The sequence below is a fragment of the Gossypium hirsutum genome, chromosome D05 (genome assembly GCF_007990345.1).
Source record: "Gossypium hirsutum isolate 1008001.06 chromosome D05, Gossypium_hirsutum_v2.1, whole genome shotgun sequence".
NCBI classification, from domain to species: Eukaryota; Viridiplantae; Streptophyta; class Magnoliopsida; order Malvales; family Malvaceae; genus Gossypium; species Gossypium hirsutum.
The window spans coordinates 63,382,359-63,453,977 of record NC_053441.1 but is presented as its reverse complement, the minus strand read 5'-3'; the positions used below and the strand labels follow the sequence as shown (position 1 = coordinate 63,453,977).

General features: G+C 33.1%; 6 protein-coding genes and 1 non-coding gene across 9 annotated transcripts; 3 read left to right on the top strand and 4 right to left on the bottom strand.

Annotated features, from left to right (window-relative positions):
- Positions 1-19,803: 19,803 nt before the first annotated feature.
- LOC121217997 (U4 spliceosomal RNA) lies at positions 19,804-19,954 on the bottom strand. The gene has a single exon (XR_005914270.1). It is a non-coding gene; the product is annotated as a U4 spliceosomal RNA (small nuclear RNA).
- A 7,181-nt stretch (positions 19,955-27,135) lies between these two features.
- LOC121216957 (GDSL esterase/lipase At2g27360-like) lies at positions 27,136-29,082 on the top strand. Its single transcript, XM_041092454.1, is given in 6 exon segments — positions 27,136-27,516; positions 27,861-28,085; positions 28,204-28,349; positions 28,416-28,692; positions 28,785-28,907; positions 28,910-29,082. Coding segments are annotated over 6 exon segments (1,146 nt in total). The 5' UTR covers positions 27,136-27,233; the 3' UTR covers positions 29,002-29,082.
- A 6,697-nt stretch (positions 29,083-35,779) lies between these two features.
- LOC121216956 (GDSL esterase/lipase At1g28570) lies at positions 35,780-38,273 on the top strand. The gene is made up of 5 exons (XM_041092453.1): positions 35,780-36,142; positions 36,266-36,490; positions 36,566-36,714; positions 37,248-37,524; positions 37,968-38,273. The coding sequence occupies exons 1-5, from the start codon at positions 35,869-35,871 to the stop codon at positions 38,240-38,242; spliced, it is 1,200 nt and encodes a 399-aa protein (XP_040948387.1). The 5' UTR covers positions 35,780-35,868; the 3' UTR covers positions 38,243-38,273.
- Positions 38,274-45,638: 7,365 nt separating this feature from the next.
- On the top strand, positions 45,639-48,764 carry LOC121216955 (GDSL esterase/lipase At1g28610). Its single transcript, XM_041092452.1, has 5 exons — positions 45,639-45,980; positions 46,487-46,711; positions 46,791-46,939; positions 47,711-47,987; positions 48,412-48,764. The coding sequence occupies exons 1-5, from the start codon at positions 45,707-45,709 to the stop codon at positions 48,684-48,686; spliced, it is 1,200 nt and encodes a 399-aa protein (XP_040948386.1). The 5' UTR covers positions 45,639-45,706; the 3' UTR covers positions 48,687-48,764.
- A 7,280-nt stretch (positions 48,765-56,044) lies between these two features.
- LOC121216953 (uncharacterized) lies at positions 56,045-58,209 on the bottom strand. Of its 2 annotated transcripts, XM_041092451.1 has the most exons (5): positions 57,955-58,209; positions 57,814-57,876; positions 57,380-57,655; positions 56,480-57,235; positions 56,045-56,315 (listed from the first exon to the last, which is right to left on the bottom strand). In XM_041092451.1, exons 1-5 carry the CDS (start codon positions 58,207-58,209, stop codon positions 56,217-56,219), a joined length of 1,449 nt encoding a protein of 482 aa, XP_040948385.1. In that variant the 3' UTR covers positions 56,045-56,216. The 2 variants fall into 2 exon arrangements, with proteins under 2 accessions (XP_040948385.1, XP_040948384.1); XM_041092450.1 differs by having other exon boundaries at positions 57,814-58,209.
- A 15-nt stretch (positions 58,210-58,224) lies between these two features.
- On the bottom strand, positions 58,225-61,531 carry LOC121216952 (probable disease resistance protein At4g27220). Of its 2 annotated transcripts, XM_041092449.1 has the most exons (5): positions 61,306-61,531; positions 61,098-61,223; positions 58,889-60,841; positions 58,517-58,666; positions 58,307-58,416 (listed from the first exon to the last, which is right to left on the bottom strand). In XM_041092449.1, the coding sequence occupies exons 3-5, from the start codon at positions 60,826-60,828 to the stop codon at positions 58,389-58,391; spliced, it is 2,118 nt and encodes a 705-aa protein (XP_040948383.1). In that variant the 5' UTR covers positions 60,829-60,841; positions 61,098-61,223; positions 61,306-61,531; the 3' UTR covers positions 58,307-58,388. The 2 variants fall into 2 exon arrangements, with proteins under 2 accessions (XP_040948382.1, XP_040948383.1); XM_041092448.1 differs by having other exon boundaries at positions 58,225-58,666.
- Positions 61,532-66,652: 5,121 nt separating this feature from the next.
- LOC107940348 (probable LRR receptor-like serine/threonine-protein kinase At3g47570) lies at positions 66,653-68,760 on the bottom strand. The gene is made up of 3 exons (XM_041092813.1): positions 68,192-68,760; positions 67,564-68,099; positions 66,653-67,444 (listed from the first exon to the last, which is right to left on the bottom strand). Exons 1-3 carry the CDS (start codon positions 68,758-68,760, stop codon positions 67,047-67,049), a joined length of 1,503 nt encoding a protein of 500 aa, XP_040948747.1. The 3' UTR covers positions 66,653-67,046.
- Between the last annotated feature and the right edge of the window lie 2,859 nt (positions 68,761-71,619).

Below are 71,619 nucleotides of genomic sequence, written 5' to 3'. Positions count from 1 at the left end.
TTTAAAAAGGTCAAATCATTGATTCAATGATGGTTGTAAAATGTGTTATATATATAGGTAGTTATATGTTCGGCTATGATATTTGACTATTTAGGCTCGATTTTTGAATGACAAAGAATGTATATGATCTAATTGATATGAAGGTTAATTGAATGATTGATTATTGAAAATATTAATTGGTTGTGTATATGAATTATAGGCATGATAATTCGCATGCGAATTAGGTATGGGGTTCATGTGTGTGGTTGAATATAACATGTTAGATATGTTATTTAGCTTGCAAATTAGATATTTTATGACTTGGCATTTGTATTCGAAAATGGTTAAATTTGATTTAGTAAAATGTACATAAGGTTATAATGTTTAAAATGCTATGATTTGGTAATTGAATTTAGAAATGACTTTTGGTTTTAGGGTGTTATGCACATGGTGGAAGATGTAAAAAAAATTAGTTGGTCATGTATAAAGTTACCTAACATTTTATGTGCAAATGGTTATTAAACTGCGAGATATGGCTAAATTAGTTTAACAGGTGTATGTATAATTTTTATTAAATATTACGTTTGTTATTTAGTTAATGATATGGCTTGAATTTTTGTAATTTTAAAACATGTACAAATTGGTTTTGACATTTGATGGCTTGGCTTGAAAGTTTTGAATTAGCAAACGTAATTGAAATGGTTAGATATTGAAATATAGTTCGTATAAGAGAATGTTCGATAAAGCATGATCTGTGTGGTTAGATATGTGATTCGAATAAATGATTTTGACTTGTATGAATAAGAAGTTGGTTTATTAATCTATTTCGAAAAATTTTATAAGGGAGAATACATTACTGGGCCTATGAATTGTAAAGAATGTCTGTTCTGAACTGTGTTTTGTTTGGTAATACCTCGTAACCCTAGTCCGGCGACGGACACGGGTTAGGGGTGTTACATTGAAAACACAAAATTTTTTTAAAACACGAAAAATTTTAGAATCGCGAAAATTTTTGAAATACGATTTCTTTTTTTTTTTAAAAACGCGGAAATTTCTTTTGAAACACGGAAACTCTTGAAAATGCGAAAATTCAAAAATTTTGAAATACGAGTAAAACTTGAAAACACGAAGATTTGAAACACGAATTTTATTTTTATTTATTTTAAAAAAAACGTACCGTATTTAACACGAATCGATGATATTCACCCCAACATGGCAATGAAATCGACGAATTAGTGTCAAAACGATTCAATTTAATACTCAATCGGGATTCTAATACAACACGAGAATTTTATTAAAAACACGAGAATTTTTTTTGAACATTTTTTGATTTTTGGAAGGGCGTCCCGTATTTAATACAAGCCATTGATATTCACCCATCATAGCGATGAAATCAACGGCTCGATGTTAAATCGGTCCGTTGCCTTATGAATTAAAAAAAAAAATTTATTTCACATTTTTTATGCAAATAAAACCATTCTAATATTTCTAAAAAAACTACTTAAAAATGCTAGTTAATTTTAAATGAAATAATATTTAAATAAATAAAACTAAATTAAAGAAGGATTTAAGGAAATTACCAAAAAGCCCAAAGTTATGGGCCCTTTTTTTTCTTTTTTTTCTTCCCTTTTCCCTTTTTTTTGCTGACGTTGGGCCTGGGCGTTGGGCCGAATGCTGGTGCTGGGCCGGAGGCCGGGCCTGCTACTGCTGCTGCTGGCGCTGGGCCGAATGCTGCTTGGGCCTGCTTCTTCTTTCTCTTCTCCTGCTGGGCTGCTACTGCTATTGGGCCTGCTGCTTATTTTTTTTTCGGGTTCTTTTTTTTTTGCTTGGGCCTGGGTGTTTTGGGCTACTGGATGGTCTGCCGTGGGTCGGGTTGGCTTTCTCAGGTCGGGTCGGGTCAAGCCCGACTGATATTTTTGTTATCTTTTTATTTTTTTATTTTCTTTTCTTTCCTTTTCTATTTTTTTCTCTCATTTTTTTCTTTCTTTTTCTTTCTTTTTTCCTTTCTTCTTCGGGTTAAAATCTAACCCCCTTTCTTTCACCGCCGTCGATACCTCCGGCGCACGATGGCGAGACAGGCGGCGGTGCTTCCTCTCTTCCCTCTTCTTTGTTGTTTTTTCTTTTTTGCTACTGTTTTTCTTTCTTTTGTTTATGCTTGCTCGTTTCTAGGGTGGACTTCGGTGGAGGGCAACGATGGACGTGGCGCGGCGGTCGTGGTGGCGTGGGTGCGGTTGCGATGAGTGTGGGATCGGCCCATTTGAAAGCTTTCTCTGCTGTTCCTTTTTTTTAATTTTTTGCTGCTTTTTTTTTGGTTGTGGAATCCCCCTCCCTCTCTCTTTTCATTTTCTTTTTAATCTCTTGATTTTTGTCTTCTTTCTCTTTGTTTTCAGGTGGCAGCGGAGAGGGGAGGCCATGCACTGGGCCAACGGCCGAAAATCACGGAGGGCAGGTGCGCAAATCGCGCCTGTCTGCCAGAGGGACCAGATCACAAATGTAGCAAAACTTTTGCGGCCAAGCATAATTTTGAGAAAATTTAGGGGTCAAAATATAATTTCAAGAAGTTGATAGGCCAAAATGTAATTTTAGGAAAGTTTAGGGGTGAAAATGCAATTTCAAAAAGTTTAGGGGGTCAAAATATAATTTTTTATTTTTTGTATTTTTTTATTTTTTTAAAAAAGCGCGAAATCGAGACGAACAAAATTCAGGGATTACAGCTGCCCCTCTTTGCTCATCGCTGTGAAATAGGGATAGAGCAAAGACTTAAAAGCACTGAATTTTGTTCGACTGTCCAAAATTTTCTTTTTATTTGAAAAATAGAAATCGAAAATACTTCGGCGTGTGGCCTGAGGCTCAACTCACTTCTCGCAATATGAGTTGATTTTTTTGAAAAACAGAAATTTAAAAGAAAATACCTAGGCATGTGACCCGAGGCTCAACTCACCTCTCGCATTATGAGTTGATTTTTTGAAAAAAAAATAGAAATTTAAACGAAATACCTCGGCATGTGTCCGAGGTTCAACTCACCTCTCGCAATATGAGTTGATTTAAAAAAACAGAAATATAAAAAAAATACCTCGGCATGGTTCGAGGCTCAACTCACCTCTCGCAATATGAGTTGATTTTTTTGAAAAAAACAAAAATTTAAAAGAAATACCTCAGCGTGACCCGAGGCTCAACTAACCTCTGTAATATAAGTTGATTTTTTTTTGAAAAATAGAAATTTAAAAGAAATACCTCAGCGTGCGACCCGAGGCTCAACTCACTTCTCGCAATATGAGTTGATTTTTTTTGAAAAAATAGAAATTTAAAAGAAATACCTCAGCGTGCGACCCGAGGCTCAACTCACCTCTCGCAATATGAGTTGACTTTTTTGAAAAAATAGAAATTTAAAATACCTCAGCGTGCGACCCGAGGCTTAACTCACCTCTCGCAATATGAGTTGATTTTTGAAAAACAGAAATTTAAAAGAAATACCTCGGCATGGTTCGAGGCTTAACTCACCTCTCGCAATATGAGTTGATTTTTTTTGAAAAAAAACAGAAATTTAAAAGAAATACCTCAACGTGACCCGAGGCTCAACTCATCTCTGTAATATGAGTTGATTTTTTTTGAAAAATAGAAATTTAAAAGAAATACCTCAGCGTGCGACCCGAGGCTCAACTCACTTCTCGCAATATGAGTTGATTTTTTTGAAAAAAAAACAGAAATTTAAAAGAAATACCTCAGCGTGACCCGAGGCTCAACTCACCTCTGTAATATGAGTTGATTTTTTGAAAAAAAATAGAAATTTAAAAGAAATACCTCAGCGTGACCCGAGGCTCAACTCATCTCTGTAATATGAGTTGATTTTTTTTGAAAAATAGAAATTTAAAAGAAATACCTCAGCGTGCGATCCGAGGCTCAATTCACTTCTCGCAATATGAGTTGATTTTTTGAAAAAAAAAACAGAAATTTAAAAGAAATACCTCAGCGTGACCCGAGGCTCAACTCACCTCTGTAATATGAGTTGATTTTTTTTTTGAAACATAGAAATTTAAAAGAAATACCTCAGCGTGCGACCCGAGGCTCAACTCACTTCTCGCAATATGAGTTGATTTTTCGAAAAATAGAAATTTAAAATACCTCAGTGTGCGACCCGAGGCTCAACTCACTTCTCGCAATATGAGTTGATTTTTGAAAACAGAAATTGAAAAATATTTCTTGAAAGAAACAGGGTTTCAAAAAAATCTGGTGAAACTAAAAAGCCTTCTTCTTCATTAATTCTGTGCAGCTTTCTCCCAGTATTTCTTGCTCTACTGGTATACCTGTATATGTCATGTATGATGTTATTATGATATGCACATGTTTGTCTTAAATGCTTTTGTGTCTAAATGATCATGTCATGCACCCTGGGCTGTTTATCACGTGCCCCACTTTTGATTTTCGTGAGGATCCGCATTCATTTCCTCAATTCTTGACTTTCTCTCAGGTTTTGTGCCCATCTCCAAGTTTGTTGAGTGATCCACATTTCTTCGTATATCACCCTCTTGCCCCCTCGTTGAACTTTGTTCTTGCTTTAGGGTCCTTGTATTTATCAAATTCTCATCCAGGTAATGTTCAACATTCCTTTTGTTTAGAGTATGTTATCTTGCTATTTATCATTTAAATGAATCCAAAATGAGATGCATAAAAAGACAAAGTAGGTATGAAAGAAAGACTTCACATTCATTTTTTTTTCAAAAGCAACAAACAAAAAATTGACAAGGAAAGTTTAACAAATGAATCGTCATAAAGAAAAGAAAGCGAATTCGATGGCCAGAAATGCTCTAGATATCCAATGCATGAACTTCTCTGCATTTCTTCATCCTGGATCCTTTCGAGCACGGCTTATTGTGTAGAAGATTTCGAGCTTCTGAGAATGCTTCAAATATTACGACTTCGTCATTCAACTCCCTGTTCAAGTCACTTTGCTCCTTTAAGCCCGAGCCCACTTTGTTAGGACGCCCTTTTGGATTTTCATCCTAATCTTTTTTGTTCATCAAGACGCCCTTTTCGGGTTTTCATCTTGATTTTTTTTGTTTTTTGTTTTGACTGTTTTTTTTGTTTTTTTCCTATTTTTTGTTTTTTAAGCATAATATTTCTTCACAGCATCTGAGTTCACTGGATTAGGTAATTCTTTCCCGTCCATCTCAGTGAGAATCAGAGCCCCTCCTGAGAATGCCTTTTTTACAACGTATGGCCCTTCCCAATTTGGTGACCATTTTCCTCGAAAGTCCTTTTGTATCGGGAGGATCTTTCTTAAAACAAGCTCCCCTTCACGAAATTCTCTTGGCTGCACCTTTTTATCATGGGTCGTGATCATTCTTTTCTGATACATCTGTCCATGAAAAATTGCCTTCAAGCGTTTCCCTTCAATAAGGTTTAGCTGATCATATCGAGCTTGAACCCACTCTGATTCTTCTAATCTTGTCTCCATTAAGACGCGCAGGGATGGGATCTCTACTTCGATAGGCAGAACGGCTTCCATCCCGTAGACCAGAGAAAAAGGAGTTGCCCCCGTAGACGTCCGTACCGAGGTGCGATATGCGTACAAATCGAATGGTAGCTTCTCATGCCAGTCTTTATACGTCTCAGTCATCTTCCCAATAATCCTCTTAATGTTCTTATTAGCGGCTTCTACTGCTCCGTTCATCTTCGGGCGGTAGTGTGAAGAATTATGATACTTTATCTGGAATTGCTCACATACTTCTTTCATCACCTTGTTGTTCAAATTTAAAGCATTATCTGAAATGATTCTTTCAGGCAGACCATATCGACATATAATCTCATTTTTTAAGAACCTACAGACTGCAGCCTTTGTCACATTAGCAAACGAAGTGGCTTCTACCCATTTTGTGAAGTAGTCTATAACCACAAAGATGAATCGATGCCCATTGGAAGCTTTCGGGGAAATTGGCCCTATAACATCCATGCCCCACATAGAAAAAAGGCCACGGAGAAGTCATGACATGAAGGGGCGACGGAGCTGCATGAATTTTATCGCCAGAAATTTGACATTTGTGGCACTTTCATGCGTAACCAATGCAATCCCTTTCCATCGTCAGCCAAAAATAACCAAGTCTCATAATTTGCCTGGCCATGGTGAAACCGCTAGCATGCGTTCCGCAAAATCCTTCATGAACCTCCACAAGTATCTTTCTAGCTTCAACAGCGTCCATGCACCTCAGGAGCACTTGATCTTTTCCCATTTTGTATAGAATATCCCCGTCAAGAACAAATTCAATCGCCATTCTTCTGATTGTTCTTTTGTCATTCTCGTTTGCCTGCTCGGGGTACCTTTGATTCTTGATGTACTCCAAGATATCATGGAACCATGATCATCCATCTGACTCCTTCCCAATGATAAAACAGTGTGCGGGGACCTCATATATACTCATTTGGAGAAGCATTATTTCTGTTTCCCTGTTTGCTTTGAACATTGAAGCCAATGAGGCCAGGGCATCAGCCAACTGGTTTTCTTCTCGTGGGAAGTAATGAAAAGTCACTTCTTTGAATTCTTTGACCAATTCCGCCACGAGATCGCGATACTTGACTAATTTTGAATCTCTCACTTCCCAATCTCCACGAATTTGATAAATCACTAACGCTGAGTCCCCATACACCTTTAAGGTTTCTATTTTCCGTTCAATGGCTGCACGAAGTCCCATGATGCAAGCTTCATATTTTGCTATGTTATTAGTACAGAAGAAATTCAATCTGGCAGTGAGCGGGTAATGATTTCCTTCCGGTGACACTAAAACTGCTCCTATCCCGTGCCCCAATGCGTTCGATACACCATAAAAACTCATCTTCCATGATTGATCTTTTGATGATTCACCTTCGGAAATGCACATTAAGTCTTCATCTGGAAAATCAAATTCCAACGGCTCATATTCCTTCATTGCTCGACTTGCCAAGAAGTTAGCTATCGCGCTCCCCTTTACCGACTTTTGGCTTACATACACAATGTCATACTCAGACAATAAGATCTGCCATTGTGTCATTCTCCTTGAGAGTGCGGGTGATTCCATCAAGTACTTTAATGGATCTAACTTTGAAATTAGCCATGTCGTATGATACAACATGTATTGTCTGAGCCTTCAAACCGTCCAAATCAATGCGCAACAAAACTTCTCAATTGAAGGGTACTTTGCCTCATATTCTGTGAACTTTTTGCTGAGGTAGTAAATTACCTTTTCTCTTTTCCCTGACTCATCATGTTGCCCCAGTACGCAACCCATTGAGTTTTCAAACACGGTCAGGTATAATATTAAGGGTTTTTCAGGTGTTGGCGGTACTAGTACTGGAGGATTAGACAAATACTATTTTATCTTGTCAAATGCCGCTTGGCACTCCTCGTTCCATTTTCCCGGATTATATTTTTGAATGAGTCAAAAAATTGGATCACACTGATTGGTAAGTTGAGCGATGAATCGAGCAATGTAATTCAACCTTCGAAAAAATCCTCTGACTTCTTTTTGTGTACGCGGAGGTGGCAGTTCTTGTATAACTTTTATCTTGTCTGGATCAACTTCAATACCTCTCTCACTGACAATGAAACCTAGCAATTTTCTCGAAGTAGCCCCAAACGTACATTTGGCCGGCTTTAGCTTCAACTGGAACTTTCTTAGCCTTTTGAATAGCTTCTTGAGATTTCCAACATGCTCTTTTTCTTCCCGAGATTTGGAAATCATATCATCGACGTAAACTTCTATTTCTTTATGCATCATATCATGGAACAACGTCACCATGGCTCTCTGATATATTGCCCCGGCATTCTTTAATTCAAACGGCATTACTTTGTAGCAGAAGATCCCTCATATTGTCACGAATGTGGTTTTCTCCATATCATTGGGAGCCATCTTTATCTAATTATAACCTTGCCGTCTTTCTTCGGTACCGAGACTATGTTAGCCACCCACTCTGGATACTTGGAGACTTGTAGGAAGGCGGCGTCGAATTGTTTCTTGACTTCTTCTTTTATCTTTAACAGCATTTCAGGTCCCATCCTTCTTAATTTCTGTTGAACGGGCTTGCATTTTGGTTTCAGTGGGAGCTTATGGACCACAATATCTGTGTTCAACCCTGGCATATCCTGATAAGACCAGGCAAATACATCTTTGTACTCACGGAGCCAGACGATCAAATTCTGTTTGGTGTTCTCTGAAATGGAAGTCCCAATCTTCACTTCTTGTTTCTTTTCTTCACTCCTTAAGTTCACCGTCTCAACAGATTCTTGATGGGGTAAAATCTGTTTCTCTTCTTGTTCAACCATTCTCAGTAAGTCAGGAGGCGGGTCACAATTTTCAGCATCTTCCTCGGCTTCGAATTCTCCTAAACAAAAAGCCTTCTCGAAATCGATTTCAAGACTTGTAACGGGATTGTTCATGCCATGGATATCTGAGCACTTGAAAGGCGGATAGAAAAGACTGCTACAGGAGAGCATCAAAGTATTGGAATCAACAAACACAATGTTATAGAATGAGATATATGGAGAGAAAGGATTTGAAACGATGAGGTAATTATGAAACTGGTGGAAATGAAAAAATCATGACAAAATGCATCTTCATTAATGTTCATAGAAATGATAAAGAGCAAACATAAGCTCTTACAAAAGGAATCCCACAATTTAGGGGCACACAAAATAAATAGAGAAGTAACATTGGGCATTACTCTGGAGAGGACTTAGAAACTACAAGAAGGTCCACAAGAGTCCAATTGTTCAAAACAAATCTTAGGGGACAAGAGCGTATCATTGAAACATCCTCAATTGTATCACTCTCATTGAGTTCAGCATCCATAGCTATAGTTCTTAGACGTGTCCTGTAAGGACGACGTGATTCTAGACTTGTGTCACAACTCTGGATTATATTGCTTTAGCCTCAGTGAATGGTAAGTGTGAGATGTACATGCAATGCATGAATGAATGAATAAATGACCAATGAATGTTAGCCACGTATGAATATGCAAAAAGAAAAAATTGGTGTTGATTTCAAGATAGCCCCATACTTTGGCGTTTCATTTATCAAAAGAGTCCATTACAAAATATTTTGCCAATGAAGATGCCCCTAGTGCCTGAGTCCCACTGCTTCCAAATTCCAGTCAAGTCTTCGAGATCGTTCTGACGAGCATTCAAAGTCACACGCTCGGGAAGATCAGAGGTGTATCATTCCTTTAAACTGTCCCCTTTCGCTTTTTGAGTCTTCAAAGACCAATCTCAGATTACAACATTTTTCTCGGTTACTCGTGTAATTGACTCCTCCATCAGAAACCCGTTTTTGGCAACCAATCTTTAACCAACACCTTCCTAATGAGATGTCTACGATGCATGATGAAAAAAATAAAATGAAGAACAAATAACCTTGGTTAGAGATCACAATAGAAATAAACAGAGGAAAAAAAAGAAAAAAGAAAAATAAAGACTATGGAAAATTTAACAAATTAAGCTATTCAATCATGTAATTTGGTGGAATAGACCTACATCTATTTATTTATTTACTTTTTTGCCCCAACATGCTTTACAAGAAACCTATCCCACATACCATCAGACAATCTATCCAGCCCAATTTATTAAACAGACTCAATTCATTCGCAAATAAGTGTAAATGTAAAAGAAATAAAAGGTAAGAGGCGTTTCTCCCATGCACTTATTTTGGTAACTATCAAACGGACAGAGGTTCGGCATGACTCTAATTGGGTGGCTCGTACGGTTTACTATATGTAGTTTTGGTTCTAGAAAGGTACTCGAATTGTCCATACTATTACCTACTAAGGTTAGTACGGAGCCTTGGTTATCGCCCGTCAGGGCTCGCGAGCTCAATTCGAGGGATTACATTTACTTATGCCTATGCAGAGGGACAAGTTAACTCACGAAAGCATAAGTCATATGTAACCCGGAAGTAATTCACTAGCCTGTGCGGAGGGACGAGTTAACTCACGAAGGCGTAGCGTTTACTTCCACTTAAACGGACGAAGCTCGGGTAGAGAGCTCATGTTATGCAAGTGCACAGTGTGTGCGGAGAAACTCACAAACCTTTTTATTTTTATTTTTACTAAAAAAAACAAACTAAAACCATAAAACTTAAAGCTGAAAAAAAACATGAAAATAAAAATAGGTTAGAAAAATATTAATTTCAAAATCGGATGCGGATGCATGATTTTTCAAAACAAAATTCAAGGATCACGATTAAAAATTAAATTAAACAAGAAATTTTAAAAATTTTGACAACACGCGTTTAACACCAGACTCGACTCTCAAAAAGTTCCCCAGTGGAGTCGCCAGCTGTAGCGACCTAAAAATTTCAGGTACGGGCGCTAGTCGATGTAATTTTGTAAATTTGAAAACTGAATCTCGATTTTATTTGAAAAAAGGAGTCGCCACCGATCTTTTTTCTAGGTGTGATCGGACACCTACAAAATTCTCTTTTTAGAAGAAAAATTTATTTTTAAACTTTTTTAAAAAAGAGGTAATTTTAGGTCCACGTAAAAATCCAGAGAAAATTAGGGTTCGGGAGTCGGTTACGCGCGAGGAAGGTATTAGCATCCTCGCGACGCCCAAAATTGGTATCTCGTTAAACGCGCGTTGTCTTAATTTTCAAAAATACGAGTTCAATTTAATATTTAATCGTGATTCGATTGAAACACGGAAATCTCTTGTTTTGAAAACACATAATTTTTTGAAAACACGCAAAATTTTAGAATCGCGAAAATTTTTGAAATACGATTTCTTTTTTTTTTTAAAAACGGAAATTTCTTTTGAAACACGGAAACTCTTGAAAATGCGAAAAGTCGAAAATTTTGAAATACGAGTAAAACTTGAAAACACGAAGATTTGAAACGCGAATTTTATTTTTATTTATTAAAAAAAAACGTATCGTATTTAACACGAATCGATGATATTCACCCCAACATGGCAATGAAATCGACGAATTAGTGTCAAAACGATTCAATTTAATACTCAATCGGGATTCTAATACAACACGAGAATTTTATTAAAAACACGAGAAATTTTTTTGAACATTTTTTTATTTTTGGAAGGGTGTCCCGTATTTAATACGAGCCATTGATATTCACCCATCATAGCGATGAAATCAACGGCTCGATGTTAAATCAGTCCGTTGCCTTATGAATTAAAATAAAAAAAAAATTTATTTCACATTTTTTTATGCAAATAAAACCATTCTAATATTTCTAAAAAAACTACTTAAAAATACTAGTTAAATTTAAATGAAATAATATTTAAATAAATAAAACTAAATTAAAGAAGGATTTAAGGAAATTACCAAAAAGCCCAAAGTTATGGGCCCTTTTTTTTTTCTTTTTTTCTTCTCTTTTCCCTTTTTTTTTGTTGACGTTGGGCCTGGGCGTTGGGCCGAATGCTGGTGCTGGGCTGGAGGCCGGGCCTGCTACTGCTGCTGCTGGCGCTGGGCCGAATGCTGCTTGGGCCTGCTTCTTCTTTCTCTTCTCCTGCTGGGCTGCTACTGCTATTGGGCCTGCTGCTTATTTTTTTCGGGTTCTTTTTTTTTTTGCTTGGGCCTGGGTGTTTTGGGCTACTGGATGGTCTGCCGTGGGTCGGGTTAGCTTTCCCGGGTCGGGTCGGGTCAAGCCCGACTGATATTTTTGTTATCTTTTTATTTTTTTATTTTCTTTTCTTTCCTTTTCTATTTTTTTCTCTCCTTTTTTTCTTTCTTTTTCTTTCTTTTTTCCTTTCTTCTTCGGGTTAAAATCTAACCCCCTTTCTTTAGCCGCCGTCGATACCTCCGGCGCACGGTGGCGGGATAGGCGGCGGTGCTTCCTCTCTCTTCCTCTCTTCCCTCTTCTTTGTTGTTTTTTCTTTTTTGCTACTGTTTTTCTTTCTTTTGTTTATGCTTGCTCGTTTCTAGGGTGGACTTCGGTGGAGGGCAACGATGGACGTGGCGCGGCGGTCGTGGTGGCGTGGGTGCGGTTGCGATGAGTGTGGGATCGGCCCATTTGAAAGCTTTCGCTGCTGTTCCTTTTTTTTAATTTTTTGCTGCTTTTTTTTTTTTGGTTGTGGAATCCCCCTCCCTCTCTCTTTTCATTTTCTTTTTAATCTCTTGATTTTTGTCTTCTTTCTCTTTGTTTTCAGGTGGCAGCGGAGAGGGGAGGCCATGCACTGGGCCAACGGCCGAAAATCACGGAGGGCAGGTGCGCAAATCGCGCTTGTCTGCCAGGGGGACCAGATCGCAAATGTAGCAAAACTTTTGGGGCCAAGCATAATTTTGAGAAAATTTAGGGGTCAAAATATTATTTCAAGAAGTTGATGGGCCAAAATGTAATTTTAGGAAGTTTAGGGGTGAAAATGCAATTTCAAAAGGTTTAGGGGGTCAAAATATAATTTTTTATTTTTGTATTTTTTTATTTTTTAAAAAAAAGCACGAAATCGAGTCGGACAAAATTCAGTGATTATAGATAATACATATGATTATAAGCTAAACAATATTCATTACCCAAATTCACTTTGATTTTGATACAAATTCATTGCCAAAATTCAAGATGGTCATAAAAATAATAATTTCCTTGTTTATGTTTTATCTACTATGGATTTTTTACCCAAATAATATAAAAATAATTAATTATGAAAAAGGTATAGAAAATAGAATAATTACAAAAATAGGCATTTGTTGCAGTGTTTTGACAGTGCCGTCTGACATATTGGTAGCACTAGACTAAAATGTGATGATGTAAAAACTCCAGAGACCTTATATGAAATTTGCCACTTTAATTAGGTGCTGAGAAAATGCTTCAAAGGGTGCCGCCTGACAGTATGGGGCACCTAATTTTAAAAGGGTAAATTGCATCCTAAATCCCCCTTATTTATTATTAATTTTTATCCTCCTTTATCACCAAAAATAGATTGGCCTCTTATCAATTAGTTTAAAAAAGTTTTTCTACCAAAAAGTATTTTTGTAAGTAAGTCAATTCCAATTGGAAATAAATTTTATTTATTTTTAAAAAATATTTATAATTTTATTATCAATTTGATTAACGGAAATGGTATAAAATTATAATTATAAAAGCTTTAGAAAAATCTTATTATGTATAAATTATAATGATTAGTTAAATTTATAGTTTCTAAATATAATGAGAGCAAAAGAAAACTACTATAAATACCGTTAACTGTTATATCAAACATAATTTGAACAATAAAAATATTTTTTGAAAAATAAATAAAATTTATTTCGAGTTTGAATCGGCTTACTTACAAAAATACTTTTTGGTAGAAAAATATTTTAGACTAATTGATAAGAGGTCAATCTATTTTTGGTGTTAAAGGAGGATAAAAATTAATAATAAATAGGGGGTTTAGGGTGCAATTTGCCCTAAATTTGGTGCGGCCATACTGTCAGCGGCACCTAATTAAAACAAGAAATTTACATGTAAGGTCCCTGGATTTTTTAGATAATCACATTTTAGTTTGGTGCAGCCAATATGTCAGGTGGCACCGTCAAAATACTGTAGCAAATGCCTATTTTCGTAATTATTCTATTTTCTATACCTTTTTCATAATTAATTATTTTTTTATATTATTCGGGTTAAACCCATCTATTATCTATAATGTCTATAAAACAAGAGAAATATCTTTATATTTACAAATACTTAAAATTTCTAAAAAAAAAAAATTTAATAGAAACCTTAAAATTTTGGTTTGCAATGGAAACTTGTTGGGTGTTTTGATGATTTGGTTTCGCTATGTTAAATTGTGAATTTGATAGGACTTCATAAAAGATTATGGTTGATATCGTTTTCGACATCATGTTGAGGCAAGGACAGCTCATGATGACTTTCAATTTTTGAATGATTTGGCGGTGTTGGCCTAAGAATTGTAGTTCATTGAGGAGCATAGTCAATCGAGAACATTTTTCTATGGAATCCACCTTCCCCTAAGGGGATGAAGTTCAATGTCACAGGTGTTGTAATGGATGTTGAAGTGGGTTGTGGTGGGTTTTGAGAGACGATAAAGGAGCGGCCTACGTGATTTATATTGGGCGGATAGAAGTTACGAAATTGAGAATGGCTAAGGTAAGAGCCAGAAAAACAGGCGTGAAGATATTTTATAGTAAGGGATGGCATGAGAAAGTTCCTGTAGTTATTGAGTTAGACTTGTGTGCTGTTTTGAAGTGGTTTATAAATCGTGGACATTCTGGAATCTAGTCATTGGTATCGTCTCTGATTTTAATAAACCGTTGCAGGCTCAACTTGTAATTATACTCCATCAAGGCAAATGTATGGCAAAAGCAAGTTTTAGGAGGCCTGGTGGCAATTTTTGTGATTGTTTGAGATGTAGTTGGTTGCTTCATGTTGGGTTGTTCTTTAGTGTGCAAGGCTTTTATGGGTGTTTTGTAAGCGGGTAGTCTTTGAAAGAGGTTGAATTTCTCCATCTTTCTTTTTTCTTTTTTTGTTATCTTTATATTGACTGAGAAAAAAAGAAAAGACGTCGAATTATATTGTCTCTTCTATTTAAAGAGCAAATTGATCATTTCTGTTAAAAAAATTCATCCATTTGTATTATTAAAAATTGGTGTAGTTGACTGAATAACATAATGACATGTAACATGCCACGTCTGCTTCGTGCCAGCGTACTGGGAGCAAATTTTAAAAACATAAATGGATAAAATTTTTTACAGAAGGATCAGTTTGTTCTTTGATTTAATGTACATAAACTAATTTACCTATTTTTTGAATAGAGGAAATGAAATATAACCAGAGTCTTAGTACAAGGACCTCTATGATAAATTTACCACAAAAGCACCCAATTCAAAAATAAAAGAAACAAAAGCACCAAATTCAAAAATAAAAGAACTCCCATAAATATACAAACAAAAAAAAAAAGAAAAAAAAATATGGATTTGACACCTTACCAGCTGAAGAAGACACACAAATTTCACATCTTACATCCATCTTCCACTTGGATTTTAGCATTTGATGTCTATTTTCACTGGATTTTAGGATAAGAAGACTCACTAAAACAAATCCCTTCTCAATTCAAGTGTTACTTTGCCAGGTGAAAAAGAAACTCAAAGAAGCCTTTATGGGATTTCACTAATGCTGTTCGTCCTAACATATCGGATTCTGCTATTGATTTTTTATTTAATTACTTATCTTTCGTATAAGTGTAGCGTTTGAAATAAGAGAATAATGCGTTTTAACACACTTAAATTCATGTATTCTTGTATTGATAATAATACTGATATCAATTGAGCTAAGACTCAACTGGCTATGCTATTAAATTTTAAACATAGTGAACCTAAACTCGTTCCTCTCGTACACATAAATATCAAATATTATATTATTTTAATTTTTTAAAAATAAATTTTGGAATTTACACTTCGTACTGCTTTTGTGCCCACATGTGTTGTTGAGTGTGACTCATATTTCAGTTAAATTTGAGAAATAATCTTCCAGTTAAACTTTATTTATTTGTTTCAGTTAAACTCTAATTAGTTTATATTACCTTTACAACCTTAGAAAATACACCCATTAGATATTAAAAATCATAACATTTTTGCAAAATGTTCTTTGTTTTTTGAGTTTTGGGGTTTAGTTTTTATCTCTATCTTTGTACTCTTCGTTCTTTTGCCATTATAGTAAATCATCTTTACCCTTGGTTTTTTATCTTCTTTAGAGAGATTTTTTTCACGTTAAATTTGTTTGTTTAATTTCTCAATTTCTTCCGCTATTTCTTTTACTTGTTTATTACTTAATCATGTTGATCCCAATATATGTGTGTATATTCGCATAAATATCTCAAAGCTTTGAATGCGAAATTGATTATTGCTTGTTAAATTTTCATATATGTTTTGATGGCTACTTCTTCCTCATCATGTTGTTGGTTGAAACAAGAATTCATTATTGTTAGCTTTGTCTTTGCCATGATAACCGGCATTGGTTCACCAGTGAATGGATGTTTCACATTGATTTTCAGCTTCCATGTTGGATACCGGCAACTTCGTTGAGATTTCAGTTTTGGAATCCAAGAAGCTTCCCCACAATGCTGTTCTTATAAAAGGCCGCCCCTTTTTTCACCGTCCGACCGGCCGGTATTGCTATGGCGGCTTGATTACCGATTCATGAACAAGGAATTAAAATTTAAATATTTGAATCCATTATCCAATTTAATTTATTAACTTTTTGACATACTAGATTCATAAATTTAGCAGATCCAGATAATGGATGGATTATTTATTTATTTCCTATTCAGATAGTAATAGTCAGATTTAATGCATATTTGTCAATATGAAAGGTAAACCTGGGGATTCTTGGACATGGAAGAGTATTTTAGCCAGGAAGGAGTAGAGGTGTGCATGGGCCGGGTCAGGCTTAATTAAAAATTTATGTCTGTTTGTTAGGCCTGAGCCCAGGCCTAGCCTGACTTGAAAAATAGGCTTAAAATTTTATTCAACTGACCCGAATAAAATGATAAAACCTGGGGCCCGATTCGGCCCGCCCATATTAATTTTTATATAATTTTAAAAAATATATAATACATCAAAAATATTAAAAATATCAAAATAAATATTTTCCAACAAACTAAAAATAAATTTTAAAAAATATGTATACTTAAAAACACTAAGATAGATGCAACTTAACAAGCAAATGCTTCTAAAATAATAATAAAATTAACAAATGTCTTTAAAATAGTAACAAAATTAACAATAAAATAAGTTTATACAATATCCAAACAATAGCAATAAAATAGTAGCAACATAATAGTAAAATGGTAGCAAAATAGAGAGAAAACAAAAAGAAAATAATATTAAAAAAAAGATTTTTTTTTGTCATTTAGTGAATTCGGACTGAGCCATGGTTGGGCCAAAAATGCCTTACTCGAGACTCGACCTGTTTTTTAAATGAGCCTTATTTTTTTTTATCCAAGTCCATTTATTGATCCTACTTTTTTGTTCAAACCCTCCCACATTTCGGGTAGGTCTTCAAGTCGGGCTGGATAGCCCAACCTATGAATAGGTTTAAGAAGGAGTTACTAAAAGATCACATTGAGTGGTAAATCTAGAGAGGATGGTTTTGCGGGTAATGGAGGAGAGCCACACACCTAAGCTGATAACAATGTGTCTCTAGGAAATGTGAGTTGCAGAATCTTAATAATCCTAAACCTTTGAGCGAGGGTCCTCCCAAGATTAGATGGATACATACAAATGATGGAAAGTTCTCTTAAGATCAGCCTATGTCCAAGCTCTTAATGAACAAGTTAGAGTATCATAAGCACATAACCGAATGTTCTCAAAAAGGTATGAAATGCTTATTTGTTTAGTACAACAAATGCAATGGAAGTGCTAGACTGCAACAACCACTACGGCTTGACATTAGGAAACTATGCAAATAAAATAACAAATAACACTAATGATTTGTTTATGCAACTCGATTTCCTTATGTCTGCGGGGCCTAGCTCAGTGAGAAATTTTACTATCTTTAATTAATTGTACAACAAGTGACTCACACTCTATTGCTCTCTAAGTATAGAGACACCACCTTTGTACCTAAAGATTAAAACTTTCACCTCAAAATCCTCTTCCTGAGAACTTGGGTAGTAAACACTCCACAATATTTACAAAAATAGCTTGCACTTTTTCACAAAAAGGTTCCTCGATAAACAAATTAAAATGCACTCAATAAGCTTTCATACAAAACCTAGACAAGCCTCAAAGCATATAAAAATTTAGGCTTGCTACATAGATCACTCGAATCCAATCTAATCTTCAATTGCCAAGAATTGGTTTTTCATAGATGGACCATAATATCTTCAATAAAATAACACATAACCAGGTCTAAAGATTTTCTTCATTAAATTGTCAAATCAAATAAAACAAGTATCAAAAGTACCTCAGTGGCAATCTGTAGTTGGTAGTGCCAAGTGCCACTCACCAACTCTTAGCTCAATTTGTCTTAACAAAGTGGTTATCTTCTTGTGGAAAATTCTTAATGAAACCCTCTCATGTAAAGTGACCATCAATAGAAGAATTAACAATGTGGAACAATGTGGACACTACGTGTGTCCTATGATGAATGGGAGGATGAAAAACACCTTTTTTTTTGGGAATGCTCTTTTGCTAGAGCTGTGTGGTTCGGGTCAAAACATTGTATTCGTACCTTGAACGACATCAACTTACAATCAATAAAGGATTGGTTAATCCAACTCTTAGACATAGCCAGATTGGGGAGCCTTGAAATGAAGGAAAAATTTGTTGAGACGTCAATTTTGCTTTAGAAAATATGGACTCACGGGAACAAAGTAATGCATGACGGCATCAAATTAATCAAACCCGATAGCAGTAATTAAGGAGGCGTAAGTGTACAGACAACAAATTCACGAAGCGTTCAAAGATTACGAAAGTAATCCACCTCAGATAGGGAGCAGAGATCAGTAGGTGAAGAATCCCAGAAAATCAATAGACATATATCCTTATTACAATTGGTTGGCGTGGAAAAGATGATAACATTGCATGGGCCTTGCATATTAGGAATCCAAGAATGCTCTATTGGAATTAAGGATAGGCTTATTGACAGTATCATCAGAAAGAAAACCATATCAGTGCAGTGGGAGCAGAATCCAATCCTGGATGACATTCACTTCCTTAGTGAGCGAATTAAGATCGACTTAATACACAGGAACTAGGTTACATTCTCAAAAGCTTGGCGTTTGGGAAATAATGTTTAGAAATATTGTAGTTCTTTCCTTACATCCAATTTTTTTTTTATTAGTTTTGATATCTCAATATTTTGATATAGTAATGTTTATTAAGAAAAAAAATTATTACAAAGTTATTTAGTGTCTAAACATTTTTAAGACTTGGAAAATATAAAAAAACATGTTTTAAATGTGTTTCAACTTATCTAAACATTTTTGAGTCGATATTAGGTATCTAAGTACTGATACATTGCAAGTTATAGATCTATAACTCATTTGGGAAGCAAAGTGCCGAGACTTTACATGAATCGATACTTGACTATAAAGTATTGAGACTTGGTCTTGTAACAGCTATAAATATCTACATTTATGAGAGGTATAGATATCCTTTTAAGTATCAATTTAAGTTGCATGGTCACTTTTTCAACTCGAAATTAATGCTTACAAATGCTATAATTCGTCCTTGATGATTTCAAACATCCAAAAACCTATTCCTTATACATATATACAAGTCGAAGATACATCAAGACATATCTAAACTAGACCTGCTCATAGGTTGGGCTACCCGCTCAGGCTTGAAAGTCCGTTCGAAAAATAAAAAAGTTTGGATAAAAACATAATGCCTGAAAAATGGACTTAAGTAAAATTTAAGGCTCATTTTTAAATGAAGTGGGGCCTTATGCAAGAATTTTTGTCCAATCCTAACCCAAATATATTATGTTATAAAAAATATTATATTAATTATATATGTTCAATAGTAATTATATAATTACTAACCCAATAACAATTAAATCCAAAATCTAAAAAAAAATTACCTAACTAAATAACCAAATTCAAAATATGAAATTTTAAAAATTATATTAATTACAATAAAATATATTTTTTATTTTAACGTTTTTAGTGCATTTAGTGTATTATATTTTTTTTTAAAAATTGAAATAAAAAATTAATCTAAAAATTCAAATATGAGTTGATTAGGTCAGGCCCGACATTATCTTTCTCAAATTGGATCGACAAAAAAGTAAGCTTTTTTTACTTGGTGATTCGAAATCCTTATAGGTACTGGATATTAATCTTCTATTTAATTATAACTACGCGTCGTTTGCGTGACATAAATATCAAAGTTTTAAGACTGAGAATTGTAGAGCTTTACCCCAAAGGGAGCCCTTCCAGAAATTCTCGAAGGCCAAGGCTGAACCCAAGCCTAAGAGGGGGTTTGGAAATAGTTTTCAACCAGCAATAGACGCGCCTCGGTTAGAACCTCACTAGCTGCGTCATTGCCCCAAGCGCAAAGATAAAACAACCCTCGTGTTTTCCCAACCTTTATAAGCGAGGCCAGCGGTAGTTATCTGTATCCCGCACTGATGTGGGATACCCGCAATTAGATTAGCTTGGAGACAAATACTAACAACTAATAAGTACTCCTAGTATCTTTGCTCTTAACGACAAAATTACAGAGTCTTGGCAGTAGAATGAATGATAGATTTTTAATTTCATTGATGGAGATTCCATTCATAATAATTTCAATAATAAAAGGTTAAATTCTGCTATTAATCCTTATAATTTATGAAATTTGTAGTTTTAATCTTTGTATTTTAATTTGATCAATTTTAATCTTTGTATTTTAAACTCTACTTTTAATCACTATAATTTTAGATGCTTTAATTTGAGTAGTAAATGCATGTGGTTGAATTGATTATCAGTTCTATGTTATGATGCTTTGACATTGAACAAAAACATGTGGTTTCGATGGCTCAGAGAGAGGTGTTTTACAGTGCATTGCAGGTAAATTTTTAGGGTTCAGACAAAGATGAATATGATCCCTTAACTGGTTGTTTAACATGGTTGAACCAATTCTCCGAATGCCACAACGGTTTACTTCAAAAAGAACTCGAAAAAGTCCAAAACCTTCATCCCGACATTAAAGCTATTTTCGTCTGATTTTGATTTTGATTATTATGTTTAAGGTGTAAATTGTAATAAGTTTATATATGTTAAACTCGACTTAATTTAACAACCGATAAGAGCAAATCAGTGCCAACACATACACACACCACAAGCAGGTAATCCTTACGATTTGAACTTAATTAGCCAATGGACCAACTAAGAAGTTCAAAACATGGTTAATTTGATAAATCGTAGATATTTACATTAAAGATAATGTTTCAATTATTTATTTGTATATACATACTATAAATATTTAAAAAAAATAAAATATTGATTAAGCTTGTAAATCTCTCGAGTTGGGCATGTAGTCACTCGAACTCCTCTCAACTTGTTAGTCAAATCGCTCGAACTAACTTAACAAGATAACGTATGTGTGAAGCTCGACATTTTACCAAATTGAGATTGAATAGCTTAACTTGTTTACACTCTATCTATAGGGATTTTATGCATTAATTTGACTTTTTAATATAACGTTCAATTTCTTCATATTATTTAATTTGAACTTAGGTGACATTTCATTGTCATAAATATGGAGTTTGAGAAGTAAATTTTGTTTAGAAATATTGTGTTCATTCCTTGCATCAATTTTCTTTTTCTTATAATCATATATACGTGGCATGTGATTGGTCATCATGAATTAAATATATAAATTTAAAGCAGGTTCAGTTATGTGTATTAGAATATCCCCGCATTAGGTCATATCTCTTACTTGTGACAGAGAATAAGATATTCGAAAATCACCCACCAGGACACACCTACTAGCTGCCCAGGTGTCACACCATAAAGGTTGAGCAAATTGCAAATAGAGGGATAAAGAGGAAGGTGGAACCCAGCTTCAAGCAAGTAAAGCGGGAGGTAAAATCCTCGTCCCCTCTGCCATATCGAGGCCTAGAGACCCCGTTGAGGGGATGGGACCACTCTGGTATGCTAAACTCTTATTTGTGATGCCTTGTGAGAAGCTCCCGACATCTTAGCAACCTCCTCATCCCTTTCTCGCTAGTAGTGCACTCGTAAGAGGCGCTGACACAGGCTCACTTTCCTCCCTCTCAACTCGTTGCTATCTGACCACCTTATTAGGTGCTCCGGCAACCGGCTTACAACTTTTTCCGGCCATAAGTGTTGACATAGCACAAAGAACAAGGAGGAGCAGCTAAAACGAGATTTTACCCTCTTAAAATCCCAAACAAAAAACCTCAAAACAAGAAAAACAGAGCATAAGAGAACAAAAACCCATAAAATCGAGCCTTGGAGAACCAACAACACCATGGCTGAAACCTAGAAAGAAAAATTCGACAACCTAAAGCAGGAAAAATAGCTTCAAGGTTGAAGAAGGGAATATATAAAGTATTCCCAAAACGGTGCATTTCACTACCTATGGACTTCATCGATTCGCAACCAATGACACTCGGACACATGCCCTATGATAGATTGCAACCCATCATTATTTCGACTCCCCTGGTCACAGCGACTCAGCTTTGCATTAAATATGAATATTCTAGAAGCTTTGGTGCAACCATTCATCTCCAGAATGTGCTCAGCATGCACAAGGAGCAACTTTTAGTCTTCTGAGTCAACCATTTCCATACCATCCGTGTAGATTGTATGCAGATTATCTCGTGGCAGATCATTTTATAACTGTAACACTTTAAATATGACCTAAACGTTATGATCGTATTTTAAAGTTTTAACTTTTCAAAATTTGGAAACTTCGATCATTGCCTTTTAAACATTTTTCTCGTATCGAAAACTTTGCAAAAATCTTATCTAATTTGTTATTAAGTTGATTAATGTATGTTTTCCAAAACGTTGAACACATTTTAAAGTTTATTGAAAGAGTCATGTTATTAACTTTGCTTATTTCTTATTTTAAAATCCGATTTCTCGATTAACATTTGCAGGGAAAAATTGTTAACTTATTAATTTGAGAACAATCATTCAAATTTTGTTAACGAAAAATTATTTAATGTATAGTTTTAGTTCATTAAAATCATTTAAGCCAATCAAAACCCAAAACATTAATAACGTCCAAAAATTGATAAATAGTCCCAAATAAATTCCATAAAGTTTAATTGAAAATAAATTAAAATGTCTTATAAAAGTGTGATCAATCCGAGTTTCCAAACACCGCCTAATCTTAAATCTGCCGTTTACTTGGAATGATAAAATAATTGGGTGAGTTAGACGCCCAGTGTGCAACTTGGCCTGCAAACATAATACCCATCCAATGCACAGATGCATAGAGCAGAAAACTAATGCACAGATGCATCATAATAGAGCAGATACAGATGACATGGAATGTTTAGCGATGCAAAAAGTCAAACAGAATGGATGCTACCCCTATTCGCTACACACCATCTCCGTCCCACCCAACACACCAATTAGGGTAATTAATACCCATCCAACCCTACACACCAACTTAGTGGTCAATAGCCATATAAAATTTATGCAGTCGAGCTACCATATGTACATATATTGCAGTTTAACTGCCAAAATCAGATCTCGCGGGTGAACCACCAGAAATGCAGATCGAGGTCTGTTAGAACTTCCTCCATATCATATTCACATCCTGCCCTAATGCACATGCAACATCATATCCATGCTTTTTAATAACCTTATCAGCTTAGAGATATGCTAATAAAATATATAGTTTCATAGATTAGAATTATGCACAATATTCGAGTTAGAGTTACGGAATAGGGACATGTCCGATCAAATACTCATACAACAATTTATGAGTTTAACAAATCTATTATGCTCATATAATGTTTGCATCTAACGTCATGTATAGCATATTAGTTTTAACGGATATCCGACATATTCACATAATCGATTACAAAATTTTACGCTTGATCCTACTTAATCTTTGAAATGGGCCCACATGCTCATGTAGCCTACACGCCCTACCTGTCTAGCCTGTGTGGCCCACACTGTTTGACACACACGGCCAGACACACGGTCGTGTGGCGTCAATTGCCAATTTCGGTTTTGCATAGTTTTGCAAATTTTTTTGAAGTTTGAGTCACACACCTGATGATTTTTTGAATAATGACACTACAACACACTTTTTGTTCCTACATATGACATCCAAAACAAAACCAATTAATAACAATACACCAAAACCAAATCACTCAATCTGCCCCTACTCGGTTTAGTGTATTTGGCCAAAAGTATTAAAGCATTCGACTTAAATAATAGGGCATTCAGCCCTAGCAAAAATCAACCCATATTTAGGTATACAGTCCTTACCCTTAGTGTCAAGGTCGCCTAACTCCTCAATTCATCGGAGGAGAGTTATGCGCCACTCACCCTTCCCCTAATAGAAACATGGAGACAATTAGACCCATCTCCAATTTACCCACTCAAAAAGACCACTTAACTCTATGAAAACCGAAAGAATAAACTACACCACTAAAAACAATGTGCAAGCAACACTTACTGAGATGTAACTAGCAATGAAAAGGGACGACAAAAGAGATGGAAGAAGAGAAACATAAGTAGCAATTGGCAAGTTATGGAAACCGAAAGAAATAATAAAAAGAATAGAAGAATAGAGAAAGGAAAAACAAAATTACAGAGGGAGAAGACGACAAAGAGAAATTCAATCAATCAAAGAAGAAGAGAAAAAAAAAATAGAAGGATGGAGAGAGTGGGGGAGAAGGGGAAAAACAAATTAAACCCCCACTAAATCCTACTCTGATATTATCAGAATCAAGTTGTTTCATATTTAAATTTGACCCAAACTTTGAGCATGGGTGGCACAACAAAGAAAGAGCAAAAATAATTCTTACTTTTGCACACAATAAAATTCAAACTTAGGACCTATGGATAAGTTATGCCTTATCACTAAATCAACAATCTCATTCTTATCAACAATTAAACAAAAATTATAGATAAGCTAAGTGTGACTAGCTAGACATAAGGATAAAAATAACCAAAATTTAAGGGAAAGTAATTAAACATAGGACCTCAAGCACATATTCAAACCACTTAACCATTAGGCCAAATTAATCACTTGACACAATTTCACAATTCATAAATTTAAAATAGACTTGAGGCATTACAATAACCTCCCTTTCGATGACAACCCACGTACAATGGCCTTTCCACCTGGTTGACCGCACAATCACCATGTCTCAAATTTGTCAGTGACATGGTACTACTGGACACAAGACCTCTCTCCCTGAATGATGAGAAAATGATCTTCTTCTCTATCACTAAACTTAACAACCTTCCTTAGCACTCTATTTCATTCTAGCACTAAAAGGCACCACCATAAATGGATCAAACCTATTGACCATGGTGGATTCCTATCGACATTAATGGTTTAGGTCATTTTCGTTCTCTATGAGATGTCGTTGATATTGTCTTAGAGAATAATAGAATGACTTTTCTAATTCAAATCTGCCTTCGATATTACACGCACTATAGTAATTTTAAATTCTCTTAACTGATTGTTTATTGATTTACTGTATTTTCCCCTAAATAGGGATCTTTTAAAATTATTTATTAAATTGTGCCCTTCTCACAACATAATCTTGAGACCCACAGGTGTTGAGGTCAATTTTAAATTTAAAGTAGGATGTATATTGTGCTTCTCGTGGTATAGAATGAGACCCACATGTGTCAAGGTCGATTTTAAATTTAAAGTAGAATTGATTGGTATGAAATCTAGAGTACTCCATCATATCTTATTGAGAAATGATAACTTCCTTAGTTTAGGCAACAATGTGTACAATTGAGTCATCAATGAGGATATCACTAAGAGTAAGCTTAGCCTACACATCTAGTTACATCCTCATATCGGTTTGGTGATGATGTTGGTCCTTCTTCTTACTCATCCCATTCTCTCATGAGGGAACTAAAGATGTTTCAAGTATCTGACTTGACTTTATGCAAATGCTAGAGCAAACTTGGGGAGCCGTCCTTAACTTATCCTTTTCATTTATCATATCATTATTCAATAGTAGGCTCCTAGGAAGGCGAGTTTGCTTCCTACCAATGTTTGAATTAGGTTTTAACTCATTGCCTTAGGATAAAGATCAAGGTGAGGCTTAAGATCTAGTCGAGCCCCCACAATGGCGGAATTCAGTATGTATCATAGATCCTCCAAGTATGAAACGCATTCACTCTAACACCAAGATTGTATAGATTTTTACTTTATTTTTTTAATTAAATAAACTTTATGTAATTATTTTTTAATTAAATTTATGCAATTTATTTGTTAAATTCAATTGACTTTTATTTTACTAGATTTTCTACATCAAACATTAGAAAAATAAATTTACTAACATTTTCAACAAAGCTTACTAACATACATTTAAATTATATCCCATAACATTTTACAAACAATAAATCATAATGTTTTGAATGCTTCTCGTAAGCATCATTCATGTTCAAGTATTATCTTCCGCAAGTGTTTAAACATTGTATATGAAATCGCTACACTTTCGAAGTTATAGGAATGGAGTAAAGACCTTTATCCTACCCAATATCAACATCACAAACTTGATTTAGACATTATTGCACGCGACTTATTTAGAACCCTAATTATGAAGTCTAAAAATACCACTAGAACTTAGTCAACTAATTTTCATTTTCCTAATTTGTTATATTTCAATAAAAGAACTTTTGCCTTATTTTATTTTCTTAAAGATTATTTTCTTAAAGATATACTTCAAATTAATTTTAACGTTCTCATTTAAAAAGACTTAATGATAAATTTGTTCACTAACGTTTGCATATTTTGTCAAAATGACCTTAATTGTATTTTTGAGTATATTTTTGGTCATCAACCTTCGATTCTTTTCAAACTACTTTTTCTAATAGATTTAATGAATAAATTCAGTGTTTCAATCTTTCTTTCTTTTTTTTTCAAAAGGTTTCAATCTTTCATACGTTTGTTTACTAAGAGGTTTTTCTACTGATATTAAATTTTTTTAGATAATTACGTATATTTTCTTTAAATTAAGAGTTACTTTTTTTTAATTTTATGTATTATGTATTTATTTTATTATTTTTCACATGTAATTATCTTATAGGGTTATTTAAGTAATAAATTATATCTCATTAAAAATATTCCACATACGATATTCTACATTATCCCCGTTAACTTTGTTAAGATACTTTTATTATATCAGTTAGAAAAAGCCGTTTGAAAAAAAGAACAAAAATTAATAGCTAAAAAAAATCTAAAAAAAATACAATTAAAGTTATTTTGACAAAAGATGATATATATATATAAAAAAAACACTATTGAATATGTGTAGAGATTGCTTAATGGTTTACTATTTTGAATATCATCGAAAGCTACTTTTCATCTAATTCTCCAATTAACCAATATTATTTATCTTATTTAAATCTACTTCGCTTTAACTTTGTCATTCATCCATTGATCCACGTTTTGTAATCTTTACAAGTTTCTTAAATTCTTTGTAGGAAGAAACTATAAACTTATACTTAGTACAATGAACTATGAACTTATGTTATTCATGTTCAAGATTGAGTGTTAAATATGATTATATGTTAAACACGAAGAATCATAGTACTCTCTCTATATATACATGTCGAGTATTTTATTGAGGACGTAGCAGTATAAACAAACATAAACATTTTGTTGTTAAATTTACAAATGCTCTCAATGGCTACTTGTTCATCATGTTGGGTGTTGAAACAATATTTGATTGTTGGCTTTCTCTTCGTCATAATAATTAGCAGTATTCAACCGGTGAATGGATGTTTCACATCGATTTTCAGCTTCGGTGATTCCTTAACGGATACCGGTAACTTGCTTGAGATTTCACTATTGGAATCCAACAAGCTTCCGCCATCGGCTTTTCCTCCGAATGGTCGGACTTTCTTTCATCATCCAAGCGGGCGACGTTGCGATGGCCGCTTGGTTATCGATTTCCTTGGTATGTGTATACATGTTCTAATTTAGGTGACCTGGTGGTCCATATTTATTCAAGTAATGAGAATTAAAATTCAATTATATCATTGTATTGACTTATATCTTTATAGTTATAGAAGGATTAAATAAAAAAAAATCATTTTTGAGGTCAAACAAAAATTTTACCATGTATTATTTTATAATTTTAAAAAATTTGAGGGTTTAAAATACAAATTTCCCATTTTAAGGGACAATAATGGTATTCGGATTAAATGTAGATAATAAATATATTTAGATTTTAAAGCAATTATGTGGATCCAATTCAAATATTATAGAAATTATAAGTCAATTTGGCATGGTTTTTGGCAGCTGAAGCTTTGGGGATTCCCTTTTTACGGCCATCTTACACAACTAAAGTAGGGAGATTACAGAAGTTCCAAAAGGGAATGAATTTTGCAGTGGCGGGTGCGACTGCACTGAATTCATCGTTTCTCCAAGAAAATGGAATCCATAATCGCTCCACCAACATTTCTTTGGGAGATGAATTGAATTCCTTCAAACATTTATTGCCATCTCTTTGCTCATCTTCTGCAGGTAAAACTTTTTTATATATTTTTCTAGTTTGTGTTTGGTAGGAAAGAAAATCTTCATTCGTGGTTATTTTTCTTGCTAGCTTAGTTACCATATCTTTGTTTCATGCTATGATTTACAGATTGCAAAAAGCTCCTCCGGAATTCCTTGATTGTGATGGGAGTGATTGGGGGAAATGATTACAATCATGCATTCAGGGAAAAAAACAATGAAGCAGCTCGAAAATTTGTTCCTCTTGTTGTTCATACTATAGCATCAGCAATCCATGTAAGAAACACTAATTTCAACGGAAAAATTTTCCCAAGAATTTTAACGGAAGCCTTTCCTATGCAGGAGTTGATTGAGTTAGGTGCAGTGACATTTTTGGTCCCTGGAAACTTCCCAATTGGATGCTCCCCAGATTTATTGACAAATTATCAGGGCTCAAACAAGGATAAATATGATCCTTTAACTGGTTGTCTAACATGGTTGAACCAGTTCTCTCAACACCACAACGAATTGCTTCGAACAGAACTCGAAAAACTCCGAAACCGTCATCCAGACATCAACATTGTTTATGCTGATTATTACAACATTGCAATGCGTTTTTACCATTCTCCAAAACAATTTGGTAAGCTTTCACTTCGTTTTTAAACAAAGAGAAGTTAATCTGTGATCAAAATTTTTGGATTGTTTAGATGAAAGTTTGTTGGATGATGGCAGGATTTAAAGAAACTTTGAAGGCATGCTGTGGAATTGGAGGTCTTTACAATTATAATTCGTCCAGATCTTGTGGTTATCCACCATTAAAAAGCTCTTGCAATGACCCTTCTTCGTATATAAGTTGGATGGCATCCATTATACAGAAGCGGCCAACAAATGGCTTGCTAATGTTGTATTTGAAGATTTGATGAAATCCACAACCTGTGTCCCCTATTAACTGTAAACCCCCATTAACTTGTGTTCCCCATCCAAAGTTCCTCCCAAATCAATAAAAGGATCAAATTGATGCTTGCCACTATCACACAAAGCTAATCCTAAATGCACACCACCTATACCACTTTACTTTAAGTGTGGGTTTAGATGAACAGTGCGGTACGATGTGTTTAGTTTACTTTTTATTTCACGTTAGAGTATTTAATCTCACTGTCACAACTAATTTTACACTAACAACAAATAAATATGCCATCCATCCAAACCCATCCTAATTCTTTAACCAATATTGTGAAGTTAGACTTGAAATTATTCTTGTAAGCCATGATGGGACAATTTGATTAAATTGTTGAAAAAAGAGAGCAACAATTTGATTAAATATTCAATCAAGGTCTACTTGTCAACCGTAATCTATTTCGATAAGATATATTTATGATCCAATATATATAATTATTCAAATTTAATCCTACATAAAATATAAGTTTTAATTTCCTCATAGTTATAAATGACTAATTTAAACTTATTTAAGGCTATGATATAAAATTAGCATTTAGTTCTTAATGTTTATTTATTTTGTTATTTTGACCTTTATTCTTTTTTGGGTTATTTTGGCCCTCAATTTTTAAAATTTAATCAAATTACTTACTTTTTTATGGAAAAATTGATTGAACTATTTAAATTTTAATGGTATTGATCTGGCAGCTCACGTGACATTTTACATATAGATAAATTTTCTAAAAGTTCTTATAAACCTTTTTGAAATTATTTGATTTTTAAAAAAATAGAAATTAAATGCTAAAAATACATATTTCATGTAATTTAATTGGTCAATTTATGAGAATGCACCACTGATTTTTCCATGTTTACATTGAATTTTGTGCAGGGGTGCAATTTGGGGCTAAATATAAGAAAAAGGAAACAATTGGGCTGATTGAAGAAAGGAGCAAAGAAGGTGGGCCAAAGCAGAATTTTTCCAATATGTAATTACCTGAAAATTTTTGTTGACTTAGTGGGAGATTATGTAGGGATTTTTATATCATAGAATATTTTATTTCCTTGATTTTCTATGGCTAGTGGCTCTTAATTTAGCAAAGCCACTAGTATAAATAGGGTAATACTTTGTTCATTTAATCATCAAGTGATAAATCAAGCTTTCATCTTTGAATGCAATCTCTTCTTCATTTTCACGAAGCTATTTGTTGTTTTTGGTTTCTTTTTCTTTCAATTTATTAATTTCTAGTTTGTCACCAACTTAAACCATTTACAATTTTTTTTTCAAACTTCCTTTTCATTTCCAGTAGCTAAACCATCCCACTCTAATACACTATCAAAATTCCATTCCCCATACTTAATCACGCCACCCATTCTTTTTACCCATTTTTACCTTATTTAATTTATCCAACTCCAATATGCCTCAAACCTTAGTTAACTAAATCCATTTTCAGCTTTAGGTCAGAGTTAGCCTCATCAAAACCCGTGAGTTATCAACCTGAGCAATTTAACTCCTAAATTCCAGTACATATTATTTCTTCGGATTAAGAGTATGATTTTGTCAACTCTCAAAGTTAGATCAACACTAAGTCAAAAAAGACGTCGTTTGAGTTAGTGTGGTTAGACGTACAGTTGGAATTCCGAAAGGATCGATTGTCTGATTGGTTTTCTGTGAACACATTGGCATGCCAAGTGGGGATTGCTATTTGGTTCCGTCAAGGGAAGTAGTAACCGGATTTAAATGTCCCACGCGATTGAGGACATTGGTTCGAGCTAGGCTCTTCTAGAACGCAAAGCTGTTGAAGTTCTAAATCACGAACGTTTCGTTGGTTGTTCGATCAGTAAGGGTTAGTCATAGGACGTTTCATAACTAATTTACAAAAGGAAGAGTTGGTGTCCGAGGCATCCTTGGTAGCTATAACTAGCTTATTGGAAAAGAGGAGTTCATCTAATTTCGAGGATCGGTTCAAAGACGAGGAAAAATTCGTGCCTAAAGCTGAGCTTAGTTTAATTAATTTTTCTCCAGATTTATTTAACTGTTTTTATTATTTTATTTTCAACTTTTACTTTTCACGCATTTTTTCCCTGTTTATTTCAGGTTTCAGGTTTTCAATTTTATCCTCCCCCCAAATTTCTTGGGCACGGCAACTACCCAAACACGAATCTGGTCGAGAAAGAGAAACAATTTTCAGTAAACCCAGTCTTTGAGGGATCGACCCTACTCCCTATACTGCTTAAATTGCAAATTAGGTGCAGGTTCATATTGGTGGAATCGACACCCATCAATTTTGGATTCCACCAATATAAACCTCACCTAATTTGCAATTTAAGCAGTATAGGGAGTAGGGTCGATCCCTCATAGACTGGGTTTACTAAAAATTGTTTCTCTTTCTCGACCAGATTCGTGTCTGGGTAGTTGGCGTGCCCAAGAAATTTAGGGGAGGATAAAATTGAAAACCTGGAACCTAAAATAAACAGGGAAAAAATGCGTGAAAAGTAAAATTTAAAAATAAAATAATAAAAAAATTAAATAAATCTAAAGAAAAATTAATTAAACTAAGCTCAGCTTTAGGCATGGATTTTTCCTCGTCTTTGAACCGATCCTCGAAATTAGATGAACTCCTCTTTTCCAATAAGCTAGTTATAGCTACCAAGGACGCCTTGGACACCAACTCTTCCTTGTGTAAATTAGTTATGGAACGTCCTATAACTAACCCTTACCGATCGAACAACCAACGAAATGTTCGTGATTTAGAACTTCGGCAGCTTTGCGTTCTAGAAGAACCTAGCTCGAACCAATGTCCTTAACCGCGTGGGACATTGAAATCCAATTACTACTTCCCTTGATGGAACCAAACAACAATCCCCACTTGGCACGCCAATGAGTTCATGGAAAACCAATCAGACAATCAATCCTTTCGAAATTTCAACTGTACGTCTAACCACACTAACTCAAACGACGTCTTTTTTGACTTAGTGTTGATCTGACTTTATGGGTTGACAAAATCATACTCTTAATTCAGAGAAATAATAAGTACTGGAATTTAGGAGTTAAATTGCTCGGGTTGGTAAGTCACAGGTTTTGACGAGGCTAACTCCGACCTAAAGCTGAAAATAGATTTAGTTAACTAAGGTTTGGGGCATATTGGAGTTGGATAAATTAAATAAGGTAAAAATGGGTAAAAAGAATGGGTGGTGTGATTAAGAATCGGGGTTGGAATTTTGGTAGTGTATTAGAGTGGGATGGTTTAGCTACTGGAAATGAAAAGGCAGTTTGAAAAAGAAATTGTAAATGGTTTAAGTTGGTGACAAACTAGAAATTAATAAATTGAAAGAAAAAGAAACCAAAAACAACAAATAGCTTCGTGAGAATAAAGAAGAGATTGCATTCAAAGATGAAAGCTTGATTTATCACTTGATGATTAAATGAACAAAGTAGTACCCTATTTATACTAGCGGCTTTGCTAAATTAAGAGCCACTAGCCATAGAAAATCAAGGAAATAAAATATTCCATGACATAAAAATCCCTACATAATCTCCCACTAAGTCAACATAAATTTTCAGCTAATTACATCTTGAAAAAATTCTGCTTTGCCCCGCCTTCTTTGCTCATTTCTTCAATCTAGCCCAATTGTTTCCTTTTTCTTCTATTTAGCCCCAAATTGCACCCCTACACAAAATTCAATGTAAACATGAAAAAATCAGTGGTGCATTCTCATAAATTAACCAATTAAATTGCATGAAATATGTATTTTTAGCATTTAATCAAATAGTTTCATTATTTTTTTTGTAGATACCCCTACTTGCTTATTCTATTATTCATTCGATAAATATAAATTTGTGAGTTTATAGCCCCCAATCGCCTTGAGAATGTGTGAGTTTTCACACCTAAATGCAGGTGTCTCTACCTTTCTAGGGAGAGGAGGTGGGTTGATGCTCCCTTGACTATGGTGGGTGGGTCTTGAAACAACATCTTAACAAGAGGGTCTACATTACCTGTGATATTGACACGTGTCTCAATGGTAAAAGGATATAACAATACATATAGTAAAAATTGCGAGATTTGAACTCAATGCATCATGATCCTTATTAAGTGAATTTTACGATTTCAACCAGTATTTAATTTTTATATTAATCAAATAATGTAATATACATAAAACTATTGAAAGTAGAGAATTAAATTCACAAATAGTAAGAAGCATGCATAACAATAAGTTAATAATAACCCTAAAAATGAAACATATTTGAGTTCAACAATAAATTGCTTCAGCAACAATTTGATTAATTGTTGGGAAATAGAGCAACAATTTGATTAAATCGGTCCACATGTCAACCAAGTTGGGAAAATGAGCAACAATATCTTCAATGGTCGGCCAAATGCCAACCAATTTGGAAAAATAATATTCAATCGTGATTCACATATCAACCATAATTTATTTTGATATGAGATATTCATGACTCAAAATAGATTAGACTCACTATATATAATTATTCAAATTTAATTCAATTATATGATTAATTTAAATTTATTTAAGGTTATTATATTAAATATTAATATATATTTTTATTAAGGTAGATTAACTTATTTATCTTTTAAATAACCATATTTGTCATCCATCTCAAAATGCATGGAAAAAAATTAACCTACTGTTAAATATTTGATGTGGCACTAGACATGGAGAAATAATTTTACGGATCCTTCACACCACATCATCTATAGTCGTTTTTTATTTATTTAATAACATTTCAGTAAATTTTTCTATGTTAGTCACACGTAATTTTGTTAACTTTTTTACACTGAACCTTGAACTCTAAATCCCGAATCCCGAATCCCGAATCAAGAACCTTGAAAAAGTTTAGGATTCGGGTTTTAAATTTGGGGCTCGGGATTCAAGGTTCAAGTTTGGATTTAGGGTTCAGGGTTTTGTGTAAAAAATTACTAAAATTGTGTTAATGACATGAATAAGATTGCTAAAATGTCATTGAATAATTGGGAAAGGTCTATAGATGATGTGGTAGGGAGGGTCCATAAAATAATTTATTGAGGTTAATAGAGAAAAAAAAAACAGAAAAAAACCACACGTCACCATGAATTGAATCAAGAAACCAAAAAAACCAGCAAAAAACGATTTGAGACATTGATTCCCTGTCAAAATTTCCATTCATAATGAATCATGTCAGTCAAGCTTTGCTTGTAGCAATCGATTCTTCCTAAATTTGAATCAGAAGTGAAGTTTTTATCCAAAGTTGTTATGGGGTTTAATATTTACATATATATATATATATAAATTGTTTACGTTTGGGTGTTTCATTAGAGATGAAACTGTACATATAGTATTACCATATTTTTATACTCAAAATTTAGAGCTTGAAATACATGATGAGCCTTTATACCAAGTTCGGCTTCGGATACTTTAGTCAAAATTTGAAAGATCTATAGTTACAAAGCATTGGCAGTTTCTGGTGGGGTTTGGGTTTGAATTTTATTGTTTTAAAAGTTTTGGGGTTTGGGGAAAGAAATTAAGAGAGAGGAAAAGTGAAAGCAGAAGAAAGAAGACAAAGAAAGTTTGCTATTTACTCCAAACTGTGTATTTTGATGTAAAATTGTGGTCCCTCTTAGTTTGAAATCTCACCTCATTCTATTATCCCCACATCCACTTTTGGGAAAATAACAAACACAATTATTTGAAATGCTACAGAAGGTTGAAAATAATTGAAGGGCTAAAATGATATTTTATAAAGTTAGAGGATTAAAAAGTTAGACACAATTATTAAATCAAAAAAGTTAATAGCTTGATAAAAGAATAGAACCGACTAAATAGTTGGATGACTATTCTTGTACTTTACCTTATTTTTTATTTTCATATAACATAAATATAATAATATATAAAAATATATAAAAAAATAACATAGTATAAAAATTAAAATATGAGTCTAGTTTGGCTGAGATCAAGTCTTGACGGTTGGAGTTCAAGCTCGACTCATACTTTTTAATGAGTCTAATTTTTTTATTTAAATTTATTTTTCGAGCTTAATATTTTTGTTCAAAACATCTCTGATAGGCCTTTTGATTTGAATCGATAGTCTGACCCTAAAACATATCTGGACTATTAGTTATACAATAAAATATAAAATGATTAAGATTGATTATTAATTTAATAAAAATATATGCTATAGTTCCTCTGTAATTATTATTATTTAAGATATATATAGTCGCTTAAAGATAATATTTTTAAATAATTGAAAGCGACTTTGCAGCTAACTAAATCTTTATATAGAAAGCTACTTTGCATCTAATCAATTTTCTCACTCATATTCATTTACAGAAAGCTGTTGCTCATCATACATACATACATACATACATACATACATACATACATACATACTCTACATACAACTTCTGTAATCTTATATCTATTGCAGAGTCATCTATTAACATATAATATTAGGACTCAAAGATACACATAAAATGTAACATCAAATCTTGGAGGTAAAATTGTTGAGAGAAATAGTAATAAACTTTGAGTATGGATAGTAAAATGAACATGAAAGATAAAAAAAAAAAAAGATGGATGTGGAATGTTAATATTTACTAAAATTTATCATGCCCACGATGTTGGTCTAGTGTTTGATTCCCAAAAAATGTTTTTCAGTTGTTTTGTTTAAAAATTTTATAGTAGGTGTCAGGTTAACTCATGATACTAATTGAAATAGTCATTTTAAATATAGTATAAATTTAAAATGAATTTATATATATATTGAAAAAGATAAAGGTTTGGATAAAGTCTATACTTGTATGTATGTATGTATGTTAATTTGTTGGTGAGAAAGTGGTAATATAAATTTATTTATTTTTGCTTCCTTGAATATAGATATGCTTCAATGGCTACTTCTTCATCATGTTCCTCGTTGAAACAACACTTCCTTGTGTTTCTCATTGTAATAATAAGCAGCATTATTAATTCACCAGTAAATGGATGTTTCACATCGATTTTCAGCTTTGGTGATTCATTAACTGATACAGGCAATTTACTTGAGCTTTCAATTTCAGAATCCACCAAACCTCCTCATTCTGCTTTTCTTCCCTATGGCTGCACCTTCTTTCACCGTCCCACCGGCCGATTCTGCGATGGCCGCTTGGTTATAGATTTCCTCGGTATGCAATCTAATGTTTTTCCACCGATTGCCATGCTTGGCACCCTGATGTTTTATCCTGGTTCTCTACCTGTCATCTACCGTAATATATGCTTATGTGGTTCCAATTGGACGTGTTTTGCAGCTGAAGCTTTGGGATTTTCCTTTTTACCACCATTTTATGGATCTAAAAGTGGAAAATGGGAGAAATTCCGACAGGGAGCGAATTTTGCAGTGGCGGGTGCTACTGCACTGAATTCGTCGTTTCTTGCTGAACAAGGAATCCACAGTGTCTCAACCAACATTTCTTTGGGAGTTGAAGTGAATTCCTTCAAACATTTATTGCCATCTCTTTGCTCATCTTCTTCAAGTAAGCTTTAGTGTTTCAAAACCCTACCATGTTTTTTTTTTGTTTCAAATGCTAATAATAAGCTATGGTCTACAGATTGCAAAGAGCTCCTAAGGAAGTCCTTGATTGTGATGGGAGAGGTTGGAGGAAATGATTACAATCATGCATTCAAGCAAGGGAAAAACATTGAGAATATCCGACGACTTGTCCCTCTTGTTGTTGATATCATATCTTTATCAATCAAGGTAAGAACTGATGGATGCTGTCTTTGTTTTAAACTAGGTAAAATATCATCTTTGGTCCCTTTTAATTTCGATATTGAGAAAATTGATCCCTCTAAGGACAATTTAATCTTTTCAATTTTGAAAGTGAGCAACAATTAATCATAATGTTAATATTTTTCATCAATTATACATATTTTTATTGGTAACATATCAAATTTAGTCCTCCAAGTTTACACATTTTGTCAATTTCATCTTAACATTTACATATTATGTCAATTTTATACTGATTTAACAAATTTAGACCACAACTTTCACATATTCTGTGAATCTGATCTTGATTTAACAAATTTAGTTTGTAATATTTACATATTCTATAAACATTTACGCAAAATATGTAAACAACTAGAGTTAAATTTGTTATTATATAAATCAAAATTATATACAATTGATGTAATATATTAGCGTCATGATTAACTGTAATTAGTTATCAAAATTGAGAGGGAAGGAAAAAGGTATTTTAACCTGAAAATTATTAACATTTGGTATACTTGCAGGAGTTGATCGAGTTAGGGGCAGTGACATTTTTGGTCCCCGGAAACTTTCCTATTGGATGCTCCCCATCTTTGCTGACAAGTTTTCATGGTTCAGAAAAGGATCAATATGATCCCTTAACTGGTTGTCTAACATGGTTGAACCAATTCTCTCAACACCACAATGAATTACTTCGAAAAGAACTCGAAAATATCCGAAACCTTCATCCCCAAATCAACATTATATATGTTGATTATTACAAAGCTTCAACACCGTTTTACCAGTCTCCGAAAAACTATGGTACATTTTCAGATCCTTTAAAACAAGAAAACTTAATAGCTAAATATACATTTCGGTACCTGAATTTGGCTTCAAAGTTCAGATTGGCACCTAAGATTTGTTTTTGGTCCAATTAACTACCTAAAGTTGACTTTTTGGTTGAAATTAAATTAGTACCTGAACTTGGCTTCATAATTCAAATTGGTTCAAATAAGCCATTTACATAAGTACTAATTTGAACCAAGAAGCCAAGTTTAGGTACCTAGTTGGGCCAAAATAAACTTTAGCTACCAAATTGAACCTTAAAGCTAAGTTCAAGAACGTAACTGGACCAAAAAAAAAAAACCCTAGGTATCAATTTGAACATTGAAGCCAAGTTCAAGTGTCAAAATGTATATTTACCCAAACTTAATTTGTCATCAAAATTTTGCTTCTTTACATGGAATTTCCTCGAATGGTTTCAGGATTTAAAGAAACTTTGAAGGCATGTTGTGGAATTGGAGGTCTCTATAATTACGATCCTTTGATATATTGTGGTTATCCGCCATTAAAACAATGCTGCAACGACCCTTCTTCGTATATTAGCTGGGATGGGATTCATTTTACAGAAGTTGTCAACAAATGGCTTGCCCATACTGTATTTGAAGAATTGATGAACACCATTCCTAGATTAGGGAGCTTGTGTCCCTTATCTACCGTAAACAAACTGAGAATTCTATATCCAATGTTTGGGGTCTAAACTGTAATAAGTATATAAATTGTTTGTCGAATTAATTCACTCAACCTTAACTCAATAAACTCAATTAACTAAAAAAGTTACAATTCGATCATTAAACTATTTAAAAGTTTTCATTATTGTAACACTCTAAACCTGACTTAGAAGTCATGATCGGATATTAAGGAAGTACATCAACTTGTTCAAAGCTTTTAAATTTAATCCTACTTAAGTTTTAAAGCTTATAGTATCGACTTTAAACATTATATATAATTATTCAAATTTAATCCTACTTAAATTTTAAATTTTATTTTAATTCACTCATATTTAAATTTATTAAAGGCTATTATATTAAATTAGTATAAATATAATTTTAACTACTAACGTTTATTTATTTTATCATTTTGGTCCTCAACTTTTAAATTTTAGTTAAACTGTTTGTTTGTTTTTTTACAGAAATATGATTGAACTATTAAAATTTTAATGGTATTGACGTGATAGCTCGTGTGGCATTTTACGTATACTTCACTGCTAACATGGATAAATATTCTAAAATTTTTTATGAGCCCTTTTAAAAATTTTTATTTTTTAAATATTTTTTTTGAAATTTTATGAATTATACATGGATTGCACGCTAGTGGTGACATCAATGCCAATAAAATTTTAATAGTTCGTTAGTTTTGTTGTTAAAAAAAAGTAATTTGATTAAAATTTAAAGATTGAGGGTCAAAATGACCTACAAAAAAAATAAGAGTTAAAATGACAAATTGAGTAATTGTTATGATTTAAATTTGTCATTATTCATATCAAATTTTAATATATGATTTTTTATTTAAGGCAGAATAACTTATTTAGTCCTCAAACCTTGTAAAAAAAGTCATTTTAATTCTCCAACCTTTTTTTTCACTATTTTAATATTATTTTCACTCAATTAATGATAGAATGAGTTTGTTGGTTTAGTGGTAAGGTTTTAGTTTACCCTTTGGTATTGTGTTTGAATCCTTGCATGTGCAAACATGAACTATTTTTGCTAAATTATGTGTGTCGACACTATTTGTATGGTGAGAGTTGTATCATCTAAACTAACCACAAGAGCCTCAAGTACCTCCTTACTCAAAAGGAGTTGAATCTTAGGCAACGTAGATGAATTGAGTTACTTAAGGACTATGATAGTGTCATTGAGTATCATCTTAGTAAGGCTAAGTCTGTTTGAGGATGATAGTTTGTTAGCCGAGTTGCAAGTTAAGCCGACTTGGATTGATCTAATTCAGGATAAGCAAATATTGAATGATTCTTTGGTTCTTTGGCTTTAGCAAGTTGAGGAGGGTAGGACTTCTAATTTTGGGTTGAATAGTAAGGGTATTCTGTGTTTCAGAGGTCAGATTTGTGTGCCTAATGATACTGAGTTGAGGCAGTTTATTTTGCGGGAAGTACATAGTAGCCTTTATACTATGCATCCTGGCGGAAATAGATGTATTGAGATCTTTGAGAGTTGTACTGTGGCTCAAGTTAAAAAGTGAGGTAATTGACTTTGTTTCTTGATGTTTGACGTGCCATCAAGTTAAGGCTGAGCACAAACTGTCCTCAGGTTTGCTTCAACCCATTAAGATTCCGTTGTGGAAATGAGAACTGGTAACTATGAACTTCCTTAGTGGGTTACCCTTGAAACCCACTAAGAAGGATTCTATTTGGGTCATCATGGATCGGTTGACCAAGTTTGCTCATTTCCTTCTGATTAGGACTGATTATTCTCTACAGAAGCTAGCGAAGCTATACATTTTTTAGATTGTTAGACTTCATGAGGTTCTAGTATCGATTATTTCAGATCGAGATTGATAGTCACGAAACTAACTAAAAATACGATAAAGGTAAGAGCACGTATCGATAAATAGTATAGCTATGGTGAGTAAAGATATCGTATCCATGAGGACTAAAAGTACTAGTAATTACCGTTTTCCTATTATTTAACCGGCAAATTGGAGTGATTGGTTTAAACTAAAATCTATTTAATTAATTAACTAAAGAACTCAACAGGGAATAAATCGGGAAAAATAATTGAATAATAACTAAGAAGCTAAACAATACCCAAGAAAGAATCCATCTAGACTTCATCTATCATTATGAATCTGAATTAAATGATTTATTCACTTGGTATCTTAATCTGTAGAAATCCCTAAATTATGGTAATATCCCTTTCAAGACTAAGAGCAGTTGACTCTAGGTTAATTAATTGAAAATTTTTTCTAATTAAAACCTCTATTATCGCATTAACTCGATCTATGAATTCCCCTATTAGATTTGACTCTAATCCGATAGATTTATGTTGTCCTATTTCTAGGATTGCATGCAACTCCCACTCAATTATGCTAGATCTACTCTTAAATAAAGACTTTTCCTTCTCTTATTTAAGCATATTAAACATGAATTAATATCCCAAAAATATTAAAACAAAAGATAAGCACACATAATCTGAGAACAAGATTCAAGTATTTATTGCTTAAAATAGAAATCAAATGGCAGAATTTATCATAGGGCTCATCTCCCCTAGGTATCTAGAGAATTAGTTCATAATTGTAAATAAAAACATCTCTAAGACAGAATAACCACAAGAAATAAATAAACTCAGAAAAACTTCAAAGAAATTAAAAGAAGGTCTTCAATCTTAATGGAAATCTGCTTTAAAGTTGGCTTCAATGGTGTTCTTCAAGTTGTTTTCTTCAATACTCTCTGATCACCCCCTATTCTCTTCTTCCATTTGGTATTTGTAGCCTTTAGAATGCCTAGAAAGCCTAAAAATTGTATTTTTCTGCATGTTTGAGATGCAAATCACGAAATCAACACGGTCTGGCACATGGTCGTATGCCAACTTGTGTGGGAATGCCTGGTCCGTGTGGCTCTTGAAATCTTCTCTATTTGTTTGATTTTAGTCGTTTTTAGCTCCTTTTGCTCTCAAATGCTCTCTTAACTATAGAAACATGAATTTAAAGTATTAGGAGCATAAAATTCACCGGTTTGCATAAAAAATCATCCAAAAATGCATTAAGAATGAGATTAAAATATGTTAATTTTATCACTTATCAGAGACCCCCAATTTACATCTTAATTTTGAAAGAAATTGCATGAGGCTCTAGGTACTCGATTAAACTTCAGTATTGCATTTCATCCACAGACTGGTGGGCAATCCGGGAGAGTGATTCAGGTGTTGGAGGATATGTTATAGAGTTGTGTTATCGACTTCCGTGGTAGTTGGGAGGAGTTTCTACCACTGACTGAGTTCACTTATAATAACAACTTTCAGTCTAATATTCAAATGACACCTTACAAGGCTCTTTATGTTCGTAAGTGTCGCACCCTTTTGTGTTGGACTAAGTTGGGTGTGAGGAGGATTATGAGTCCTGATTTAGTTTCTAAGATTGATGATTAGATTAGACTGATTCGGGATTATCTTAAGGCAGCTTCTAATAGACAAAAGTCTTATACGGGTCTGAAGAGGAAAGACAGAGTTTATAGTGGGAGATTGGGTTTTTCTTAAGGTATCTCTGTGGAAGAAGGTCCTTCAGCTTGGACGTAAGGACAAGTTGAGCCCTAGGTTCATTGGGCCTTATTAAGTTTTGAAATGAGTTGGGTTGGTTGCGTATCAGCTAGAGTTGCCTCTAGAGTTGGACCTTATACATGATGTGTTCCATGTCTTTATGTTAATGCGGTATATGTCTGATCCATCTCATATTGTGTCTGTTGAAGAAATTGAGGTAAGGTCGGATTTGACTTTTGAGGAGGAGCCGATACAGATCTTAGGCTGTGACGAAATCATGGTACAGAGGAAGTTACTTAGGAGCTTGAGGACTTGATTCAACAGCAATACCCACATCTATTTGAATCAGGTAACTTTCGAGGCCGAAATTTCTTCTAAGAGGGAGAGTTGTAACACCTCAAAATTTTAGTTTTTGAATTGTTAAAAATAGTCAAGTGAATTAATCTGGTTCAGTGGTTAAGTGTTGTATTTGTGTATGTGAGGTTCCAGGTTCAAATCCTTTCCCCTTGAATTTTGTTAATTTTTTTTATTAAACCTCTATCTTTGAACTTTGGGCTTAAATATTATTTTCGCTCAACTAATGACAGAATAAGCCTGTTGATTCAATGATAATGTTTCAGCTTATCCTTTGGTCTTGTGTTTAAATCATTGTGTGTGCAAACATGAATTATTTTTGCTAAATTCTCTGTGTGCCACTCATGTGGTAGTGTTTGGGCTAAATTTGAATTCTGATAGGCTGCTAAGTGGTTAGAAAATTGGTTTAGATAGAAACTTATCAGATTTATTTTTCTTAAATAATAATTTTATAATCAAAATTTCCCAAAAAATTCTCCCATTTTTCTAACGTCCACTATCTCCATCTTTCCCTCTTCTTTTTCATGTTTTTTTTCTCTCTTCTCTCTTCTTAATTTTCATTTTTTCCATGTTTTTATTTCTTCTTTTTTTTCCGTCATTTGTACGAGCATTGCGTGGTGTTTTTATAATTGAACGTAAGTAAATTCAATGTAAGTGTTGTTATTTTCTGTGGCTAGAGTTTTAGTTTTCTTGGTACTCAGCTTATGTTTTGGTGTGATACGAATTTTGTTGATTGATAGTATGGTTTTCTAATAGGAGAAGAACTTGTGACTTTTGGCGATCCTCCCGTAAATTTAGTGTGTTCGGTTACTATTGCTTTGGGGGTAAATGATGTTATGCCTTGTTGGGGGCCGAATTTTTATGGTTTTAAGGTTGATTGTGGATGTTTGGAACCAAATTAAGGATTTAGGAATTTTTAGTTTTCGTTGGCTAATTTGTGTGAAATGTCGATTTACGTATTGGAAATCTAGCTTTTGGATTCGCATAAAAAAACACCCAGGTGTATAATGGAAAACTCAAAAAATAACGAACAACGAGATGCCTAAAAACTATTGTCGACATCACACGACCGTTTGGACCACACGATTTGGGCTGTTTGGGTCGTACGGGCCATATGGGCATGTGTTAGGCCTTATGGGCCACACAGACGTGTGGGCCCATTTTCTGAAAATTTACCCTATGGTTGTTTTTGATGTGCGATTCAAATTTAGTCTTTTGTAGGGTCCATATTGTATAAATAAGATTGTAAAACATGGGATTTGATATTCTATTTCTGTTAAATGTGATTTCTAAAAGCATGATATGTATAGCATGTATGTCATATATAATAGCATGATGTGAATTCTACCAAAGCGATTTAAAATCTGATGTGTATAGCATTTATGTCATACACACATTTGTTATTTGATTAGTATTGCATGTGCATTGGGGTCGAAATATGTTTTATGAAGGAAGTGTTGTAGTTTAACAATCTGCCTTATCTAGTAGCTTGATCACATATTTCTAAATTTGGTGGGTTACCGTGTATTATTATCTGGTAGCTTTACTACATAATTTCTAAAAAGTGACATACGCTCACTTATTGGTGTGTAGGGTTGGATAGGTATTTGATACCTATTTGGTGTGTAGGGATGGACGGATATGGTTTGTAGCGGATGGGGGTAGGATCTAATTATGATAATACATTCGATTCTGAATCTAATCATGCATCTGAAATGTATTTGTTAATTTATGTGCATCTGATTGTTTCAATTGGACTTTTATGTTAACTGTTTTGGATTTTATTTTTCGTTTTGAACTACTTTATCGTATTGAGAATATTTTATTTCAAACTGCAATACGTTGAGTTTCAAAGTCAAACTACAATTTTCAAAACTCTGTTTAACTTAAGATTTCCACTGCAAAACTAAGTGATCTTATAAGTGTTTTCTACAATTAAAATGAATAAATTTAATATGGTGTTTTTCTCTAAAAATTGGAAATATCATTATCAATTTTTGTTTTATGTTTCATTTCCGAATTTTAATTTCTGGCTTTAAACCGAGTGCATGTAATTTCTCAAAATTTGCTCATAACGTCTGAGTCAGATATAAGGTGCTTCGAATTATTCAAAATTTGAACAAGCCCTGGTACCAAACTAGTAAGAATTACCATAATTACAAACAATTCCCTTGGCATTGTCTGTTGCTGGTGGGGTTTGTGTTACAAGTTTGGGGTTTGGGGAAAGAAATTATGAGAGTGAAGTGAAAGTGAGTGAGAAAATTCCCAAGAGAAAGAAGACAAAGAAAGTAGGCTATTATGATATCTTTATGAAATTGTACTCATTGTTGGTTTTGAAATGTCATGTCATGGTAGGTAAAAAGAAAAATGATAAACATGTTTATTTGAAGGTTTAAAAAAATTTGGAGGGTTAAATAAATTAATTTTTAATTTTATTTAATTTTAAAAAATTACGTGATTAAATCGAAAAATTAATAGTTAAGTGATCGAAATAAAATAAATTAAATAATTAAATGATCGTTTTTATGCTTTACTCTTTTTTTTAATATTTATAATAAAGTGAATATATTTTATTTTTATATGACATAAATTACATCATATATAAAAATATATAAAAATAACATATTATAAAAATTAGAATATGAGTCTAGCTTGACTAGGCTTAGAACTTGACGGTTAGAGTTCAATTACGACTCATATTTTTTTATAAGTCTAATTTTTTATTTAAATTTATTTTTTAAATTTAGTATTTTTGTTCAAAACCTCTTAAATATCTATAGATTTTTTGACTTGAACACATAGTCCCTAAAACATATCTAACATGGACTATTACTTAACAGAATAAAATATAAAATATTAAAATTAATTATTAATTTAATAAAAAATATATGATATAATTCCTCTGTTTTATTATTATTATTTAAGATATATATAGTTGCTTAAAGATAATGTTTTTAAATAATTGAAAGCCACTTTGCAGCTAACTATATATATATATATATAGAAAGCTACTTTGCATCTAATTAATTTTCTCACTGATATTCATATACAGAAAGCAATTGCTCATCTTACATACATACGTAAGTACATACTCTACAGAGAAAAGTCTCCTTAAAATTATAAAAATAAAATTTAATTCTTTAAAAATTATAAAATATAAACTATAAAAAATTAAATTTTCATTCGGTCCCCTAAAAAATTGTTCTAGCTTCGTCCATTCCTATCATTTGGAAATGATAAATCATTGAAAACAAAACAACTTCCGGTTTTTATACATACATACATACATACATACATACATACATACATACAACTTCTATAATCACACACCCATATATATATATTAATTACCCTTTAGAGTAAAGATATTTTAGTAATTTCACAATTAAATTAGGGTCAGGTTGATTCATAATACTAATTCAATTAGTCATTTTAAGTATAGTATAAATTTGAAATGAATTTAAATATATATTGAAAAAGATACTATACTCCCAAAGTCTATACTTCACTTGAAATTTGTTGGTGAGAAAGCGGTGATATAAATATCCACATTTCAAAAGGTGTTGGTGCAATTTCTATTTTTGCTTCCTTGAAATGCTTCAATGGCTACTTCTTCATCATGTTCTTCGTTGAAACAACACTTCCTTATGTTTCTCGTTGTAACAATAAGCAGCATTATTAATTCACAAGTAAATGGATGTTTCACGTCGATTTTCAGCTTTGGTGATTCATTAACTGATACAGGCAACTTACTAGAGATTTCACTTTCAGATTCCACCAACCCTCCTCATTCTGCTTTTCTTCCCTATGGCCGCACCTTCTTTCACCATCCCACCGGTCGATTCTGCGATGGCCGCTTGGTTATAGATTTCATCGGTATGTAATCCAATGTTTTTCTTCGTTGGTCTAAATCTTCTTATTTCTTGAAGTAATCCTGTTTAATTTCCATGCTATATTCACACTAGGATATAATTAACACATAATACAATCATAGCGATCTGATTATCAATAAGGGTCCAAACTAAATGGTGGGTGGGAGGACATTGGTCCCCAAACCTTTCTTAGGTTCTTACAAATTTTTAACTAGAGAATTTGAGCCATGATTTCATTTTTTTAAAAATCTATCGTAGTCCTTGTGAATTTTAAAATTAAGTAAATTAAGCATCTTCTTCTTCTTTCTTCTTCTTCTTAGGTTAATACACGTTGGTATAAATCAGTATTAATTAAAATTGACCGAAATAGATTAAAATTTTGAACAAACCAATTTGGTATCAAAACGTACCGATTGCCATGCTTGGCACCCTGATGTTTTATCCTGGTTCTGTACCTGTTATCTATCATAATATATGCTTATGTGGTTCCAATTGGACATGATTTTGCAGCTGAAGCTTTGGGATTTTCCTTTTTACCACCATTTTATGGATCTAAAAGTGGAAAATGGGAGAAATTTCAAAAGGGGGCGAATTTTGCAGTAGCGAGTGCTACTGCACTGAATTCGTCGTTTCTTGCTGAACAAGGAATCCATAGTGTCTCCACCAACATTTCTTTGGGAGTTGAAGTGAATTCCTTCAAACATTTATTGCCATCTCTTTGCTCATCTTCTTCAAGTAAGCTTTAATGTTTCAAAGCCCTACCATGTTATTTATTTATTTATTTCAAATGCTAATAATAAGCTATGATCTACAGATTGCAAAGAGCTCCTAAGGAACTCATTGATTGTGATGGGAGAGATTGGAGGAAATGACTACAATCATGCATTCATGCAAGGGAAAAACATTGAGAATATCCGACAACTTGTCCCTCTTGTTGTTGATATCATATCGTCATCAATCAATGTAAGAATTGATGGATGCTGTCCTTGTTTTAAATTAGGTAAAATGATATCTTTGGTCCCTTTCAATTTCTATATTGAGAAAATTAGTCCCTTTAAAAAATTACAACAATTTAATCCTGTTAAAGTGAGCAATAATTAATCTGTTAATATTTTTCATCAATTATACATATTTTTATTGGTAACATATCAAATTTAGCCCTCTAAGTTTAAACATTTTGTCAATTTCATCTCAACATTTACATATTATGTCAATTTTATTCTAATTTAAAAATTTAGTCCACAACTTTTATACATTCTATCAATTTGATCTTGATTTAACAAATTTAGTCTGTAAAATTTACATATTTCATCAATTATACATATTTTTTTTGGTAACATATCAAATTTAGCCTTCTAAGTTTAAACATTTGATCAATTTCATCTCAACATTTACATATTATGTCAGTTTTATTCTAATTTAAAAATTTAGTCCACAACTTTTACACATTCTATCAATTTGATCTTGATTTAACAAATTTAGTCTGCAAAATTTACATATTTTATCAACATTTACGCAGAATATAAATTTGTTATTATATCAACCAAAATTATTTACAATTGGCGTAAGATATTAATGCCACAATTAACTGTCATTAGTTGCTCACTTTCAAAATTGGCAACGATTAAATTACTCCGATTTGTTTTAGAATGACCAATTTGCTCAATATTAAAATTGAGAGAAACTAAAAAGGTGTTTTTACCTTCAAGTTATTAACATTTGCTATATATGCAGGAGTTGATCGAGTTAGGGGCAATGACATTTTTGGTCCCCGGAAACTTTCCTATTGGATGCTCCCCATCTTTGCTGACAAAATTTCATGGTTCAGAAAGGGATCAATATGATCCCTTAACTGGTTGTCTAACATGGTTGAACCAATTCTCTCAACATCACAATGAATTACTTCGAAAAGAACTCGAAAATATCCGAAACCTTCATCCCCAAATCAGCATTATTTATGTTGATTATTACAAAGCTGCAATGCGGTTTTACCATTCTCCAAAACAATTTGGTACATTTTCAGATCCTTTAAAACAAGAAAACTTAATAGCTAAATATACATTTTGGTACTTGAATTTGGCTTTAAAGTTCAAATTAGCACTTAAGATTTTTTTTTGTCCAATTAGCTAGTTAAACTTGGCGTTTTGGTTGAAATTAGTACCTGAACTTAGTTTCACAAGTCAAACTGGTTCAAATAAGCCCTTTACATAAGTACTAATTTGAACCAAGAAGGCAAGTTTAGGTACCTACTTGGACCAAAATAAACTTTACCTACCAAATTGAACTTTAAAACCAAGTTCCAGAACCTAGCTGGACCAAAAAAAAAAGGACCTTAGGTATCAATTTGAACATAGAAGCCAAGTTCAGGTGTACCCAAACTTAATTTGTCATCAAAATTTTGCTTCTTTACATGGAATTTCCTCGAATGATTTCAGGATTTAAAGAAACTTTGAAGGCATGTTGTGGAATTGGAGGTCTTTATAATTACGATCCGTTGATATTTTGTGGTTATCCGCAATTAAAACAATGCTGCAATGACCCTTCTTCGTATATTAGCTGGGATGGGATTCATTATACAGAAGCTGTCAACAAATGGCTTGCCCATACTGTATTTGAAGAATTGATGAGCACCATTCCTAGTTTAGGGAGCTTGTGTCCCTCATCTACCGTAAACAAATTGAGAATTTTATATCCAATGTTTGGGGTCTAAACTGTAATTAGAATATAAATTGTTTGTCGAATTAATTCACTCAAGCCTAACTCAATAAACTCAATTAAGTTTATAAAATCATAGCATTTTATATTAAGCACTATATTTTCTATTTTTTAAAAGAATATATATATATTTTCTTTATTAAGGTAAACTACACCATTAGTCACTAAAGTATGTGTAAGTTTTTATTTTGGTCACTTAAGGGAAAAAAGTTACAATTCAATCATTGAACTATTCAAAAGTTTTCATTTAAGTCATTGAACTATTCAAAAGTTTTTATTTAAGTCACTGAGCTGTTAATTTTTTTAAAAAGTTCCACCAGCAAGGTCCAAGCGATGATTCAGCGATCGATACAATGGATCAATATCCATTGATGAGTAGAAGAACATAACTTAGATCCAAGTCGATTTGATAGTTAATATTGTAGATAAAAAAATGTTATTTAAATTTTAGTTCACAGATTTTTTACGTCCAAAGTTGTTTGCATGCAGGTAGCATGAACAAAGAAAGCTATATAACATCGATTTTAATAGCCCAATAACTTAAACAAAAACTTTTGAAGAGTTCAATGATCAAACAGAAACATGCATATACTTTTAAGCATTCCATGTCGTAGTCACATAAAATTGATATTTTCCCTCTAATTTACATGATTACTTAGTGTGCTTTTACCATTTGTTAATACCTTCTGTGCCAGCTTTCGAATTATATAGGTATCTAAGCTTTAAACAACCTTAAATTTTCTTTTGAGTAAACTATATTTATGGTATTGGTGAGTATTTTTTGGTCTCTTAACTATGAAAAGTTGCAAAATGATATCTTAATTATTTGATTTTTTTTCTTTTTTGGTTACTAGCAGTTGTATGGGTGAAGATGACATGACAACTTTTAAAATTTTCGTAATAGCAACTTTAACCATCAACAATTATATATTGTGTAAATTTAATCTTGATTTTAAAAAATTTAACCTTCACTATTTACACATTGAGTAATTTGGGGAGAGGTCATATTTGCTTTTCTTTATGACCCTTTTAACTAAAAAGTTTTAAAAAAATCTATCAATTAAATTTGATCGGAAATATACCAAAAATAGAAACACCCAAAAATCTATAATAATCATTTTCATCTTTTCTTATTTTTAAAAATTAACCCTCAATGTCACAAATAAAAGTAAAATTAAAAAAGAAAAAGATCAAATTACACAATGTGTAAATGTTGAGGATTATTTTTTGGAATCAAGACAATTGACACAATGTATAAATTTTTAAGATTGAACTTGTTATTATACCAAATTTAAAAGCTTCGAAGTTATCTTCCGTTAGTACTATAATGGCTAGAGACCCAAAAAGAAAATTTTGATTAGTTAAGTGTAAACACCCCAAACCCAACCTAGATGTTATGGCCGAATTAGGAAGGTTACATTAATAAATTGAAAACTTTGACAATTATTTTTAAAAATGGATCTAATCCCGAAATTGAAAAACCAAAGACTTCATAAAAACTTATCATGACTTATTGGTAGGAGAATTTTGACATACATTAATAGTTCTTATGTAATCTTGAATTGATTTCTTTGAAACTCGATTTTTTATTCAGAACCGTCTCAAAATTAACTTAGCTACTCACTTTGCAAACCACATGATCTTATTTAAAACCTAGTAGCGGAAAACTTTCAAATTTGTTTAATTTTGTAAATTGTTAGATCGACTGAGATTATTAGAAATCATGCTAGCTTTTAAGATAACCAACTAGTAAAAACATTTAACAAAACCAAAAACCAAAGTAAACGTCTAGAAACTAAAACCAATCCAAAAGTCTGTAAAGTCCGAAATAAAAAGTTCAGAAAAACTAAAATTCAATAAACCAAATTGTGCTCCGGAAATGCCGCCAAATACTAAGTCTGTGGATCTCCTAAAAAATGTTAAACAACATAGTAAGCTAAAAGCCCAGTGTGTGAGTGTTGACCCACAAACAAAAACCATATCGAAGCATGCTTAAATACATACATTAGAACAGAATAATTCCTACCACCATTCACTACACACCATTCTGTCCAACCAATCACACCAAATAAAGCTATAAGAACCCATCCATCCATCACGCCAATATGTAATCATGTGCCACTTAGATAATATGTAGCTGAGTTACCAAAGTATATATGTTGTGAATATACTGTCAGAATTACAGTAATACTTCCAGATACACACATCCTCCGTCACATTATCATATCTCACCCCAATACACAAGCAAAAATATACTAACATCTCATGCTACATATGGTCATAGCAAAAACAGATTTATGACATGCTTACATAAGTGTCATCAAAACAGATCATGTAACATAGCCTACACAGAGTTTAACAAATAAAAGTTATGCTTTACTAACATGCATACGCTTAAATTACGGATTTCATGGTCTTACATACATAGTTTCTACAAATCTGATTTCAAAATCTCACTTCTGGCCCAAACTAGGCCCAACAAACTTGCCAAAATGGGCCCACATGCCCTGACACACGGCCTACCACATGCCTATGTGGCCTATACAGTTTAACCTATTGGGCCCGGTGGATCACATGACCAACCATACACCCGTGTGGCTCACACTGCTAGCCACATGGTCGTGTGACGTTGTCTGCCGATTTCAAATTTTCACAAAAATTTCTCGATTTTCGTGACTATTTTGATGTTTTTTGGTTAGAAACACACACTTGAAGGCTTCCTATACATCGACTCAACAACAACAAACTTGAAACCCTACACATGAAATCCCAAAACGAATCCATTAACAACCAATTGTTAAAACCGAAACTTGAATTTGGTATTTATCACTTAATAAAATCAGTTCCCAAAATTGACATGCGGTCACGTCAACAAATCAATGGTCCTACAACACCTAATTTACCGGTGGTACGTTGCGCGTCTCCCAAACTTCACCTAACAAAGAACTCGAACAATTAATATCGAATACTCAAGAATATCTAAAATACATATACTAACCTACATCGAGATGAAAACACAACAACAATACTGCTAAAAGAACAGTAGCAAAAGAACGACACAAAGGGCGAAAGATTCAACGTTTGAACATAGGTAATATTGAGTAATAATTCAGAAAATAAAAGGAGTAAGGTAGGATGTTGAAGTTATGAAAATAAAAAAAGAAAAAGAAGAAGAGAAGAAAGAAATGTCAGAAGGATAGAACTCCAAAAAACTCAATTGAGAAAAAGAGCAGGGAAGTATAAAACGTGGGGGTGAGGGATGACAGATCGAGGGAGAGATTTAGGGAATATTTTCAATTTAACAAAAAACAATAAAAAATAAAATTCAAGTCAAATATGAACTTTATTATCTTATCATATAGATAGGTATCTGAATTCCACCCAAACTCCCCTGCTTGGACAGCACAACAAAGAACGTAAAAATTAATTTCCTTTTTAGGCACCACAGGATCTTAGCACTAAACCAGTAAGCTTATTCTTGTCAAGAAACTAACAAAAATTAAAGTTAACCCTTATGAACCAAGTCAAACATAGTTTCAAAATTAAAAAATAATAATTCTGAAGAGAAGGGGTTCAAACACAGGACTTAAAACACACTTTTAAGACACTTAACCACTAACCACTAACCACTAACCACTAAATCAAATTAAATCATTTATAATAATTTTAGCAATTCAGTTTTTAAAAAAATTGGAGCGTTACATTAAGTGACCATTTTATAACTTTCCATTGTTGGATAAAATAATTTACAGTTGGAGAACTAATAGATGGCAACATTGAAACCACTAGTAAACGCGTTAACATTGCTGCATTACAACGCCAAAATATGAGGTGAAGAAACATATGAAGATCAAGTTAATATCTCATAATGTTCCAGCTTCGACCTCTTAAAATCTATAGCCCCAGTGCTCTCACTTAGACCTGTTTATGGTCGGGTAGCCAGTCCAATTTGATAGGTTTATCCCAATTTTGAGATGGGTTTGGACAAACATTTTTATACTTCGGTTTGGCCTGACTCAAATTTAATTTAAAAGATAAAAAATATTTTTAAATGTAAATTTATTTATAAAATTATATAAAATATCGATTAAAAATAATTTTTTTAATACTTCATTATTTTTTTAATAATGAAACAATTTTTTGGGCAAGCTAGGTCGGCCCAAAAGTGAGCCTAAGCTTAAAAGTTTTTTTGAGAGCTGGAGTCTCAACTTGGCCCATGAACACCTCTCCTCCCACCATCTCCTTTAAAATATATCTTTTACTGCCCTCAGTGGCCATTGCACTCTAAACCTTTGCATGCTTATAATCAATATCAAAACACAAAATAGTTACATGATGAACCAATAGTAAAATAATAGAAGAGTGCAGGCACCAAGACCAAAGTCTACAAAATCAACCTTAAATGCTTTAATATGTTGAATGATCCACCCACTGATCAGAAACAAAGAAACGGTCCAACCAACTCCGTTTATTCCCCACACCAGCAGAAGATGATACCTCGACCTCTGCTTCCAAGGTTATTTATAAAGTACCAATCAGAAACCAACCAACAAAATTTGCAATACAAAAAAATAAAAAAAATACACATACACAACCTTAAATTTTCATTTTCTTTACATGTAGCCAAAGTAACAAAGGGTCAAAAATGAAATTCAGCATGCTCACAATCTTCAAAGAGAGAGTAGGGTGTACATGTGACACTTACACTCATCACCAATGCAACTTCTAAATAAAATCCAAACTTATCCTTTAAGAGATATTTCTTTGGGAAAATTCTAGAATATAAATTAAAGAAATATGATATTATCTAGAAGGCTAGTTATTCTAGATGAACATTCTAGCTATTAGATATTTGTAAAATCAATGGCGAGTATGTTGACATGTGTCAACAATCCAATGGTCACTAAATTCTATAAATAGGGGTGGGAGGTTTTATTATTGCCATGATGTAAGAGAGCCATAAGCAAGAGAGTGTGAGAGGTAGAGATAGAGAAGAAAAAGAGTAATGAGGTAGGCGTGTGCCATAAGCAATTGGGTTGGCTTTAATATATTGTTGGCTCTGCCGCCTGAATGATATATGCTGGACTCTACCGCCTGAGTATTATAGTGCACTATGAAGTTAGAAAACAAAAGGTTAACTGACTTCAGAGAGTTGGTGTAACATTAATTGTAGGTCCTAGGTCCTTTGTAGTGGGTGTGTTGGGCTCGTCGAGTTCCCAACAAAATTATTCAAGTTTGACTTAAAAAATTGTGAACTCGAGGAATCAATAAAGGCCCCTTACTTTTTCTTGTAGAATGAATGTGATAGCAAGTTAATTTTGTGTTTTTAATATATCTATTTGTGGCTAATTTTTTAATAGAATATTACTAAATTTGTGGTTTCTTGCTTAAATCTTATTAGGGATGAAATTGAAGTGCCAAAGTTTAAAATCAAGCAAAAAAAGGGCTAAATTGGAGCACAAGTAATAAAAGGGGGCCAAATTAAAAATTTTAAGAAATTTATTGCTGATCAGATTTTCTATTTGACTTTATAAAAGCTAGATTTAGAAAAAAAAATCTGATATAAAATCTAATTTTATGTGGTTAGTTGTTAGATGAATCATGCTAAAATTATCATATAGAATGTATATAAATACCTTGTATGTAGGCTTTGGAAGATAGACGGGAAATTGAATAAAAAATCATTTATTTCTTTTCCCTTTCATGCGTCTTTTTCCTTTTTTTTTTTTACTTTGGTTCAATTGCCTTTTAAGCCCCTTCCTTCCTCCACTTATCACCATTACACTTAAACTCATTCTAATATTCCATCAAACATGAATAGTCTTATGCTCAACTAATTTCCTTTTATCTTTAGCCCAGTTATCATTTCGACATAAAAAAATCGTGAGATATGAACCCGCCTTAAAAATATTTCAACACGGTATTCGCTATCTCTCCAGTATATGAGATAGTCACAATTGTCCCTTAAAGTTGATCCAATTTCAGCTCAAAGTGCACGTTAGGTGGGAGCTATATTGGCATACAGTTGGGAAATCGGGTCGATGGTCTATCGCATTTGAGTTCCCACGAACAAATTGCCATGTCCAATTGAAAAAAGCTAGTTGGATTCTGTCAAGAAAAGTAGTGATCGGATTTAAACGACCCATGCAGTTGAGACCATTAATTCGAGTTGGATTTTCTAGTTTCCAAAGTTGCCGAAATCTTAAATTATAAGCACGAGTTACGTGATTAGAAAATCGATAAGGCTCAATTTACAAGTCGTTCTGAAACCAATTACATAAGAAAAAGTTGGCGGTTGAGGCGTCCTTGATCGCTATAACTAACTCAATGTTTGAAAAGGAAAATCCATTTTTCAAGGACCGATTTGATTTCAGAGTGTATCGAGGCTAAGGCTAAGAATTCACTGATTTGATTCACCGATTTAATTTAATTTCCTTAATTTTATTTTGCAATTTTAATTCTGTTATTATTTTATTATTTATTTATTTATTTATTTATTTTCTTTATCAACTAAATTCCCTCTTTTTATTTTACAACTCTACACGCACAGGTCATAGGCACGACAACTACCTAGACTCAAAAATTTGGTAACAAAAACAGGAGAATTAGGAATCCCAATCCCTCTGCGACCGACCCTACTACTCTATACTACTATTTAATTAAGTAAGAGCATAAGAAATTATTTTTAGTAGTTTCGATGTGCATCAAAATATTCCAACTTTCAAAGAGTATGAAGAATTTCATGCTCTTAATTCAGTAGTTGATGATTTCAATTTCTCAAATAATGTTTAGAAACAAAATATATATATTTTTTTAAGATGAAAACTAGCAACAATGTTTCAAATAAAATCACTGTTGCACACTTCACAAAATAAAATTTGTCAAGTTCTGTCTATAGTTTGCATAACTAATAAAAAAAAGTTAAATCGGTTTTGAGGCTTGAACTTAGCAACTACTCACATTTTGGGACCTAAATTTTTTTTTTTTAACTTAATACTTCAACTTGACAATTGTCTGCTATTGGGGGCTTACTCTTTTTTTTCCAAATTAGTTTCTGATATTTCCTTAAAAACCCTAAAGTTTAAGTCTCAATATGAGACCAATTGCCAAGTTTAAAGAGTAACTTGGACAAAACAAGCCCTTAATACGAGAACAATTGCTTAGTGAGGCTTCAATATGAGAACAGTTACCTAGTTCAAAGATTAAATTGAACCTAAACAAAATCCAGGAACTAATGGGAGAATTGTTGCCAAGTTATTTAACCCAAAAAATAAGGATAAGACACAAAGGAAATGCACTCTTGTTCTCATACTTATATATACATAAATCATACAGTAAAAGCTATAACAGAGAGAAACGACACTAATTAGCTAAATTATTAGTTGGAAGAAAGATACAAATATTAAGCGATGTTTTTAATGTAAAAAATAGAAAAATGGTACAAGTGATTCACCCAAATTTAATTATGACATAGAAAGAAACAAAGAAATGATAATCGAAATTGACAAACTTGTTTTACCTATGTTTATTCTTCCATGTAATGTGGTAATGTACTCCTCATGAAGGATCCCCAAAACATGTAGTTGTGAACTGTACTTTGAGCAGTGGCTGGTCCTTCAGTTGCCTTTATAAATCATTAATAAAAGTTAAATGTAAAACAAAAATAAGTATCTCATATTAGTGTCATAAGGGCAAGATAAGAAAGATACATATGCTTCAGTTTGCTCACAAGCTTGTTATTATGAACGCCATGGGCTTAAATAGCATTAAGGATTGCAAGGTGTATACCTCTGTTTTCTTGGAATGCACAAAATGGTTTGAATCAATGAAGAAGCCTGTAGTCATGTTGGGACATTCTCTTACGATCAAAAAGGTCAAAGCCGGAAACACAAAATGATATCCCTTAGGACAAAGCTCAACGAGGCAAGCCAGTTCTTCAAGTGCTAATCGTTCTAATTTATCAAACTTTATCTCTTTCTTGGTTGTCACTTCCCTTCCATCTTCTACTTCAAATACTTGTTCCAATTTCGGGTTTTGTTTAACCATGAGATATTTAAGTTGGTGAGCAGAACTGACAAATCCAAGAGGAAAAAGAGTTTTCAAGTTTTCACAATTTGTAACAGAAATTGTAGCCAAATTAGGAAAGCTTATAGGTTGAAGACCAATATCACCATGAGATGATGAAGAAACTTGATCCTTGGGTAAAATGATTCGTTCCAATTCCTCACATCCCTTGATTTGTAGACTGACCAATTGTGATAAACTGCAAACTGTTGTAGGTGAAAATATATATCTTAGCTTCTTGCAATCAATAATCTCCAGTGTTGTAAGGTTTTGTAAGGTTACGACTTGAGCAACATCCTTCCATATAATTTGCACTTTAGATAAATACTCCAAGTGTAGTTCTTGTAAGCTTGAGAATAAATGCCCACCTTGAACCTGAAATACCTCTTCATGATCCCCAACTATTATATAGTCTTGATTCAATGTGAGGACATCAATGTTACACAATTGTCGGCATGTCACGTTACTAAGATATAATTTCTGCAAACACAAACACAGTAGTAAATTCCATAAACGTAAACTATAATAAATGTTAGCCATAAGCTTTTTACATGCCAATTATGCAAACAATAGTTTGTTATAGTGCCAAAACCCATCTAAAACTGAAAACAATCTAGATAATACCTCCAGTTGAGCTTGAACAACAAAGCATGTCAAATGGGGACAATTTATCACTGATAAGTTTTGCAAAAACGGCACATTGAGCAAAATGTGATTGCCAGTTACATCCTTTCCTTCTGTCTGATTGTAGATTAGCACCAAGTGAGGACAGTTCTTTAGGTAAACACATTCCAACTGTGGAAGTGCTTCAGATAAAGTATCTGGAAACACATATTTCAATGATCGACAATTTTCGATCCAAAGAGTTTTCCATTTTGGCCAACATAGAGAATAGTGATTCTGCATGTTTAAATAAAAATATTAAAATAATTCCGAATTAAATAAAAATAGAATCCGGTTTTCTCATATTTTTTTTCCATAGCCTAAAACAACTGCTATTAAAAAGCAAAAACAGATAAAGCACACTAAAAGTTTCTGGAGTGAATAGGTATATCTACCTCATCTTCTTGGGCAAAACCGATGATTTGCTCTAATCCATCACAGCAGTCTATGTACAGTTCCTGCAGATGTAGCATACTTAGAGCAAGGCAAGGAGAGAAGATTGTTTTCAGTTTACTGCAATCTCCAATTCTAACAACCTTTAAACTACGGAGGCTCGCAATCTCATGATGGGATGACTCTAAATTCCATATGCTCTCCAATTCCGGTAATGAATACAACTTCAAGATTGTTAACCTTGAGAGCAGTGGTGCCTGACTTTCAACTTTTTCACAAATCTTATTCATTTGAAAAACCACTTGTAAACACTTACAATTTTCAATGGTCACTTCTTCAAGATTTTGCAAGAAACTAGTCGGAGGTGGACCATGGCACAACTCTTTCAAACAATTCATATTTCGTATATCCACTTACACCAAATTAGATAATGCCACACTGGACCCTTGTTTTCCTGTTATGTCAATCAAGAATTCCATATCCTTGCAAGATTTAAGCCAAAGAGAAGTCAACTCATTTACTCTCTTTTTACATAAGTTTGGGATAATGTTCTTTTCTCCATCGACGTTCTCCAGGCTCAACTTTTCCACATTGCAAAACAGATCCTTAAATGCACTCAATAACGATGACAGATTATTAATTTTCAAGGTTCTAAAGGTTAAACCCTTTAAATATCCAAAATAGCCATTTACAACAATATTGTACCTTTGTAGTTTAGGGAACATAAAATTTTCTTGAAAACCTTGTTCAGCAGAAACTGTCAGTGATAGTGCAGTCAAACGAGACAATGAATTCAACTCCAATAAGTTGATATTGTTTTCACTTGTCACATGTAGCTCTTGCAGTGATGTCAATCTATTATATGCATAACAAAGTATTAATTACCAAGATTGACTTTAAAAAACATTATTTAAACAAGATTGTGCGTCTTAAAATATAAAGTATAATCTTAAGAAAAGTTTATCTACGCATAACTGAAAAAAATCAACATACCTATTAAAGTAATTAATAGGAAACTAAATAACACAAAAGCAAATATGATATGATAAAAAATAAATAAATCTAAAGCACTATTACCTTGATAGCAAGTTGGGGGGGAAATTGATTTGTTGCTCTTCATCATGTGAAAGATATAATGATTTCAGTGTAGACAATTCCACTAAATCTTCAAGTATCTCATCACTATTAGTGCCAAACAATGCAAGAACCTCAAGGTTTCTCATATGTGTCAGTGATGATAAGTTCTCTGGCTTACAATCTATACAGCACAGAGTTCGAAGATTTGTTAAGGATTGGAGTCCTTCTAGTGAGAAATATACATCTATGAGAATTAGAACATGAAGGGATTTCATTTCTTCAAAAAATGTACTAGAAACTCTTAGCATTTCCTTTCCACTCAAAACCAAAATCTTAAGATTCGAAAGTTTCACTTTATCTGGAAGATTATCTATGTTACTACTGCAGTTCCATAAAGCGATTGCAGTATAACATCCAAAATTTTCAAATATATGAGGCCATTCTTTCAACCCGTCTTTTACCATGAATCTGTTTTCTCCCATTGATTTTAGCCAATGAGCAAAATCTCGAACAACATCATGCATTCTTACGGTTTCTGCATTATCAGTTTCCAATAACAGGCCAGACTTTTGGAGTTTTGTCAGTGCTACACCAATTTCCCTTCTTTTATCTTCAATTAAGCAAATATGAGAGAACAACCCCACACCGATTCCGCACATAATCAATATCTCAATAAGGATTTCATCATCTTCAGGAAAAAGGGAACACAACAAGAAACACAACTGGATGTCATTTTCAGTTGTTTGGCTATTGTTTTTCTTCAAATAATCGTAGCTAAGTTTAAGAGGACTATAGACACCTCCAAAAACTTCTTCATTATCCAAATGCCTAGAGTCCTTGAGTCTTTGATTTGCGGCTCTCCGCCCATCTAGACTTTCACCCTTCAGAGCTTTTGCCACAGTTACGAGTGCAAGAGGCAAGCCCTTGCATTCCCTAGCAACCTCTTTGGCTACACCATTCAAGGAGGAAGGCCCATCATCAACACCAGCATTATCTTTGAACAAAGTCCATGCTTCAACTTCAGATAAGATACCAAGTTGAATTTTCTTCTGACAATTCATTATAGTGCAAACTTGTTGATGACGTGTGGTCAGAAGAATTTTACAACCCTCATGTGCAACACCAAATGGAATTCCGATGGTCTCCGGTTCAAATTCTTCCCAAACGTCATCAAAAATTACGAGGATTTTGTTCACGCCTTGCATACTCCTGAATAGCTCTTCTGCTTTTCCTTCTTGGCTACTTGTTTCAAATTTTAAACGAAAAATATCTGCAACTTTATCTTGAATTTTGTTGATGTTCGGATTTTGGGACATAGTAAACATCACAACTTTATCAAAGAGCTTTTGTTCTAGAGCATGCTTCCCTACTTCTTTGGCTAAAGTAGTTTTCCCGACGCCTGGCATTCCGTACAGTCCAATCATGTTGACACCCTTAGCATTTATAGCCTCCATGATCCCGATGAAAGCTGATTTTGAAGATTCAGAATCCCTGAAATCCTTAGATGTGATGAACTCTATTCCTTGAAGAGGAGCACGACGGCCGATTGGTGAAAAGTTACAAGTCTCTAAAAGTTCAGAGATAAGAAGAGTCTTCTTCGCAAGTTTCTTACTTAAGCAATATCTCCAGCCCCAATTAGGACACCATTTGGAACAGTTGATGTGACCTATTTCATCTTCCAGGATCTGGGTTACTCCCAACTCATTTTCAGCCCTTGTTAACCAGTCCTCAACATCCTTCTCGATTGCCTCAGTTTGCCTTATAGCTGCGTCAACATCATTTTTCACCCTATCTTTCTTCAATTCAAGTGCCTTACGTTGATTTTTGAATTCTTCAACAATTTTTCCAAAACGGAAAAAGTAGCTAAGATAAGGTGAGGCGTATTCCGTTGCCAAGTTTCCCACGGTGTTGGAAGAAACAGAGACAACAAGTTCAGCCATTTTTCTTGAAGATCTGATGAGGTTGAAGAAAGAATTTTATAATTGGTAATAAGATCAACAGAAAAACAAATGAAAGTAATTGTGGATGTTTGCCTAGCTAGTGATAGTAGGAATTATCAATGGATTTGAAAACCTTGATTCCAAATAGTAAAAAAATCGAATAAAAACTACTAATTAAGAAACTGTAGTTTTCTTCTGAAACAAAGAGATTACCATGTTTGCTTACAAGAGGAAATATAGGAGAAAGTGGAACTTATTCATGAACTTACCTCTATGTTTCTCTCCTGTTATCACCACTTGAATACGAAAAGGTAAGAGTCAAATAGAGCTTTTTTAGCTCTCTACTACCTTCAGATCGTAGATTGTAGCTGTAAAACATCAAAAGGCCAATACTACTGCAGAAAAGCAAAAACCAAGACAACAAATCAGTAGATATAACTGGGTAAAATTTATGAGGAGCAGTTCCTTAAAGCTTACCTTCATTAAAGCCTCTTTTTCACTGATCTTTTGTGAACTGCAAATTAAGAAGAAAGTCTGATTTTTCAATATGCTTAGTTTTGATGGAAGAACTCAATCCCTTAACTCAATTAGTTGCTGGTTTGCTCTTTCCTAAGCTCAGTCTACTTGAGTCAATGTTCCAAAATCGAAAAAGATAAAACCTGACAACCTATGGTAGTGATTAAAGTATTGCCCACTTGGCCATCTGAACTTCACCGATTAGCTTACCTTTTCTTTTATTGGAAACTACACTTGCTCAATAAATTATTACTTAGTTTATATTTTGGTACTTAAATTTTAAAAAGTTTCAAAATGGTCATTAAATTATATGAAACTTTTTATTTTAGGCTGTTAAAATTGTTATTGTATCGTCTACACCAATCGAAAGCTCTCATTCTTCTTCTCTTTCACAATTCAGTTCATGAAATAGTTTTGTTCACCACGAATCTATGAACCGAAGTCTAAACAATTTTTTTCTTCAATACACTAACCATCAAATTGAGTACTTAGATCTAAAGTATATTCTTCTAGTCATTGATGAGTATTGATCTACCGTATTAATCGTCGAATAGTTGTTTGAAGCTCACTAACCTAATTTTAAAAAGAAAAAACCTAATAACCTAATAACTTAAATAAAAAATTTTGATTAATTCAATGACAATCTTTTAAAATTTTAAATTAAATTAATAACTTAAGTGTTTTTTGTTTTTTTTTTTCCAAATTTCAACCAACTAAAAGGAAAAAGAAGGACTTGCGATTCTTGCAATGTCTTTCTTATTTATTGTTGTCTTATTAGTGGAGAACAATGGACAGCCACTTTTTGTCTCTTTCCTTATTTTATTATACTTTGTTCATTTATTTGCATGTGAAGAATGAAATTGCACATAATCACATTTTACTGTTGGGAAAATAGTCTGAAATTTAATTCCAATGGAAAAATCTCTAGCAAATAACCAATAAAAGCCCTTTTATTTTTAAAATTACCGAAATGGGTTAGTTTCTGAATTAATTACCGAAATAGATCATTTTTCCCAAAAACGCGTCCACTTCAAAGCGTTATCAGGGGATAAAGCAGGAAAACGCTTCCTCAAGGAAGCGCTTTGTCCACGTGGACAAAAAATGCTTCAAGCACTTTCTCCGCTTTTAGGATTTAGGGTTTTTTTGTAATTAGAGTTAGAGTTTGGGGGTTTTTGAATTTTTAGATTTTAGGGTTTTAAGGAAAAATTAAATAAATAAGGGTTTAGGGTTTCTTAATTAAATTAATTATAAATATTAAAAAATTAGATTAGGGTTTAGTGTTTATGGTTTTTAAGGAAAAAATTAAATAAATTAGAGTTTAGGGTTACTTGAGTAAATTAATTATAAATTTTTAAAAATTAGATTAGGGTTTAGTGTTTAGGGTTTTTATATAAAAAATTAAATAAATTAGGGTTTAGGGTTACTTGAGTAAATTAATTTTAAATTTTAAAAAAATTAGATTGGGGTTTAATATTTAGGGTTTTTAAGGAAAAATCAAATAAAACTAGTTGTTATTCGTTATATATTTTAAACTTCTTCTAAAAAAATAAACTAATAAAATTAAATATTTTTAGTAAAAATTAAATTTATTAAAAGAATTTTTAATAATAAACTAAAAATAAAATATATAATGAATTTTTGTATTTTCAAATTTTAAAATAGAAAAAGAGTTTTTTTTTATGAAAAACAAAAAAAGAGTTAAAAGTTTATATATATATATATATATATTAAATTTATCTTTTGCTATAATTTTAAATTTACAATAAATTAAAAATATTAATATAATATAATATGCAAAAAAATACATGAAATTTAATAAAATACAATCATATTAATAATAGAATATTTTAGGGATAATAATTCCTTAATTAAGGTCTTAAGATCATGGGTAAATATTTTATTGATTGTTAGTGAATGATTTATAAATAAGTATTAATAACTTTATTTAATGGAATTTAACATAAATTTTAATATTTTAATATTTAATATATATTTTAAACTATAGAAGTTTAAATTCAAAATTCGAGAAAAAAATATAATAATTGTAATTAATATTTAACTATATTTAAATAAAGTTAGACTTAATAAATAATTTCTAATTTTTTAAAATTTATAATTAATTTAATTAAGAAACCTTAAACCTTTATTTATTTAAATTTTTTCCTTAAATCCTTAAAATTTTAAAATTAAAAAACCCCAAAACCCTAACTCTAATTGCAAAAAACCCTAAATCCAAAAAAAGGGGAAGTGTTTCCTCAAGGAAGCACTTTGTCCATGTGGACACAAAGCGCTCTCTCAAGGAAGCGTTTTCTGTCCACGTGGACAAAGCGCTTCCTTGAGGAAGCGTTTTCCTGCTTTATATCCTAACAACGCGCTGACGTGGACGCGTTTTTGAGAGAAATGGTTCATTTCGGTAATTAATTTAGAACCTGACCTATTTCAATAATTTTAAAAATAAAGGGGTTTTTATTAGTTATTTGCCCGAAAATCTCATCTATATATATATGTATGTATGTATGATGTATAAATGAAGAATTTCTTTTCTTTTAAATATATTAATTGCTGAAACAGTGACAATTAATTTACGTCCCTACCTTGATTCTGTATAATTATATATGAAAATATGATTGATGCATGTTAATTTATTAATTCATTTTATTAAAGTTTATAGTTAACAGAACTGTTAAGAAAATGCAAAAAAAGTTAATTGAATTTTTTGTATTAAATTTGCATTTTATTAAGTTTTTGTCGTTAATTAAATAATTAATTAAGTTTCTCTATTAATAATTTATGTTATTAGCCGTTAAAATAAATTGATAGACCAATTAGATGATGATATATAACAGCTTTTGGTTTAATCTAATATTTTTTCATGAAAATAATTAAAAATATAAAATATATAAAATATCAGAAAAATTATAAAAAATAAAGATATTAAATATTAAAATTGATATAAACTTATTAAAATTATAAAAACTTATAAATATTATAAAAATATATAAAATTGAAAAATAGTATTAGCATAAAAACTTGAATTGGTTAGCTCGAAATAAGCAAGGGCACCAATCCAAGGAAAGCCATTAGACCAGTTCACTTACAAATTGGGTGGTTGAACTGAATTTTTATTTTATAATATTTTTATCAAACTAAAATTTTATTATCCAACTATTAACATATTTCAAAATGAAATATTCTAACTAAGATTTTTAGAATCGAATTGGTGGTTTGAACCTTTAAGAGCACAAGTTTGTCAGTTCGATCGGTCTGTCCAATTTAATTAAATAAAATATTAAAAATAAAAAAATATTAAAAAAATCTGTTCAACTGTTCCAAGTCAACCAATCTAATGGCTTTCTCCAAATCAGTACTCTTGTCGATTTCAGTCTAGTCGGTCAGTTCAAGTTTTTATAAGTTTATATCAATTTTAATATTTTTATAACTTTTATAGATTTTTAATATTTTTTATAAAATTTTAAATATTTTAATGATTTCTTTAAGTTCATATAAATTTTCATATATTTTTAATATTTAACATTTTGAATATTTTTATAATTTTTTCTTATTATATATATATATATTTTTTATAATTTTTATAATTTTTAGGGAAAAAATTAGATTAAACCAGAAGCTGTCACATGGCACCATTTGGTTGGTCCATCAATTTATTTTAACGATTAATGTGATTAATGGCAAAAACTATTAGCAGAGATACTTAATTGATTATTCTAATTCAAGACAAATATTTAATTGATTGTGATTTTAATCTAATAATTTAATTATTATTTTTTCAATTTTTTAAATACTTTTTTTGACATATAAAGCTTTTATTTAAATACCCATTTAAGGTTAAAACGGAGATTGACACAGTACCAACAATATTCATGCATTTTTGGGAGCATAAATATAAAAAGCTTTTTATAGTGAGGAACAGAAGCATATGGTATACTAACATTTCCTGTAGCAACACCACACCCTTTGCATTACCATCCAATCTCCCTTTTTGAAAATCTAAAGCACCTATCAACCACTCTCATTCATCCATGGCAGGACAACATATGTAAGAATTTCGTGGTAACCCTGATTTAAAGATGTCAGGGTTTTCTTGAGGCCGATAAAATGTAATTACATATGAGTTTTGATAAGAATTTCATGGTAATTATAGGGAAATTTTGTTCTCGAGTTAGGATGTTGTTTTCAGGGTTCGAGCATTGTATGTTTGGTACATTTAAATTTATTTTCTCAATATTATACTATCGTTTGTTTACTTATTTAGTGAAAAATCAAAGTTTAATTTGCTTGTGGTTTTTATCCTCTTTAGAGGAGTTTTACACGTAAAATATTTGTCTGTTTGATTTTATCTATTTTACTTGTTCGTTTATACGAATCAATCCCCAACCGCCCGGATGATCAAATTTATAAATTAAACAAAGATTTACTTTTGGCTAGAGCTTTTTCTCATAAATTTTTCTAAATTGGACTTGAGTTTTCAATTTCAATTTTGTTTTCATTTAATTTTAGTTTTCAATTGCATAAAAGAAAACCTTCTAACCTAAAGCACAATCATTTTTGAGGTGGCATTTAATTATAGTTTTAACGATCACATCAGATTCATCGTTATAGAGTTTACAATTAGTAAAAAATAAATAATTATTATTAGTTTAGTGATTAATTTATTATTTTTCGTAATTAAATGATAAAGAAAAATTATGCATAGTTAAGTATCATCTACTATAGTTTACCCATAACTTTAACATTGTATTTTTTTTAATAGAAGAGAACCATATTTAGACTAAAAAAGAAGCTATAATTAACATCTTAACCTATTGGATTAATTTTCAAAAACTTTTTAGTAAACTTTATTAAATTGTTAATGCTTGTTTGAAAACTTTCATAGAATTATAAAAAAAAAAAGTTAGAGTTGTGTGATTTGAATCTCGTTTGATCCGGCCTGAAAAGTTTGAGATGCAACTCACTTATTAAAGAAATAAAATTGAGAGGCAAAATTGAAAATCTGTGAGGGCGAAGTTAAATCCGTATGGGACTAAATTTCTTCTATTAGAAGGGTTGTTTAACCTCGCGTATAACGGTAAAACTTCTTATATTATTGTTTTCCAACATTAGTGAATTTCCCTCCTCTACATGCGGTTTTCACGGTAAGAGTTTTTCACCTAAAATCTGCGTGTTGCTATTTTTCTTTCTTATTACTTTGCAATTATCCTACTATCATTATCCACTTATAGTATAACAAATTGAATATATATGTTGAATCATTCAACACACTTTCAAATTAAAATAATATTAATTTCAACATAACGAAGTTTCCATCAATAGCCATTGACATGTTAATGGCATTACTAATACAATTTGTTAAACTCAAAATCCAACATTATTACTAATATAACAAACGACTCTTCTTTTTGCAACTCTCACTTGAAGAGAAAAGATATTAAGGTTTCATTAATTGCATATTATATCTTATTCGTCTAAACAAAACATAAATATTAAAACACTTGGCTTGAACTAAGCTTCTGATCAGTTCCATCCTTATGGCATCTAAAATACCTGCAACTTAAGAAGGGGGGAAATAAAAATCTCTTATAAGAAAAAGTAGAAATATCTAAGTGATGAAAAGATTGAAGTAATTTGTAGAGATAAAAAAGATATCATTACTTGTTGATTATGCAGCAAATTTAAGTTCAATCCTAACTATGTAATCGAGTTGGATGAAGTTTGTCTCTAATGGAACAAAGCTTGGTGACAACATCATTCATGTCCATCCGCTCACTTGGTGATTCACTGGAACAAATAAGTCCTATTTTGAGTATTGAAATTAAGCACTGAAGATGCCTACCATTTCCCAAAATGTTTCTATTGCGTGTAATGTTTGCAGTTGTTCCTCGAGTGACTCTTTGTTGAAGAAGAATGGGATCTATAATCTCAGTAATTCGTTCAGGCAAAGTTGACTTAACAAAGTTGTGAAGACTTAAAGTTTCTTTAAACCTTTCATCAGTTGGCCTCTTCCCTGTAAACATCTCTAGCAAGAGGATCCCATAACTATACACGTCACCTTTAGTTGACAACTCACTTCCCATGCCATATTCTACAATTCATTCATCACAAAAATTACATTCTAAAAAAATTGCAGAGGAAAACCCTCTAAATATTACTTTTAGGATGTATGTTTTTCTTTTAAATAATGGAAGAAATAAATGAACTTACCCGGTGGAGCATATCCAATAGTTCCTCTAAATCCAAGGGAGCTTGACTGGTTAGCAGAATAGCTAACCCCATCTGTAGAAAGGAGTTTTGCTAAGCCAAAATCACTTATATGGGCAACCATTTCCTCATTGAGTAGAATATTGCTTGGCTTAAGGTCACAATGAATGATCGGTGTCTCGCAACGATGGTGTAGATACTCCAGTGCGTGGGCAACATCTATGGCCACACTAACCCTTTGCAGGAAGTTCAGGTTTCTCACGGTCTCTTGTTCATTCATGTCAACGGATGGATGCAACCAGTCCTCCAAGCTTCCTTTTTCCATGAACTCATAAACCAAGGCTTTGAAATCATTACCTTGATAATCAAAACCCGAAACAGCAGTTAATACCTTAACAAGATTTCGATGTCGAGTGTTCTTTAAGGCCTCACATTCAGTCAAGAAACTCCTGGATGCTCCACGATTTAGAAGATTAAGCACCTTTATTGCAAGTACTGCTCCACTCTCTTCATGAATTCCTTTGTATACAATACCAAAACTTCCAAAACCAACCAAATTTTGCGTAGAGATCCATTAGTAGCCCTTCGGATGCTTTGATATGATAACTGTAAAAGTGAATTTTCTACACACGTTGTTGTTGGTTGCTGCTTTTTCTTCTTTCTAAACCACACGATAAGGAAGAAAGAAAATACCAAAGCCACTCCTAAAATCACAATAGCAATTGCAATTTTTACTCTAAGAGGAGTATTTGATGATGTTTTTGAGTTACATCTCGACAAGTGTAACTCGGGGTTGCCTCCACAAAGTTTATTGTTTCCCTCAACGAATGTAGCACTTGCGTTCTTAAAGACTCCTTCACTTGGTATCACTCCCTCAAAATCATTAAAAGAGAGATTTAAATACTTTAATTCCCCAAAAGTCACAAGAAATTCTGGAATCCCACCTGAGAGATTATTTCCAGATACATCCAATTCCACAAGACCTCTCAATGAACTTAAAGATGAAGGAATGGGCCCTCCAAACAAATTTCCATCCAGGTATAGGTACTCTAGACTTGCACATTTACCAAGGCTATTTGGAAGCCAACCAGATAACCTATTTTGAGAGACATAGAACTCACCTAGATGTTTTAGATTTTTTACTGCAACAGGAAGCTCACCGGTCAAATAGTTTGATGATAAGTCTAGTGCAATGGACATGGATGGGATGCCAAGTACCTCAAGGGGTATTGCTCCACTAAGATTATTATTAGAAAGATATATTTCAAGCAAATTTTGGCAATTACCTAGACTAGAAGGGATGCTGCCCTGAAGATTGTTAACATCTAAAGCAAGACTGGTTAACACTGTTAAATTTCCAATAGAATGGGGAATAGTACCAAAGAGAAAGTTCCTATAAGCAGACAATTTCCTTAGGTTCTTGATGAAGGTTGGTTAGCATGCTGTATGAAGCAAATCAGCAAGCCATGAAGCTCGACCACAGCAGAAGTTACTGCAGCAATCAAGATTGAACAAGTTTTGTTTATTTTGTAATTTTTTAGTTAATGAAATGTATCTTACCTACATTCAAAACAGGCTTCCAACCAAGGCTTTGAATCAAAAGACACCATTTGAGGCCTGGTTTGGATTCAAGCCATCACTGGCTCATCTGAAGGTCTTTGGATGCATTTGTTATGCACATGTACCTGCTGTTAAAAAGGACAAATTGTCTGAAAAGGCTCGACCTGGTGTTCTGGTGGGCTACAACACTGTCAAGAAGGGCTATAGGATCTTGGATCCTTCAACAAACAAAGTGTCAGTCAGCAGGGATGTGGTATTCAATGAAATGTCATGTTGGAACTGGGAAAGACATGAACCTGAGGAAGTTTTAGAAGAACTTGCAGCAGATCAAGCTGAGCTAGACCAAAATGATCTTGAAATGGACATTGATGATGAACCAGTCAGGGGAACAAAACCATTGACTGAGATTTATGAAAGGGCTCATGTAGCCATAGATGAACCAAGCAACTTTGAAGAGGCTGAAGCTCAGCAAGGATGGAAGCAAGCAATGGCTGAGGAGATCAGCATGATTGAGAAGAACCAGACTTGGGAATTTGTTGAAAGGCCAGTCAAAAGGAAGGTTATTGGGGTGAAATAGGTGTACAAAGTCAAGCATAATGTTGATGGAACCTTGAACAAACTGAAAGCAAGGTTAGTTGTCAAGGGGTTCAGTCAAAAATATGGCCTGGACTACCTGGAGACCTTTGCACCAGTGGCCAGGCTCGACACCATCAGACTGCTGATTGCCTTAGCAGCACAGCTCGAATGGAAGATCCATCAACTCGATTTGAAGTCAGCTTTTCTAAATGGCTTCTTAGATGAAGATATCTATGTTGAACAACCACAAGGGTTTGAGATAGCTGGCAGAGAGCACATGGTCTACAAACTGAAGAAGGCCCTATATGGCTTAAAACAGGCTCCAAGGGCCTGGTACAGCAGAATTGATGGCTACTTAGTTGATTTGGGATTTGATAAGAGCAAGAGTGAACCAACACTGTATGTTAAGAAGGAAGGGGCACAAACACAGCTCATTGTGTCCCTATATGTTGATGACCTACTGGTGACAGGAGGAGATCGAACCATGCTAGTCGATTTCAAAACCAAGATGCAGGAGATGTTTGAAATGTCTGATCTAGGGGAGATGTCCTATTTTCTTGGAATGGAGGTGTCACAAACACAGAATAGGATATTCCTAAGTCAGAAAAGCTTTGCCACAAAGATTCTGACTAAGTTCTCCATGCAAAACAGCAAGGCAACTAAGACTCCTGTTGCTATTGGAGAGAAAATATCGAGCCAATGTGACTTTGAGAAGGTTTGCGAAACAACCTATAGAAGTCTAGTTGGTTGTCTATTATACTTAACTGCCACTAGACCAGACATAATGTATACTGTAGGATTGCTCTCAAGATTCTTACATTGCTGCAATGAGAAGCATTTTCAAGCCGCAAAGAGAGTGCTCAGATATGTCAAAGGCACTTTAAGCTATGGTTGAAGTACAACAAGGAAATCTGAAGCTGGTTGGCTATACTGATAGTGACTGGGCTAGCTCGATAGATGATATGAAAAACACCTCAGGGTATGCTTTTAATCTTGGTTCAGCCATGTTCTGTTGGAGCTCGAAGAAGCAAAGCTTGGTGGCTCAATCTACTGCTGAAGCAGAGTATATGGCAGCAGCAAGTGCTGTCAACCAAGCCATTTGGCTAAGGAAAATCTTGGCTGATCTAAATGTGCATCAAAAGGAAGCAACAGAGATCTTTTGTGATAATCAATCTGCTGTTGCAATTGCTAAAAATCCAGTGTTTCATGGAAGAACAAAGCATTTCAACATTAAGTTGCATGTTGTTCGAGAAATGGAGCAAGCACAAGAGATGAAACTGATTCACTGCAATTTAGAAGATCAACTTGCTGATATTCTAACTAAAGGTCTTAATGTCACAAGGTTTGAGTATTTGAGAAGGATGTTAGGTGTTTGCACCATGCAAACCAAGGAGGAGTGATGAAGGTGTTGGGTATGGGTCCCACTATGTGGGAAACCCATATTTTATGCTATAATGTTTTGTCCCTTCTTTGGTTTTGTCAAAAGCCACTTTGGGGTTCTTTTAACGGGTGTTGGGCAAAAATTTTAGCAGAGAGCTAAAAAAAAGAAAAAAAAATAGAGAGAAAGAGAATAGAAAAATCAGTTTTTCAAGCTTGGTGCAGCAGTGATCAACTCTTCGATTGAAGGTCCATCCGTGGTTCGATTGAGCTGATTTTTGGACAGCAGCTAGGTGATAAGGTGTTCTTGACTTTGTACGGTCGGATTTTTCATCCGAGTCTTGTAGCGTCGGAAATACCCATTTTTCAGCAGCTACGTTTTTGGTGATGTTCTCTCATTTTTCTCTCTTTTGCTAAAGATTACATGTTGTTAGCCTTGTCGGTGTTGAATGCTTGTTGTAGGCTTGATATTGTGATCTTGTAGTTGAACATTTGATGATAGTGGAGCTCTTTATCGGACTCTAAAGTCCCGTGGTTTTTACCCTT

What these genes read in the sequence shown, in the direction of transcription:
- LOC121216956 (XM_041092453.1), top strand. Translation starts at nt 35,869, where the DNA reads ATGGCTACTTCTTCATCATGTTCCTCGTTGAAACAACACTTCCTTGTG. An exon ending in CTTGGTTATAGATTTCCTCG is followed by an intron (nt 36,143 to 36,265) that starts GTATGCAATCTA and finishes CGTGTTTTGCAG; the next exon opens with CTGAAGCTTTGGGATTTTCC. An exon ending in CCAGTCTCCGAAAAACTATG is followed by an intron (nt 37,525 to 37,967) that starts GTACATTTTCAG and finishes GAATGGTTTCAG; the next exon opens with GATTTAAAGAAACTTTGAAG.
- LOC121216955 (XM_041092452.1), top strand. Translation starts at nt 45,707, where the DNA reads ATGGCTACTTCTTCATCATGTTCTTCGTTGAAACAACACTTCCTTATG. An exon ending in TCATATCGTCATCAATCAAT is followed by an intron (nt 46,940 to 47,710) that starts GTAAGAATTGAT and finishes CTATATATGCAG; the next exon opens with GAGTTGATCGAGTTAGGGGC. An exon ending in CCATTCTCCAAAACAATTTG is followed by an intron (nt 47,988 to 48,411) that starts GTACATTTTCAG and finishes GAATGATTTCAG; the next exon opens with GATTTAAAGAAACTTTGAAG.
- LOC121216953 (XM_041092450.1), bottom strand. Translation starts at nt 58,209, where the DNA reads ATGAATTGTTTGAAAGAGTTGTGCCATGGTCCACCTCCGACTAGTTTC. An exon ending in GTTTTGCCCAAGAAGATGAG is followed by an intron (nt 57,656 to 57,813) that starts GTAGATATACCT and finishes TTAAACATGCAG; the next exon opens with AATCACTATTCTCTATGTTG. An exon ending in TTGTTCAAGCTCAACTGGAG is followed by an intron (nt 57,236 to 57,379) that starts GTATTATCTAGA and finishes TTGTGTTTGCAG; the next exon opens with AAATTATATCTTAGTAACGT.
- LOC121216952 (XM_041092448.1), bottom strand. Translation starts at nt 60,828, where the DNA reads ATGGCTGAACTTGTTGTCTCTGTTTCTTCCAACACCGTGGGAAACTTG. An exon ending in CCCCCCAACTTGCTATCAAG is followed by an intron (nt 58,667 to 58,888) that starts GTAATAGTGCTT and finishes TGCATATAATAG; the next exon opens with ATTGACATCACTGCAAGAGC.
- LOC107940348 (XM_041092813.1), bottom strand. Translation starts at nt 68,760, where the DNA reads ATGTCCATTGCACTAGACTTATCATCAAACTATTTGACCGGTGAGCTT. An exon ending in AAGCAGCAACCAACAACAAC is followed by an intron (nt 68,100 to 68,191) that starts GTGTGTAGAAAA and finishes TGGTTTTGGAAG; the next exon opens with TTTTGGTATTGTATACAAAG. An exon ending in TATTGGATATGCTCCACCGG is followed by an intron (nt 67,445 to 67,563) that starts GTAAGTTCATTT and finishes AATGAATTGTAG; the next exon opens with AATATGGCATGGGAAGTGAG.